Source organism: Meriones unguiculatus, chromosome 12 (assembly GCF_030254825.1).
Source record: "Meriones unguiculatus strain TT.TT164.6M chromosome 12, Bangor_MerUng_6.1, whole genome shotgun sequence".
NCBI classification, from domain to species: Eukaryota; Metazoa; Chordata; class Mammalia; order Rodentia; family Muridae; genus Meriones; species Meriones unguiculatus.
In genome coordinates, this window is record NC_083360.1 from 57,417,199 (window position 1) to 57,489,287 (window position 72,089).

Below are 72,089 nucleotides of genomic sequence, written 5' to 3' on the forward strand. Positions count from 1 at the left end.
AGCCATCCCTGAAATTATATATGTAACTAACACTAAAAAGACTCAGAGGCTATACTGTATGCCTATGCAGTTGTACTGATATACAATAACAACAATTAAAGAAGAAGATGGAAGGAATTTGGGAGAGAATGAACAGTGTACAGGAAATAGTTGAGAGATAACAAGAGGAAGAGATGATGCAATTACGTTTTAATTAAAATACATTTAAAAAATAAATTATGTGTGACTCCTCAGTTTTGAGAAAAGTTGCATTAAATAGTCAGGAAAATATAAAATTTTTATCAGTATATAGCAATAATAGCCTAATCTTCAAATATCAAAGCAAACATCACTAAGAGTCCAGTTAAATTTAAGATTTAAGCTATATACCACCAATGATTTCACAACTTTATATAACAACTCAATATTATAATACATGTACCTAATGTAATATTCAGTAGAGCCAGCACTTAGATGTTACTGACTTTATTGAATACTTCTAACTGCACCAGTTTGGTCAAAATGATTAACTGAAGCAATTCAATTATGCTAAGGTGAAACCTAGTTTCCCAGAATTCCTCAAGAGTGATGTTGAGCATTTCTTTAAGTGTTTCTCTGCCATTCTATATTCCTCTACAGAGAATTCTCTGTTTAGCTCCATTCCCCACTTTTTTAATTGGATTACTTGGTTTGCTGCTTTTCAGCTTCTTTAGTTCTTTATATATACTGGATATTAGCCCTCTGTCAGATAGAGGGTTGGTGAAGATTCTTTCCCAATCTGTAGGCAGTCGTTTTGTGGTGATGATGGTGTCCTTTGCTTTCCAGAAGCTTTTCAGTTTCCTGAGGTCCCATTTCCTGAGGTTGCTCTTAGAGCCTGTGCTTTTGGTGTTCTGTTTAGGAAGTTGTTTCCTGTGCCAATGAGTTCTAGGGTATTCCCCAGTTTTTCTTCTAACTGATTTAATGTGTCTGGTTTTCTGTTGAGGTCTTTGATCCACTTGGACTTTAGTTTTGTGCAGGGTGATAAATGTGGATCTATTTTCATTTTTCTGTATGTAGACACCCAATTAGACCAACACCATCTGCTGAAGATGCTATCTTTTATCCATTGAATGGTTTTGGCTGCTTTGTCAAAAATTGAGAATTCATAGGTACGTGGGTTTATTTCTGGGTCTTCTATTCGGTTCCATTGATCCTCCTTTCTGTTTCTATGCCAATACCATGCAGTTTTTATTACTATTGCTCTGTAGTACAGCTTGAGATCGGGAATGGAGATACCTCCAGATGATCTGTTGTTGTACATGGTTGTTTTAGAGATTCTAGGTTTTTTGTTTCTCCATATGAAGCTGAGAATCTTTTTTTTTTCAAGGTCTGAAAAGAATTGAGTTGGTATTTTGATGGGAATTGCATTGAAATGCAAATCAAAACGACCCTGAGATTTCATCTTACACCCATCAGAATGGCCAAGATGAAAAACACAAATGACAACACATGTTGGAGAGGTTGTGGAGAAAGGGGAACCCTCCTCCACTGCTGGTGGGAAGGTAAACTGGTACAACCACTTTGGAAGTCAATCTGGCGCTTTCTCAGACAATTAGGAATAGCGCTTCCTCAAGACCCAGCTATACCACTGCTAGGCATATACCCAAAATTTGCTCAAGTACACAATAAGGACATTTGCTCAACCATGTTTGTAGCAGCTTTATTTATACTAGCCAGAACCTGGAAACAACCCAGATGTCCATCAACAGAGGAATGGATACAGAAATTGTGGTATTTTTACACAATGGAATATTACTCAGCAATCAAAAAGAAGGAAATCATGAAATTTGCAGGCAAATGGTGAGATCTAGAAAAGATCATTCTGAGTGAAGTATCCCAGAAGGAGAAAGACAAACATGGAATGTACTCACTTATATAGACCTAAAAGATAGGATAAACATAATGAAATCTATACACCTAAAGAAGATAATCAAGAAAGCAGACACGGGGTATGATGATCTATCCTCATTTAGAAAGACAAATGGGATATGCATTGAACGTATGACAGGAGTCTACCGCAGAAAGCATCTGAAAGACTTTACCTAGCAGTGCCCCAAAATAGATACTAAGACTCACAACCAAACCTTCAGCAGAGTGCAGGGAATCATATGAAAGAAGGGGAGTTTGATGTGGAAAGGATAGGAGCTCCACAAGGACCAAACATATCTGGGCACAGGGTCTTTTCTGAGATGGACACTCAACCAAAGTCCATGAGAGGATAAAACCTAGAACCTTTGTTCAGATGTGACCCATGATAGCTCAGTAATCAATTGGTTTCCCATAGTAAGGGGAACAAGGACTATTTCTAACAGGAACTCAATGACTAGCTCTTTGACCTCCCCACCTCCGAAGGGAGGAGCAGTACTGTTAGGCCACAGAGGAGGGCTTTGCAGCCAGTCCTGAAAATACCTGACAAAAGGGAGTCATATGAAAGGGGAGGAGGTCCTCCCCTATTAGTGGACTTGGAAAGGGGCAGGGAGGAGATGAGGGAGGGAGGGTGGGATTGGGGAGGGAATGAGGGATACAACTGGGATACAGAATTAACAAAATGTAACTAATGAGAAAAATAAAATTATAGAAAAAAAAGACACAATAAAGAGAATAAAGAGGAAAAAAAAGAGTGATGTTAACTGTATCTCAGACCCTTTGCAAAGCCTATCCTTCTAAAGATCAAACTCATGTGTAACAATTATGGGGTTCACAACATGCAGTGCTACAGGCAGTGACTTAATCAGGTACCCAAATTGTAAGCACTGTTTTTCTTGTTATAGGACAGTGAATTCTTTTTTTCTTTTTTTAATTACACTTTATTCACTTTCTATCTCCCCTGTGGTTCCCTCCATCCTCCTGTCCCAATCCCTCCCTTCCTCCACCCTCTGTATGCATGCCCTTCCCCAAGTCTACTGATAAGGGAGATCTTCTTTTCCTTCTTTCTGATCCTAGTCAATAGGTCTCATCAGGAGTGGCTGCAGTGTCTTCTTCTGTGGCCTGGTAATGCTGCTTCCTCCCTCAAGGGCAGGTAATTAAAGAGCAGGCCAATCAGTTCCTGTCAGAGACAGGCCCTGTTCTTATTACATTGGAACCCACTTGGATACTGAACTTCCATGGGCTACATCTGTGCAGGGGTCTTAGGTTATCTCCATGCACAGATACTTTGTTGGAGTATCAGTTTCAGGAAAGACCCCTGTGCTCAGATTTTTTTGGTTCTGCTGCTCTCCTTGTGGAGTTCCTGTTCTCTCCAGATCTTACTGTTTCCCACTTCTTACATAAGATTCCCTGCACTCTTCCCAAAGGTTGCCCATAAGTCTCAGCATCTGCATTGATAGTGTGCAGGGCAGAGCCTTTCAGAGGTCCTCTGTGTCAGGCTCCTGATTTGGTCCCTCTTTTTTCCTTCTTCTGATGTCCATCCTTTTTGCCTTTCTGGACAACCACTCTGGAAAGCAATCTGGCACTTTATCAGACAAGTAGGAATAGCACTTCCTCAAGATCCAGCTATACCACTCCTAGGCATACACATACAAGAGTGTCAAGTACACAATAAGGACATTTGCTCAACCATGTTTGTAGCAGCCTTATTCGTAATAACCAGAACTGGAAACAGCCCAGATGCCCCGCAGTGGAGGAATGGATGCACACAATGGAATATTACTCAGCAATAAAAAAACAAGGAAATCATGAAAATTTCAGGTAAATGGTGGGATCTGGAAAAGATCATCCTGAGTGAGCTGTCCCAGAAGCAGAAAGATGCACACGGTATATACTCACTCATATAGACATATAATATAGGATAAACCTACTAAAATCTGTACACCTAAAGAAACTAATCAAGAGGGAGGACTGTTGCTAAAATGCTCAATTCCTATTCAGATAGTGATTTTCAACGAGTGGGTTGCAACTGCTTTGAGAGTAAAATGACCCTTTCACAGCAATCTTATATCAAATATTTCCATTATAGTTAATAACAGTAGCTAAATTACAACTGTGAAGTAACGATGAAATAATTTTATTGTGGGGGTATCCAGAGCATGAAGATCTTTATTTAAGGGTCACAGCATTAAAGAGTTTGAGAACCATTGTTATAGAAGACTAGCTAAGATGATTGAATGTACTCCAAAATATCGGCTTACGACAAAGCTATTTGGTGGGAAGGAGGTACATATTATCCAAAGAAGTTATGAGTCAAAATCCCTCCCCCAAATAAAATAACAAGAATTTGAGCCAAGGCACAATCATTTGAAAGGAGAAAAAGCAAAAATTTAAAAGCCTTGTTTGAAACCCTGGGAAAAATTCTGAATAGGGTCCAAAAGAAAAATACTTTGGACAGCTCAACATTTACATGTGTTTTTGTGGGGCTTTTTCAGCAAAACTTCCATGAATATCTGATTGAAAAGGTCTTCTCTATCTTTCCTCTAAAAAGAAGTATAGATTTGGAGATAGATGGAAAGATGGATTGAACAAATTCACAGATATTTTCTCAAAACATCCACTTTCATGTTTAAATTTCAAGTAGTTTTTACTTTCTACATCATCTCAAAAAGCATTAGCCTGGGATACTTATAGCCAGGGATTTTTGCCAGACATTTGCATTGTTAATGATGTGGCCAGCAAGGTGGTTACAGTTTCAAGTTCTATGGAGTCAGCTAGAAATCCCAAAAGACTGGAAATTAACTGTGTGGTATATTTTAATATATGAATGCTTCTAAATATATTTTCAAAGTTTATATGAATTGATTGTCCTTTTGACTAATTTCTTAATGTGATTCAAAGCAGTACAGTGAAAAGTTTTGGTTTGGGATTTACCAGGATGTTTTTAAACTCTTGTATTGATATTTGTTGGATATTTGACCCTGAACTTTAAACCTCTTTTATCCCTAATTAGCCTCATGTACAAATGAAAATTTAATGTCTCCATTTCAGAGTTATTATGGAAATTAGGGAATGATTCATGGAATGTATTCAATATGAGCTTGCCAAGCAAGAGCGGCTCTGAAAGTATATCTTTATGACTTTTATTATGAACATCTAGAAGATAAAGACAATATGGAAGGATGGAAAAATAAGCTGACACATGTAAGATCATACCACAGTCTGTTATCTATTTAACAGGAAAAGGAACTGCCATGTATGAAGACATCAAACGGTATGTGGTTATTTCTAACCAACCAACCAACCAACCAACCAACCAAAAAACAAACAAAAAACTTTTTTTTTCTTTCTGAACACAGGGAGAAAGAATGGAGAGAGGAAGTCACATAAGATTCAGAAAGATAACATTTACAAGACTTAGGAAGCTCAGAAAATCATAGAATTCACAAGACCTCTCCCTAAGGTTCGAGAGCAATAATTTCTGGGGAGAGGAGTTTTTTCAAGTTTTCAGGGAGCTCCGGCAATGGTACCTGCATGGGTCATCATTCATGATAGGTTGAGATTTCTGGTGATACAGATGCCTGAATGGACCATGCTCCTGTGAATAACCTCACTTAAGCTCACTGGACCACCATATTAGAGTTTGGTGGAATTGTTTTGAGTTTGTCATTGGTGCTTTATATCTGGCTTGAAAACATATTTGTTCACATTAGGCCAGGGAACATAATGAAATTCAGCAGCACATTCAAACATAAAAGTATCATTAACTAATGTATTCTATTACACACCCATTATCATAATTGCCATCACAGTCATCAGAGGCTTCTGAATCTCCTAAACATTAACTGTAGCAAGTAAGTGAAACAATTCTCTAAATTTACCTCCATATATCACTGTTATAAACAATCACTTCTCTTCAGATTTCTTTTTTTTTTGGGGGGGGGAGTGCTAATAGTAATTTTCTTTTTCTTTTTTTTTTTGCTTTTATTTTATTTTTTTTAATTTTATTTTTTCTTATCAGTTACATTTTATTAACTCTATATCCCAGCCCTGTCCCGATCCCTCATTCCCTCCCAGCCCCTCCCTCCCTTCCTCATCTCCACCATGCCCCTTTCCAAGTCTACTGATAGGGGGGAACCTCCTCCCCATTCATCTGATCCTATTTTATCAGGTATCTTCAGGACTGACTGCAAAGCCCTCCTCTGTGGCCTAACAAGACTGCTCCTCCCTTGGGGGGTGGGGAGGTCAAAGAGCCAGTCATTGAGTTCCTGTTAGAAATAGTCCTTGTTCCCCTCACTTTGGGAAACCAATTGGTTACTGAGCTACCACAGGCTACATCTGAGCAGAGGTTCTAGGTTATATCCATACATGGTCCTTGGTTGAATGTCAGTCTCAGAAAAGACCCTGTGACCAGATATATTTGGTCCTTGTGGAGCTCCTATCCTTTCTTTTACATATGTAACATACAAAATATATGTTAGGAAATTTCAATTAACCCAGTTACTTTGTCAAGAATGGCAAATTTGTCTACCTGTAGAGGCAGCCAGTGCAGCAACATGCATCCAATCCTGATAAGACCTGATAGGCTAGGGTCAAATAGAAGGGGAGGAAGACCTCCCCTATTAGTGGACTAGGGGAATGGCATAGGGGGACAGGAGAGAGAAGGGGTAGGATTGGGAGGAAACAAGGGAGGAGGCCACAGGTGGGATACAAATTAAATAAATTGTAATAAATGATAAATATTTTTAAAAAGAATACATTTTCTTTTTTTAAATTTTTTTATTCTATTTTTAATATTAGTTATAGTTTGTTAACTTTGTATCCCAGCTGTATCCTGGTCCCTCTTTCTCTCTCAATACTACCCTCCCTCCCTCATCTCCTCCCTGCCCCTTTCCAAGTCCACTGATAGGGGAGGACCTCCTCCCATTTCATCTGGTCCTGGTTTATCAGGTATCTTCAGGACTGGCTGCAAAGTCTTCCTATATGGCCTAGCAGAGCTGCTCCTCCTTCGGGGGGAGGGGGGAGATCAAAGAGTCAGTCATTTAGTTCATGTCAAAAACAGTCCCTGTTCCCCTTATTAGGGTACCCACTTGGATACTGAGCTACCAAGGACTACATCTGAGCAGAGGTTCTAGGTTATATCCATACATGGTCCTTGGTTAGAGAAACAATCTCATATAAGGCCTCTGTGCCCAGATATTACTTCGTCCTTATAGAGCTCCTGTCCTCTCCAGGTCATATTAACTCCCCCTTCTTTCTTATGGTTCTCTGCACTCTGCCAAAGGTTTGGTTATGAGTCTTAATATCTGCTTTGATACACTGCTAGTTAGAGTCTTTCAGAGGCCCTCTGTGGTAGGCTACTGTCCTATTACTTGTTTTCTTCTTCATCCAATGTCTATTCCATTTGTATTTCTAAGTCAGGACTGATCATCTTACCCAGGGTCCTCTTTCTTGTTTATCTTCTTTAGGTGTAGAGATTTCAGTATGTTTATCCTATCTTATAAGTCTATATTAGTGAGTATATAATGTGTGTGTGTCTTTCTGCTTTTGGGATACCTTAATCAGGATGATCATTTCTAGATCCCACCATTTTCCTGCAAATTTAATGATCCTCATTTTTAATTGCTGAGTAGTATTCCATTGTGTATAAGTACCACAATTTCTGTATCAATTCCTCAATTAAAGGACATCTGGTTTGTTTCCAGGTTCTGGCTATTACGAATAAAGCTGCTACAAACATGGTTGAGCAAATGTCCTTGTTGTGTAGTTGAGCATCTTTTGGATATATGCCTAGGAGTGGTACAGTTGGATCTTGAGGAAGCATTATTCCTCTTTGTCTGAGAAAGCCCCAGATTAATTTCCAAAATTGTTGTACAAGTTTACATTCCCACCAACAATGGAGGAGGGTTCCCCTTTCTCCACAACCTCTTCAGCATGTGTTGTCACTTGAGTTTTTTTATCTTAGCCATAAAAAAATACATTTTCAAACCACCTGTATGCTTAGTTATCCACGAGTACACAAATACTCACAATTTTCTTTTAATGTGTAGTAGCACATAATCATGATTTGAATACATTTTTGTATTTTTGCTATACATCTTGTTTTCATATGTCAAGTAACTTTCCATGTATGACATGTTATAATAATATTCTATCCAAGATGGTGATAGACAGGATTAAAAACTGTTATTACCATTATAAAATGCTGTAGTCCAAAAACTTCTCAAAGCTATTATAATTTTATTTTATAAACCAGAACAAGATACTATGTTTACTTTTTCACCTACTTCTGAACCCACACTGTCATTCCACATTGAAGGCATGGAAAACCATGGTTTCTAAATGATATGCAAACTTTGAAATGCTGACTAATACTAGAATCATTTATCTTCACAAAGTAGAAACTTTTCACTGGAGAAGACATTTCTTTATTTTCCTGATAGAGTAAAGGAAGTTATTGTGTTTCTGGCTGTAGACTTTGCTATTAATTCTCCAACCTTTATGACCATGAACCACTGCCCTCAAATTTTTTCCTTCCCATTTTCATCAATAGAGCTATATATAATCTTGCTTGAGAAAGCACAGACCCAAAGTGCATTACCATGGGCAGGCTTATGCAAAATTAAACATTACCTGTTGACTTGAAGAGACCTTATGCCAGCTCTGAATGTATAATATATTTTCATATGGAACTCATTAATTTAGCTATGTGAAGAAAATCAGAAAACAATAGTACCATCACAAGTTTTATTTTAATTACTAGTATTGACATTAAAACTTCCATTCTGCTTTGAAAACACTGCTATTTAGAAGGGGAGTTAGTATGATAGGGAAAGGATAGGAGCTCCACAAGGACCAAATATATCTGGTCACAGGGTCTTTTCTGAGACTGACATTCAACCAAGGACCATGTATGGATATAACCTAGAACCTCTGCTCAGATGTAGCCTGTGGTAGCTCAGTAACCAATTGGTTTCCCAAAGTGAGGGGAACAAGGACTATTTCTAACAGGAACTCAATGACTGGCTCTTTGACCTCCCCACCCCCCAAGGGAGGAGCAGTCCTGTTAGGCCACAGAGGAGGGCTTTGCAGCCAGTCCTGAAGATACCTGATAAAACAGGATCAGATGAATGGGGAGGAGGTCATCCCCTATCAGTGGACTTGGAAAGGGGCATGGTGGAGAGGAGGGAGGGAGGGTGTGAGTGGGAGGGGATGAGGGAGCGGGATACAGCTGGGATACAGAGTTAATAAAGTGTAACTGATAAGAAAAAATAAGAATTAAAAAAAAAACTTCCATTCTTTAAAATTAAAGTTTCTAAAACAGTTATTTTTTTTTCTGGGCTGTATTCTATTGCTCAATCAGTAGAGCACTTGCCTAGCATGCTCAAATCCCTGGATTTAATACGTATGAATGTTATGAGACATGACATAGTGTTGCTGTTTTCTATACTACTGGGTTCTTATCCTCACTTTCAGTCAATTGAAATAAAGACATATCAACTCCAAAATATCAACTTTATTATAAACAAACACACAAACCTAAGAGATAATATGGACAATAAAGAAATCTTGTCACAATTGATTATCAGGGTATGTGAGTCTGGGAGTACCCAGGTATTTGCTTAGGATTTGGGGCTTTTTTTTTTTCATGTTTTTAGCAGCTTTATTTGTAATAGCCAGAACCTGGAAACAACCCAGATGTCCATCAACAGAGGAATGGATACAGAAATTGTGGTATTTTTACACAATGGAATACTACTCAGCAATCAAAAAGGAAGAAATCATGAAATTTGCAGGCAAATGGTGGGATCTAGAAAAGATCATTCTGAGTGAAGTATCCCAGAAGGAGAAAGACAAACATGGAATATACTCGCTTATATAGACCTAAAAGATAGGATTTGGGGCTTTTAAGATAATAATTTTGGTGGTAGGAAGCAAAGTCTTTTTTCATATTACTTATTATTTATTACATTTTATTTACTTTGTATCCCAGATGTAACTCCTTCCCTCATCTCCTTCCAGTCTTACCCTACCCCCCTTCTCCCCTATTTCCATCCCATCACCTACTGATAGGGGAGGTTGTCCACCCTATCTGACACTAACCTATCTCATTTGGACTAGTTTCATTGGTTACCTCTGTGGCCTGGAAAGGTTGCACTCCCAAGGGAGAGGTGATCAAGAAGCCTGCCACTGAGTTCATGCCAGAGACAGCTCCTGCTCTCCTTACTAGGGTCCCCACTTGGAGACTGAGTTTATGGGCTACATGTGAGCAGGGATTTTAGGTTCCCTCCATACATGGTCCTTGGCTACAGTATGGACTCTTCAGGGAAGCCTGGGCCCAGATGTTTTGGCTCTGTTTCTCTCCTTATGAAGCTACTGTCTCCTCCAGTTCTTTCTATCTCCCTCTTTTTTTATAAGATTCCCTGCTGTCTCCCCAAAGTTTGACTATGAGTCTCAGCGTCTGCTTCAATACCTTGATCAGTAGAGTCTTTTAGAGGCCTTCTGTGGTAGGTTCCTGTCCTGTTCCCTGTTTTCTCCCTCTTCCGATGTCTATCCAATTACTTTGCTGAATGGGGCTTCAGCATCTTCCCTAGGGTCCACTTCTTGTTTAGTTTTATTCTGAGTAAATATTTTAGTATGTTTATCCTATATTATATGTCTATATCCACTTATGAGTGAATATATACCATGTGTGTCTTTCTGCTTCTGGATTACCTCACTTATGATGATCTTTTCTTTATCCACCCATTTGCCTGCAAATTTTATGATTTCCTTGTTTTTAATAGCTGTGTAGTATTCCATTGTGTAAATGTACCACAATTTCTGTATTCATTCTTCACTTGAGGAACATTTGGGTTGTTTCCAGGTTCTGGTTATTATAAATAAAGCTGCTATGGTTGAGCACATGTCTTTGTTGTATAATTCAGCATATTTCAGATATATGCCTAGGAGTAGTATAGTCCTCTCCAGATCTTATTCTTTCCCACTTCTTTCATAAGAACCAGTGGGATTGGGAGGAGAGAAGGGAGGGGTTTATGGGGGGATACAAAGTGAATAAAGTGTAATTAATAAAAAATAAAATAAAAACATTCTTTAAAAAATGACCAAAACACACACACACACACACACACACACACACACACACGTCTTATTTATCTAAATTTTGGAGGGTAAAAGTTCAGATAGCATGACATACACTCTGGCAAAGAGCCTTTGGGAAACAGTATTTGTTGGTATATGTGTGGGTAAACGGTTCTTGCAAAGAAGCAGTTACACCCAGGCTCAGATTTTTGTAACAGGAGTCCTAAGAGAAAAGTCTTCATCAGTATTTAGGGAATTCCACTAAACAACCTTTTATTATGTCATTTAGGTTCTATCCTAACCTAGTTACATATTGTTCCATTTCATGCTCCAAACACATGACATTTATGAAGATTAGAGCCACAACAACTCCTTATAAGTACCCACCAAGCATAGTGGGTTGCCATGCTCCTGTGGATGGCCTTATTCCCATACCCATGTGAGCAGCACAAATTAGTCGCAATGGGTTACTCCACAACAGATGCTTATTTATTTGTAATCCATGATTTTTAACAATTAATCTTAATTTTAAAGTTGGTAGGTATGTGTAGGTGTGTCTATGTGTATGTACATGCACATACATGTATGCCCATGCCACAGTCCTTGTATGGATGTTAGAAGAGTAGAGTCTGTTCTCTTTTGCCTCCATATGGGCTCTGAGTCACAAGCTCAAATCAAGATCATGTAATTTTTGATCCATTTTCTGCCTCAATTTCACTTTTTTCTCTTTTTTCTTTTTATTAATTACAGTTTATTCACTTTGTATCCTCCCTGTACTTCCTTCCCTTCTCCCCTCTGAATCCTACCCTCCCTTTTCCCCACCCGTGTCCCTCTCCCAGTCCACTAATAAGGGAGGTCCTTCTCCCCTTCCTTCTGATCTTAGTATATCAGGTCTTATCAGGACTGGATGCATTGTCTTCTGCTGTGGACTGGTAAGGCTGCTCCCCTGTGAGGGGGAGGTGATCAAAGAGCAGGCTAATTAGTTCAGAGACAGTCCCTTTCCCCATTACTATGGAGGTCACTTGGACACTTAGCTGCCATAGGCTACCTCTATGCAGGGGTTCCAGAGCATCTCCAATGAGTGGTCCTTGGCTGGAGTATCAGTTTCAGAAAAGACCCCTGTGCCCAGATATTTTGGTTATGTTTCTCTTCTTGGGGAGTTTCTGTCCTCTCTAGGTCTTAATATCTCTCACTTCTTTCATAAGATTCCCTGCACTCTGACCAAAGTTTAGCAATGAGTCTCAGCATCTGCCTTGACACCCTGTAGGCCTTCTGTGGTAGGCCCCTGTCCTGTTCCCTGTTTTCTTCCTCTTCAGATGTCCATCCTTTTTGCCTTTCTGAATGGGGATTGAGCAATTTCACTTTTAATATGAGACTAGTCATGGTTTCCTTACAAACTGTTGAAAAGACTATCCCTCCTGCATATACTGCATATACATATACCATATATTAACTGGCCTCAGTTCTTATAGTACTTGAGGTTAAATACCTGTAGTTTCTATGCCATTCAGGCCATTCATACTTTTTGGGAAATAGGCTGGAGTTGCACAACTTTTGCCTGTCTGCATCTCAAGCACTTCCACCTACTTTTTAAGTCATGGTATTTTATTATATCAATTGAATGCTATTGACAAAACATACCCAAATTTACAGGACACATTGAAAGCAGTGCTCAGAGGAAAATTTATAGCACTAAGTGCCTACAAGAAGAAATTCATAACATCACATACAAACAACTTAATGGCCCAACTGAAAAACCTAGAAAAAAAAAGAAGCAGATACACACAAGAGGAGCAGACGGCTGGAAATAATCAAACTAAGGGTTGAAATCAATCAATTAGAAACAAATAAAACTATCCAAAGAATCAATGAAACAAAAAGCTGTTTTTTTGAGAAAATCAACAAGATAGACAAACCCTTAGGCAAACTAACTAAAAAGCAGAAAGAAACTATCCAAATCAGCAAAATCAGAAATGAAAATGGGGACATAACCACAGACACTGAGGAAATACAAACGATTATTAGGTCATACTAAAAAACCTATATGCCACAAAATTTGAAAATCTAAATGAAATGGATAACTTTCTTGAAAGATTCCATCTACCAAAACTAAGTCAAGATCAGGTAAAAACACTGAAGAGCCCTATATCAACCAAGGAAATCAAAGCAGTCATTAACAGTCTCCCCTCCAAAAAAAAAAAAAAAAAAGCCCTGGACCAGATGGCTTCAGTGCAGAATTCCACAAGACCTTCAAAGAAGTGCTAACTCCAATTCTCCTCAAGCTATTCCACAAAATAGAAACAGAAGGAACACTACCAAACTCATTCTATGAAGCCACAGTCACCTTGATACCTAAACCACACAAAGATCCAACAAAAAAAGAGAACTTCAGGCCAATCTCTCTTATGAACATTGAAGCAAAAAATACTCAATAAAATACTTGCAAACCGAATCCAAGAACATATCAAAGATATCATCCACCATGACGAAGTAGGCTTCATCCCAGGCATGCAAGGGTGGTTCAACATACGGAAATCCATCAATGTAATCCAACACATAAACAAACTGAAGGAGAAAAAACACATGATCATCTCCTTAGATGCCAAAAAAGCATTTGACAAAGTGCAACACCCATTCATGCTTAAAGTCTTGGAGAGATCAGGGATACAAGGCACATACCTAAAGATAGTAAAGGCAATATACAGCAAGCCTATAGTTAACATCAAACTCAACGGAGAGAAACTTAAATCAATCCCACTGAAATCGGGGACAAGACAAGGCTGCCCATTGTCTCCATATCTCTTCAACATGGTACTTGAAGTCCTAGCCAGAGCAATAAGACAACTAAAGGAGATCAAGGGGATACAAATTGGAAAGGAAGAGGTCAAAGTGTCACTATTTGCAGATGATATGATAGTATATATGAGCGACCCCAAAAATTCAACCAGAGAACTCCTTCAGCTGATAAACACCTTCAGCAAAGTGGCAGGATACAAAATCAGCTCAAAAAAAATCAGAAGCCCTCCTGTATACCAAAGACAAAAGGCTGAGAAAGAAATTAGGGAAACAACACCCTTCACAATAGCCACTAATAACATAAAGTACCTTGGTGTGACTCTAACCAAGCAAGTGAAAGACCTGTTTGAGAAAAACTTCAAGTCTCTGAAGAAAGAAATTGAAGAAGATATCAGAAGATGGAAAGATCTCACGTGCTCATGGATTGGTAGGATTAACATTGTGAAAATGGCTGTACTGCCAAAAGCAATCTACAGATTCAATGCAATGCCCATCAAAATACCAACTCAATTCTTTACAGACCTTGAAAAAAAGATTCTCAGCTTCATATGGAGAAACAAAAAAACCCAGAATCTCCAAAACGATCCTGTACAACAACAGATCATCTGGAGCTATCTCCATCCCTGATCTCAAGCTGTACTACAGGGCAACAGTAATAAAAACTGCATGGTACTGGCATAGAAACAGAAAGGAGGATCAATAGAACCACATAGAAGACCCAGAAATAAACCCACACACCTATGAATACTCGATTTTTGACAAAGAAGCCAAATCCATTCAATGGAAAAAAGACAGCATCTTCAACAAATGGTGCTGGACCAACAGGATGTCTACATGCAGAAAAATGAAAATAGATCCATATTTATCACCCTGCACAAAACTAACGTCAAAGTGGATCAAAGACCTTAACATAAAACCAGATACTCTAAATCAATTGGAAAAAATAAGTGGGGAACTGCCTAGAACTCATTGGCACAGGAGACAATTTCCTGAAGAGAACACCAACAGCACAGGCTCTAAGAGCAAAAAAGAATAAAAGGGACCTCATTAAAATGAAAAGCTTCTGTAAAGCAAAGGACACAGTCATCAAAACAAAACGACTCCTTACAGATTGGGAAAGAATCTTCACTAACCCTTTATCTGACAGAGGACTAATATCCAGTATATACAAAGAACTAAAGAAGCTGAAATGCAGCAAACCAAGTAATCCAATTAAAAAATGGGGAACAGAGCTAAACAGAGAATTCCCGACAGAGGAATATCGAATGGCAAAGAAACACTTAAAGAAATGCTCATACTCATTAGCCATCAGGGAAATGCAAATCAAAACGACCCTGAGATATCACCTTACACCCATCAGAATGGCCAAGATGAAAAACTCAAGTGACAACAAATGCTAGAGAGGTTGTGGAGAAAGAGGAACCCTCCTCCACTGCTGGTGGGAATGTAAACTGGTACAACCACTCTGGAAATCTATCTGGCGCTTTCTAAGACAATTAGGAATAGTGCTTCCTCAAGACCTAGCTATACCACTGCTAGGTATATACCCAAATCTGCTCAAGTACACAAAAGGGATACTTGCTCAACCATGTTTATAGCAGCTTTATTTGTAATAGCCAGAACCTGGAAACAACCTAGATATCCATCAACGGAAGAATGGGTACAGAAATTGTGGTATTTCTACACAATGGAATACTATTCAGCAATCAAAAAGGAGGAAATCATGAAATTTGCAGGCAAATGGTGGGATCTAGGAAAGATCATTCTGAATGAAATATCCCAGAAGGAGAAAGAGAAACAAGGTATATACTCACTTATATAGACCTATAAGATATGATAAACATAATGAAATCTATACACCTAAAAAAAGATAATCAAGAGAGCAGACATGGGGTAAGATGATCAATCCTCATTTAGAAAGACAGATGCATTGAATGTATGACAGGAGTCTACTGAGCGCATCTGAAAGACTCTAACTAGCAGTGTTTTCAAAGCAAAGACTCATGACCAAACCTTTGGCAGAGTACAGGGAATCATAAGAAAGAAGGGGAGTTAGTCTTATGGGGAAAGGATAGGAGCTCCACAAGGACCAAATATATCTGGGCACAGGGTCTTTTCTGAGACTGACATTCAACCAAGGACCATGTATGGATATAACCTAGAACCTCCACTCAGATGTAGCCTGTGGTAGATCAGTAACCAATTGGTTTCCCAAAGTGAGGGGAACAAGGACTATTTCTAACAGGAACTCAATGATTGGCTCTTTGGCCTCCCCACCCCCGAAGGGAGGAGCAGTCCTGTTAGGCCACAGAGGAGGGCTTTGCAGCCAGTCCTGAAGATACCTGATAAAACAGGATTAAATGAATGGGGAGGAGGTCATCCCCTATCAGTGGACTTGGAAAGGGGTACGGTGGAAATGAGGGAGGACGGGAGGGACTGGGAGGGAATGAGGGATCGGGACATGGGTGGGATACAGAGTTAATAAAATGTAACTGATAAGAAAAAAAATAAAATTAAAACAAAAAAAGAAAAATAAAATTAAAAAATAAATAAATAAATAAAAAGAAAAAAATGAAAAAAAAAAGAAAAAACAGTAGAATAACATATTTTCTATTGAGTGTGTCTTATTTGGTAAGATCTAAAAAACTTTCTCAATCAAGAAACTTAAAGAAAATTTATTTTCTCCCTGTATCATATTCTCCTATTATTTTTCTGTTATTTTTTTCTTATTTTCTTCCCTTCCATTCCCTCAATATTTTCCTTTTATTTCCCATAACTTTTGCATTATGATTATACACATGTGCACACACTTATAGAAACATACACAAGTGTATATGTATGTACATGCATAGCATAACACATGTGTGTGTTTGTTCATAGGCATCTCACCATTTATTCTGAAGCTATTTTCTTACTTTGTTTTATATATTTACAAATAATATGACACAGTTTCAAAATATTTTTCTAAATTTTTATTTTTTTAAATTCATCTATTTTTTTATTAATTACAGTTTTTTTTCTTTGTATAACAGCTGTATCCCTGTCCCTCACACCATCCCAATCCTACCTTTTCCCTCATCTCCTCCCATGCCCCTCCCTAAGTCTACTGATAGGGGTGGTCCTCCTTCCCTCCCCTCTGATCCTAGCCTATCAGGTTTCAGCAGGACAGGCTGCATTGTCCTCCTCTGTGGCCAAGCAAGGCTACTCCTACCTCACGTTGGAGGGGGGGAGTTTGGGTTAGGATTAGCTGTAGGCACCTTCCTCATTTGCTCCCAGTCCCTTCCTCCTTCCATCTTCTCCTCCCATGCCTTTACTCCAGTCTACTAATAGGAGAGGTCTTCCTCCCCTTCCCTCTGATCCTAGCCTATCAAGTCTCATCAGGACTGGCTTCATTGTCTTTCTCTGTGGTCTGGTATGGCTGCCCCCCTTGGTGGGAGTTGGTCAAAGAGCCAGCCACTGAGTTCATTTCAGAGACAGCACCTGTTCCCATTACTAGGGACACCCACTTGGATACTGAGCTGCCATGGGCTATATCTGTGTAGGGGTTTTAGGTTATCTCTATGTCTGGTCCTGGGTTGGAGTATCAGTCTCAGAAAAGATCCCTTTTGCTCTCCTTGTGGAGCTCCTTTCTCCTATACTACTCAGCAATTAAAAACAATGAAATCATGAAATTTGCAGGCAAATGGTGGGAACTTTCTAGTTACCTGATTATCCTGAGTGAGGTATCCCAGAAGCAGAAAGACACACATGGTATATACTCACTTATAAGTAGTTCTTAAACATATAATATAGGATAAACATACTACAATCTGTATACCTAAGGAGGCTAAGCAAGAAGGAGGACCCTGGGTAAGATGATCAATCCTCACTCAGAAAAGGAAATGGGATGGATGGACATCAGAAGAGGGAGAAAACAGAGAACAGAACAGTAGCCTACCACAGAGGGCCTCTGAAAGATTCTACCCAGCAGGAGATCAAACCAGATGCTGAGACTCATACCCAAACTTTGGGCACATTACAATAAATCTAATGAAAGAAGGAAATAGAAAAACCTGGAGGGGGACAAAAGATTTTTATGTAATATCATGAATGTCCGTTGTGGCTGTCTTTATTTCTTTAGAAATTAGTACTTTTTGATTCTTCAAAAGTTACATATAAGACTTACATATTAGCCTCAGATAAACAATACATGGGTGAAGGGCTGTTGGAGAGATGGCTCACTGGTTCAGATCACTTGCTATCTTCCAGATGCCTGGAGTACATTCCTTTGCACTCATGTGAGACATCACATAATCACCTGTAAAATAAGCTACACAGTATCTAACATCCTCTTCCTGCCTCCATGGACATCTGCCTATGTGGGGGAAACAATCCCAATCCTATTGGCTTTTAATATGAGATATGCATAAGAAAATCTTTAGTTAATTCCTGGTAAATTTTGAAATTTAGTCATTCCATAGTTCCCTTGAAAATTATTTAGCAGAGATATTACAATGGTGTGGTAGAACATTTTATGGTAGACCATGGCTGATGCTTTTAAATCTCTCGGGTCTGATGAAGTTTCCAAAGGTCTTTTTGTATATATGAAATCCCCCTTGCTTCCCACTACTTCTCTCTTTTTCTCTTCCTGTGCTCTCTTAAGCAGCATATGGTATTTCTTTTTCAGCTACAAATACTCCTATTTTTGCCTTAAGGAAGAGTTGTCAATCTATTTATGGAAAGCACCATCTTTTTTCCTTTGCTCTTGTTCTCTTCTCAAGTGATATAAAACTCCCAAAATAGTTAGGTTAAAAATCTGTAGCTTAAATTTCAGAAACTGTGATGATTAAATAATCAGTTGTGATGATTAAGTAATGTCAGCCCTTTCCTGCCTTCCAGTCTATCTGGAGTGAACTTCAAAATATGCTGTGAAGCCTGTGAATTTGCAGGATGTCAGCTCATGGGTGTTGGGAAATTAGATGAACAATGCCCTGGAAGAAAATGTGAGATCAAAATCTTCCATTTTATTTTTCTGTAACATCAGGAACTGTAAAATAGGATATTGGAAGAATGTACAGCCAGCCCAAGCTATTCCACAGCATCCCAGCCTTTCTAAATCCTAAATGATAGTCACTGACCTCAGCTTGTCCTTGAGGCACATAAGCAAAAAGACAGAGCTGCAGTGAGAGTCCTGCCAATGACCAGAGCCAAGTTTAAAATGAAGAATGCTGCTGTTTCCATCTCTTCGAAATCCAGCTTGCATAATATCTGAGAGGCAGCACTGGATTTTTAAAGAATTAACTGCATTTTTGGTAGCACCATGCTTTTTAATGAAGGAAGATGTATTATTTTTTTTCATTACTAGATATTTATAAAAAGTAACAAAGAAGACATGGACTTTTTGTTTTGAGACTGAGTTTGTGTAACACTAGCCATCCTGTAAATTGCTCTGTGAACCAGGCTGGCCTTGAACTCAGAGATACACCTGGGTCTCCCTATTGAGTGTTGGTATTAAAAGCATGTGCCACCACTACCTAGAGCACATGGACTTCAAATATTGAAATTTACTTAAAGAAATTTTTATATTATTGTTGAATGCAGTTTTCGACTGAAGTGATTGAACTGAGAGGTGTTGTTTTCTAAAACTGACAACTATAAATACACTTATTTTGTGTATGTTTATAATATATATGTTGTATGTATGTATGTATGTATGTATGTATGTATGAATGACACATGTGCATGAGTCTGTATGCATGCATTTCAAAGACCTTCTCTCAATTTTAACCTACACCTTTGATGAAAATGTAGCTCTTTGTTGTTGGCTGCCTGCTATATATGCCAAGCTAGCAGACCAGTGAGCTTCCAACAATCTTCCATTTCTTCCTTCTTTGCGACACAGGAGCTAACGTTATATAATCATGGGCCACCATGCATGGCTTTAGTATGTTCTAAGTATTCAAATCCAGGTTCTCACTCTTGCACATCAAGTACTCTGTGCATTGAGATGTCTCTCCAGGGTGTACATGTACTATAGCAAATGCAAATAAATGGTTTCCATTCCTGATTTCTAAGAAAAGGCAACTTTTCTTATTGGGCAGCAAAATACAAAATAAAACTTATTTGTATCATACAGAAAGCAATGTATGTTTCTTTTTTTCTTCTTTCAAGTGTCAAATTAGTTAAATTATAAAGGACAATGATAGAATGAACTGTGGTTGAAGGTCTGTAATTATCTTTTTATAGCATTTTTTATTGTTATTAGGGTTTTGATTTTTTGGGATTTTCTGCTTTTTTTGTTTGTTTGATTGGTTGGTTTGGGTTGATTGATATTGTTTTGAACAGCATCTCATTCTAGTTCAGGCCGACCTAGGGCTTACTCCATAATCAGGCCATTCTTCAACTGACAGGAGCCTCATCCTTCCAAGTGCTAAGAATTCAGATGTAAACTACATACCAGACCTTAAGGTTCATAGTTGTACAAAAGCATTCATTTATCACACCATATACTGATTATATTTTAATGAAGGTATATACATGCATACACAATTCATGCAACCATAATTTTTTTTATATTCTGTATGTCATCTATTTAAAACAAACATCCCTACCCTCCTTGGTTGATCAAAGTGCAGTGAAAATATTTTATTTTATAGATTCAGTTTATTCCATTGGGCAAGTAATAGATATCCAAAATCTTTATGTTACCCTCCATGCCTCTCTTTCTCCTTGAGTGGTCCAATTTTTTGAACACATCATACTTGCATACTGAAACTTTCACATTGCAGAAGATGATGAGGCCATCGCAGTTCATAAATTTCGTTTTATATAGTGTGTGCTTTGCCACTGAGTCTGTCCTGACCGGCACTTGGCCTGTTTGAGGAGTTGCTCCTAGCTCATATTCATGATGATGGAGTAGTGAACATCACTCTGGCAAAAATAATAATAAATTATTATTTGTTGAAAATAGAATCAAGACATAAGTGGTCAGTAATTCAAAAGCCACGCTAACATTCACATGCAATTTAGATACAAAATTGTTTTTAAAATGGGTCTGTCCAGTTAAATTCACATGAAAAATTCTTCAAAAGGGTTAAACCAGCTCTTTTATATTTAACCCAATGTCACAAATTAGCCAATTGGAAGTAGCTAAGTAAAGTACACATATAGACCTGGGAATCTACATTTTAAGTACTAAGATAGGAACTGAGCAAAGTGTGTTACTAAGTGAGTTCCTCCAAACTATAGTAAGTTGTTTATTGATTCAAATATTATTGTTCAATATATGCAAGAGCAGCATAAATTACTCAAGTGTGCAGACAGTATGAAACCACCAATTTACTTCTCCTCACCACAGCATTAAATGTCAAGGTGTCAAGTTGTCCCTTCAGGTTTCATTGGCAAACATAAATTATTGCTAATAGAGTGCACCAGTGAAACTTCTGAATAACAGATGACTTTGGAAAGTGTCACTTTCAGAAGGAGCTATAGGACACTTCAGATAATTTATGATACAAATATTTTCAAAAGCTAGTCTACTTGGAAGGTTGATTTCTAAATGTAAAATAAATAACTGATGGAGCTCTGCACAGCCAACTCATCACTTGCAATTTCTGTCAAATGCATGCTTTAGAAAGGCACAGTGCTGACTGCAAATCTTCAGCCCAAAGAGTTCCAGACAGTGTGGAAGGAGATGCAGCTTTGTGGTAAACTAACACCCATTGTTATTGTTATTCTTAAATGTTATTGTTTCATATAACATTAATATTTGTTTCACATTCTTCAGTATCTGGAGCTAGGGTAAAATAGAATCCCTGACATCCTGAGTGCCTTTTCTTACCATTGTGTTCCCTCTTTATCCTGAAGACTACACAAAGGACATGGATACAGGCAGAAAACATAATTGAAATTTGTCGTAGATATATGTGCATTAGCTAAAAGCCCAGGTGTGTGGACCCTACCTGAAATAAAGGTAGCCTGACATTTTGTCAGTGAATTTATAAGCCAATCAATATATCAGATGATTTGAAAACTTTTTATCATCTTAGGACTTCACAATCTAGCTATCAATTAATTGGTGTGACTGGCCAGATTTATTTAACGGCATTTCACACTTCTCTCTCCATAGGCTGTGGACATTTATCCCAACATGTGCAGTGGAACCTTGAGTTTATTTCCTAAGACTGAAAAAAAAATCATCTTATATCAAAGGTTTTAAGATTCTCCTCCAGAGAAGTCAGCCTCTCGGTTCTGCAACCTAAGACCTGTGCAACTTCACTTAGGTGTCCTGATCTTTGAGACTCTTTTAGGTATTGTTTTTCAAAGTGATAAGACTATCACTGTAATAACTAATGCAAAGGTTTATTTTGAGGGATAAGATGAATTGGGAAGTTTTAATCTAATCAGTAGAAGTTAGTCTTTATAGAAAAATATGTCATGCTTGTCTTTTTTACTTAGTAGGGACACAGTACATTTGGCCCATTGATTGCAACAACTTCCAGATCCTCTTCTGCTGGAGGTTCTGGCGACACTGGCTTTTTCCTAGGTGAGTTTACTGATGTAATTTACAACTCTGATTTTATTCTTTTATCATCAAGCCGCTTTTACTAAAATCCAAACATAGTGACATCTCTTTTATATTTTCCCCTAAATTAGAAGTGCTTCTCTAATGTATGCCGAAAAGAAGGCACTGGCTGCCCTGGAGCTGGGCCTCCGGTGTTGCTTCTCATTGGACCTGACTTACTTCCTGCCATCTAACCTGACAGGAATTGGAGATTGCATGAAGACTAAACTCTTCTCACCTCCTCACTACTTCCCACATCCCTTAGGGTAAACTTCAGTTGGCTAAAATTTGCATAAGATTCGGGTCTCATAGAGGTCATTAGTTCTTATGTGTTTTCTTTTTTTTTTATTTTTATGTTTTAATATTAGTTACAGTTTGTTAACTTTGTATCCCTGCTGTATCCCACTCCCTCTTTCCCTGTCAATCCTATTCTCCCACCCTCATCTTCTCTCTGTCCCTTTCCAAGTCCACTGATAAGGGAAAACCTACTCCCCTTACATCTGACACTGGTTCATCAGGTGTCTTCAGGACTGGCTGCAAAGTCCTCCTCTGTGGCCTAGCAGGACTGTTTCTCCCTTGGGAGGTCAAAGAGCCCACCATTGAGTTCATGTCAGGAACAATCCCTGTTCCCCTTATTAGGGTACCCACTTGGATACTGAGCTACCAAGGGCTACATCTGAGCAGGGGCTCTAGGTTGCATCCATACATGGTCCTTGTTTGGAGAAAGAGTCTCATAAAAGACCCCTATGCCCAGATATATTCAGTCCTAGTGGAACTCCTGTTTTCTCCAGTTCATATTAATTCCACCCCCCCGTTTTTTTTTCCCTCACTCTGTCAGAGGTTTGGTTATGAGTCCTAATATCTGTTTTGATACAAGGGTAGGTAGAGTTTTTCAGAGGCCCTCTGTGGTAGGCTCCTGTCCTGTGACTTGTTTGCTCCTACATCCAATGACCATCCCATTTGTCTTTCTAAGTGAGGATTGATCATCATACTCTGGGTCCTCTTTCTTGTTTATCTTCTTTATGTGGATAGATTTCAGTATATTTATCCTATCTTATAGGTCTAGATAAGTGAGTATATACCTTGTGTGTCTTTCTGCTTTTGGGATGCCTCACTCAGGATGATCGTTTCTAGGTCCCACCATTTGCCTGCAAATTTCATGATCTCCTTGTTTTTAATTGCTGAGTAGTATTCCATTGTGTAAAAGTACCACAATTTCTATATGCATTCCTCAACTGAGGGACATCTGGTTTGTTTCCAGCTTCTCCTGAACAGAACACAAACAACACAGGCTCTAAGAGCAACAATCAATAAATGGGACCTCATGAAGCTGAAAAGCTTCTGTAAAGCAAAGGACATAGTCATCAAAACAAGCAAAACGACTGCCTACAGACTGGGAAAGGATCTTCACCAACTGTACATCTGACAGAGGGCTGATATCCAGAATATATAAACTAAAGAAGGTGAAAAGCAGAAAATCAAGCAGTCTGATTAAAAAATAGGGTACAGAGCTAAACAGAGAATTCTCAGTGGAGGAATACAGAATGGCAGAGAAACACTTAAAGAAATGATCAACGCCCTTAGCCATCAGAGAGATGCAACTCAAAACGACCCTAAGATTTCACCTGACACCCACCAGAATGGCTAAGATCAAAAACTCAAGTGACAACACATGCTGGAGAGGTTGTGGAGAAAGGGGAACCCTTCTCCACTGCTGGTGGGAATGTAAACTTGTACAACCACTCTGGAAATCAATCTGGCGCTTTCTCAGACAATTAGGAAAGTGCTTCCTCAAGATCCAGCCATACCACTCCTAGGCATATATCCAAAAGAAGCTAAGTACAATAACAAGGACATTTGCTCAACCATGTTTGTAGCAGCTTTATTCGTAATAGCCAAAACCTGGAAATGTGTTTTCTTTTTGGGACTGGAGTTAGGAATGATTGGGAGCTGCTATTTCAGGTGCTGGGAATTGAGCTGAGGTCCTCGGGTATAGCAGCCACTGCTCTTAACCACTGAGCTGTCTCTTCAGCCTGACTGCTCTATTTCTTGAAAACAAAAACTTTGGTTTGCACTCTGCAGGAGAAAGAGATCTTTATTTAAAATCTGTACAGACCAAAGAGGAAACCATGGTAAAGCGAGGGTGATGGGAAATCACAAGACCACCAAACTTCAGATACTGCATAGAGGTTTCCAGAAAGACATCACAGTTGATGGTTTGGGAGCTGTGGTCTTTCCAAGGCTAGTCTCACATCTTACTGGAATGCACCATAGGCTCCTGACTGCACAGGATTTTAGACGGTCTTTTCAGCACTCCAGTAACTGACAGCAGAGACTTCAGCATTTTCATTCCATGTTGTATGGGTTAAAAAAAAAAAAAAGACAAATGCTAAAAGGCCTGAAAAATGAGGAATCTTAGCAGTTTAGTAATTCAGTTCAAATTTGCACGTTTTGAACTGAAAATATTTTTTTTTATTTTTAAAACAAAGCCAAGGTTTTTAATTCTTTGAACTTTAAAAGTAATGATTTTCATCTTTCCTAGATATGTTGTACACACAACAGTTTTTGTTTTACTTAAGAACATAATCCTAGTTCGTTTGCTATGTTTTGCTTACATCATTGGAAACATTAATTTTACAAAAATATAGTAGTTTGGCTCTAAGAATAAATAAAGAAGATGTTCCAAGGACAGCATTCACAAACTTTCATTCGCTGCCAATTGTATTTGAAACAGAATTTTAAGGATTTTAAGAATTTTAAGAATTTTAAAGGATTCTTTGATTCTTTTTTTTTTTTCTTTTTTCACTTTAAGATAGCTTATTTAAATTTTTAAAATTCTGGTTATGATAAAAGACAGAATATGTTCTTCTTTGCAAAGAATCTTAAATACTCATTTTTCATCTCTGGTTTGAGGGATATTTTGTACCTTGCTAAAAAGCTAAATAAATTTATGGGCAAGGAAAAAAAAGACTGTTGAGTTTGCTTGAATTCTTTTAAAGTTACTGTTAAAGCAAAAATCTGACTATTGTGATAAAAGAAATGAACCAAGATACCTACACTACTGTTATGAGTGATACACCATGAAAACTAAATTAACATTTTGAGACTACATTATTTTTTTTTAATTAAATTTTTACATTTTTTATTTTTTTTCTTTATTAATTACACTATAGGAGAGCAACAGAACCAAAAAAAATCTGAGCACAGGGGTCTTTCCTGAGACTGCTATTCCAACCAAGGACCATGCATGGAGATAACCTAAGACCCCTGCACAGATGTAGCCCATGGCAGTTCAGTATCCAAATGGGTTCCATTGTGAAAGGAACAGCGACTGTCTCTGACATAAACTTATTGGCTGCTCTTTAATTACCTCCCCCTAAGGGGGAAGCAGCATTATTAGGCCACAGAAGAAGACAATGCAGCCACTCCTGATGAGACCTAATTGACTAGGATGAGAAGGAAGAAAAAGAAGTCCTCCCCTATCAGTGGACTTGGGGAGGGGCATGCATGCAGAAGGTGGAGGAAGGGAAGGATTGTGATGGGAGGAGGGAGGGTACCAGGGAGAGATACAAAGTGAGTAAAGAGACTACATTATTATAATATAATTGTTGAGAAAAGGGGAGCATCAGATACACAAGTCTGTGTGTGTCTCTTTATTCTCTTATGGAAGTTATGAACATTAAGTTTTCTAAATTTAAGTGTTGCTCAGCACAGTGTGTGTTTTCAAAGTTTAAATAAATAAATAAACTACTCTTGATTTTTACAATTGGGCTGACCCCTGCCCCCAACACACACAAATATCTCCTCTTTATACAAGGTCTTTATACAAATCTTTATACATAAGGAAATGAGAAAGAAAATGAGCTTCAAAAAACTTTTTTTTTAAATCAAAGTCATACAATTTGTAAAGACAAACTTACATGGAATCTATTTCGATTTCCATTTGGCACTCTTATTCTTACTTTCCATAGAGTTTTGCCCCTGCTCTCTCTCTCTGTTTGCCTTATCTGCTCCCACACACTCTCCTTTCCTTCTTTGCTTCCACTCTTTTATTTCTGTAATACACATATATTATTTTTAATTTTTAATGTATAACAATATCTTTATCTTTGACTTGATTTTCAATTTTCTGGGGAGAAAAAATAGTGGATATATTATAGACATTTCAGTTAAATTTATATTAGAAGGAAAGAAAAAAAGAAACATTAAAATTTTTAATGTAAGTGATTAAAGAAGCCTGTACATCCATTCTTCAGTTCAGGGGCATCTGGGTTGTTTCTATAAACATGGTTGAGCAAATGTCCTTTTTGTGTACTTGAGCTTCTTTTGGATATATGCCCAGTAGTGGTATGGCTGGATCTTGAGGAAGCGCTATTCCTAGTTGTCTGAGAAAGCGCCAGATTGATTTCCAGAGTGGTTGTACAAGTTTACATTCCCACCAGCAGTGGAGAAGGGTTCCCCTTTCTCCACAACCTCTCCAGCATGTGTTGTCACTTGAGTTTTTGATCTTGGCCATTCTCATGGGTGTAAGGTGAAATCTCAGGGTTGTGGTACATCTACACAATGGAATATTACTCAGCAATGAAAAATAAGGAAATCATGAAATTCGCAGGTAAATGGTGGGATCTGGAAAGGATCATCCTGAGTGAGTTGTCCCAGAAGCAAAAAGACACACATGGTATATACTCACTCATATAGACATACAACATAGGACAAACCCACTAAAACCTATGCATCTAAAGAAACGAAGCAAGAGAGAGGAACCTAACTAAAATGTCCAATCCCCATCCGGAAAGGCAAAGAGGATGGACATCAGAAGAAGAAGAAAACAGGAAACAACCTAGGAACCTACCACAGAGGGCCTCTGAAAGCCTCTGCCCTTCAGACTATCAAAGCAGATGCTGAGCCTGATGGGCAACTATTGGGCAGAGTGAATGGAATTTTAGGTAAGAACTGGGAAATAGTAAGAGCTGGAGAGGACAGGGTCTCCACAAGGAGAGCAACAGAACAAGAAAATTTGAACACAGGGAACTTCCCAGAGCCTCATACTCCAACCAAGGACTATTCATGGAGATAACCCAGAACCCCTGCACAGATGTAGCCCAGGGCAGTTCAGAGTCCAATTGGGTTACATAGTAATGTGAAGAGGGAATGCCTCTGACATAATCTGATTGGCCTGCTCATTGATCACCTCCCTCTGGTGGGGAGCAGCCTTACCAAGCCATAGTAGAAGACAATGCAGCCACTTTTGATGTGAACTGACAGACTAAGATCAGAAATGAGAGGAAAACCTCCCCTATTAGTGGACTTGGGGAGTGGCATGCAAGCAGATGGAGGAGGGAGGGTGGGATTGGGAGGGGCTTATGGGGGGATGCAGAATGAATAAAGTGTAATTGATGAAAAATTAAAAAAAAATCACAAGTAACTATATAAGAAAATGTCATGAAAATGTACTTCTCTGTAAACTAATAAAAGGAGAAATAGGAAAAAAAAAAGAAGCCTGTACATAGAGGAAAGCTTACATAAATAAGTACATTAAGGTAAATTTACTTTTGAAAGTAAGATTTTGGGTCTTGACAGCAGGTAAAATTCAACTTGAACATCTTATCATTTTATTTAAATTTAAATTGAATTTTTTTGTACTTGTTAATACATGTATCAATTACACATGGATATATAATAGGTACATATATCCAAAAGAAAATAGTTAATTATTTTTTCTTTAATTTTAATTTTATTTTTATATTAATTAATCACAGGTTATTTACTTTCTATCCCAGCCATAGCCCCCTCCCACATTCTCTCCCAATCCCACCCTCCCTCCCTTATCTCCTCCCTACTCTTTTCCAAGTCCACTGCTAGGTCCTCCACCCCTTCCTAGCTTATCAGGTATCTCCAGGACTGGCTGCCATGTCTTCCTCTGTGGCTTAGCAAGGCTGTTCCTCCCTCGGGGTGGGGGGGAGGTAAAGGAGGCAGTTATTGAGTTCATGTCAGAAATAGTTCTTATTCCCCTTATTAGGGAAAACCTACTTGGTTACTGAGCTACTATGGGCTACATTCAAGCAGGGGTTCTAGGTTATACCCATACTTGGTCCTTGGTTGGTGAAACAGTCTCATAGAAGACCCCCGTGCCCTGGTATATTTTGTCCTTGTAGAGCTCCTGTCTTCTCTAGGTCATACTAACTCCCCCTTCTTTCATGATTCTTTGCACTCTACCCAAGGTTTGGTTATGAGTCTCATCATCTGCCTTGATACACTGCTAGGTAGAGTCTTTCAGAAGCCTTCTGTGGTAGGCTTCTGTCCTGTTATTTGTTTTCTCCTACTTCCTCTGTCTATCCCATTTTTCTTTCTAAGTGAGGATTGATCATCTTACCCCGGGGCCTCTTTCTTGTTTATATTCTTTAGGTGCATATATTTTAGTATGTTTATCTTATCTTAATAGGTCTAGATATACAGTGTGTGTGTTACTGCTCCTGGGATACCTCACTCAGGATGATCTTTTCTAGATCCCACCATTTGCCTGCAAATTTCATGATCTCTTTTTTATTTAATTGCTGAGTAGTATTCCATTGTGTAACCACTTTGGAAATCAATCTGGTGCTTTCTCAGATAACTAAGAATAGTGCTTCATCAAGATCCAGCTATACCACTCCTAGGCATATATCCAAAATTTGCTGATGTACACAACAAGTACACAACAAGAACTTTTGATAAACCATGTTTGTAGCAGCTTTATTTGTAATAGCCAGAACCTGGAAACAACCCAGATGTCTATCAATGGAGGAGTGGATACAGAAATTGTGGTACTTTTACACAATTGAATACTACTCAGCAATGAAAATAGTTAATTATTCGTTCTTTTACATAAGCTCATCACTTGGAAAGCATTGAGAATTTATAGGGTTTGTTATTTTTTTTTGCTATTTTTTATAAAGTTCATATTGCCACATACATTCTCCATCCAGAGTGTTGTAGTTTCTGCACTTACATCTTTCTATCAGTAGATTTTTTTAAAAATCACTAGTAATGCTTTTATGGTTAGTTAGTATTATGTACTCTGTATTATCCCATACTGTGGCTATGGGATAGGTTGAGAAACACATTTCTCTATTATTGTAACATTTTTTGTACTATAGCATATTCCTTTAGTTATCAAAGCTGTGTTAAGAGTCTTAATGGTTTAATTGGACAATGAAAATAAATTAGATAATATGTGTTTTTCTATTTGGATATCAATATCTATCTATCTATCTATCTATCTGTCTGTCTGTCTATCTATCTATCTGTGTTTGTATGTATAAATGTATGTATGTATCTATGTACTTCCCTAAAAATAAGAAAGTATAATTTGAGAACAGTTTAAGGAAGACACTGAAAATATGGGAAGCATTTTAACGCTTTATGAATTATTCTTTCAAGTTCTGTTAAGAATTGTGTTGGGGCGATTCGACAAGATGTCAGTGCCAGGAGAACACTGTGTCTGAGGAGCAGGACAACATTTTCCATACAGTGACCAAGAGACTGAACTCTGGGCCCTAAAACAACAGCTATCATGTTTCCAGGTGAGAGGAAACCCCCACAGTGTGGGAATCAGTTGGGTCCACTCTCAGGTCACCCAACCAGAACCCGGAAGAGATCCTGGGTCACCCAGGCACTAGGTGGACAGACCAAAGACACATGCCTGCATATCCTGATTACCTTCCCAGGCTGAAAGGTGGGCACAAAAACACCAGAGACTGGGAGTCCCAGCCATGAGAAAAACCCACAGGGAAGAAAGGAAATGAGACTGACCTCAGGTCACCCTGTCTTCCCCTGGAAAAGATCCTGCAGAATGGCTGGTGAACACCACTAGCACTGAACTGGGCTCCACCTTCAAGCAGAGAGACTTGCTGCAACCAACTCTCCATCAGAGACAGAATTGTGCACCCCAGGGCACCAGAGACTGGGAGTCCTGTAGGGAGAAAACCCCACAGGGAAGGAAGCAAACAGGGAAAGATTTATGCGACACAGTATATCCCTGGAGAAGGTCCCGCAGACTGGCGTACTGGCCAACCCAGGAACCTGCTGTGCACCAACTAGCCACTGCTCCCATGAGAGCAGTACTCACCTGCCACTGATTACTGCTTGGGTATTAGGGCACAGAGCTCCAACCTTAGACACACAGAAGCCTGGCCTCTTCGAGATCAACCCCCAGATACTGCCCCAAAGGGCAACCAATTATCCCTAACAAACCTGAACAAACACAGGACACCCAGGTTACAGCAGCAGCTCATGAGATTTAGAGCAAGAAACCCAAAAGCAGAGCAGCTGTCTCCAGGAATTCTAGGTGAGAGGAGTGGCCTCTTAACTAACAAGGACCACATTTACCACTTAGGTCTGTATGCCTGATGTGAGCTGTCGCAACTCCTGAAAAACACCAGCCATTCAGTGACCATGCCCAAAAAGCTGAGGAGGCTTCCTTCAGGAAAAACCATCTTCCTCCCAAGGGGATTCTTTCCACTGCAGGATTTCAGGAGACAACAGAAACTAACACCCAAAATACAAGATAGTCCAATGGATAGAGGCCAACATAAAAGTTCAACCAACAAAAGACAGAGCAGTATGGCATCTCCAGAACCTAGTTATTCAGGGGCAAGCAGCCTTAAACACCCCAGCATAATTGAAATTCAAGAAGATGACCTTACATCTATGTGCATGAAGAGGTTAATGGAGGAAGTAAATAAAAATGCATAAAGAATAAGGGGAAGATATAGTAAAACAGATTATGGCCACCTATAAAGAAATACAGGAAGATGCAGGCAAACAGTGTGTGGCTTTCGGAGAGGAAATGATTAAATCACTGAAAGAAATAAATATAGAAATAAATAATAATAAATAAACAATAAATAAGAAATAAATTAATAATAAATAAGATAGAAATAAAGAAATAAATTTGTCATCAAAGAAAATAATAAATCTAAATATTCCTGAGACAAACCTCCAAGAAATCCAAGACAACATAAAAAGACAAAACCTAAGAATTATAAGAATAGAGGACAAAGAAGATTCCCTTCTCCAAGGCCCAGAAAATATTTTCAACAAAATCATTGAAGAAAATTTCTCCAACTTAAAAGAGAGGCCTATAAGAATACCAGAGGCCTACAGAATACCTAATAAATTAGACCAGAAAAGAAAATCCTCCCATCACATAATAAACAAAACAGTAAGTATACAGAACAAAGAAAAGATACTAAAAGCTGCAAGGGAAAAAGGCCAAGTAATATATAATGGCAAATCCATCAGAATCACACCTGACTTCTCAACAGAAAATATGACAGCCAGAAGGGCCTGGATGGATATCATGCAGACCCCAAGAGAACACAGATGTCTGCCTAGGCTACTATACCCAGCAAAACTCTCAGTCCTCATAGACAGATAAAACAAGATATTCAATTACAAAAACAAATTTCAACAATACCTACAAATAAATCCAGCATTACAGAAGATACTAGAAGAAAAAATACAACCCAAGAAAACTAACTACTTTCAAGAAAACACAGGAAATAAATAACCTTACTACAGCAAAACAAAAGTAGCTAAACACACAAACACTCTACCATAGCCAACATTAATATCAACGGATCTAACAGCCACTGGTCAATAATCTCCCTCAATAACAAGGGACTCAATTCTCCAATAAAAAGCCACAGACTAACAGAATGGATGTATAAACAATACTCAACAAAATGTTGCATACAAGAAACACACCTAACTAAAAAAGATAGACATTACCTGAGGGTAAGGGCTGGAATACAGCTTTCCAAGCAAATGGAACCAAGAAGCAAGCAAGAGTAGCCAGTCTAATATCTGATAAAATAGACTTTCAAAGAAAATTAATCAACAGAGTTGTGGAAGGACACGTCATACACATCAAGGGAAAATTCCACCAGGAAGACATCATAATCATGAACATTTATGCCCCAAATACAAGGGCACCCACATTTGCAAAAGAAACATTGAAAAAACTTAAACCACACATAGATCCCCACCCAATAATAGTGGAAGACTTCAACACCCCACTCTCAACAAAGGACAGGTCAACAAAACAGAAATTAAACAAAGAAACACTGTCTCTAACAGAACTCATTAATCAAACGGACCTAACAGACATTTACAGAACCTTACACCCAAACACAAAAGAATTTACCTTCTTCTCATGGAACCTTCTACAAAATAGACCATATCGTTGGTCACAAAGCAAGCCTCGGCAGATACAAGAATATTGAAATAATCCCTTGTAACCTATCTGATCACCATGGATAAAGCTGTACCTCAACAACTACAGAAATAGCAAAAAGTTACACACACATGGAAACTGAACAACTTGCTACTAAATGACAGCTGGGTCAGGGAAGAAATAAAGAAAGAAATAAAAGTCTTCCTAGAATTCAATGAAAATGAAGGCACAACATACCCAAACTTGTGGGACACAATGAAAGCAGTGCTAAGAGGAAAGTTCATAAAACTAAGTGCCTTGAAGAAGAAATTCGAGACATCTCATTTAAGCAACTTAATGGCTCACCTAACAACCACAGGGAAAAAAAAAAAAAGAAGCAGACACACCGAAATGGAGTCAATTGCTGAAAATAATCAAACTCAGGGCTGAAATCAATAAATTAGAAACAAATAAAACAACTGAAAGAATCAATGAAACCAAGAGCTGGTTCTTTGAAAAGATCAACAAGAGAGACAAACCCTTAGCCAAGCTAACTAAAAGGCAGAGAGACACCATCCAAATCAACAAAATCAGAAACAAAAAAAGGGGACATAACCACAGACACTGAAGAAATCCAAACAATCATTAGGACTTAATTCAAAAATCTATATGCCACAAAATTTGAGAATCTAAATGAAATGGACAATTTTCTTAACCAATTCCACTTACTGAAGCTGAATCAAGACCAGGTAAATCAAGTAAATAGTATTATATCCCCTCAGGAAATAGAAGGGATCATTAAAAGGCCCCATGCAAAAAAAGCCCAGAGCTAAATGGTTTCAGTACAGAATTCTACCAGACTTTCAAGGAAGAGCTAACACCAATACTCTTCAAAGTATTCCACAAAATAGAAACAGAAGGAACACTACCAAACTCATTCTATGAAGCCACAGTCACCTTTGTACCTAAAACTCAGAAAGACACAACAAAGAAAGAGAATTTCAGGCCAATCTCCCTTATGAACATTGATGCAAAAATACTCAACAAAATACTTCGAAAACAAATATAAGAACACATCAAAGATATCATCCACCATGACCAAGTAGGATTCATCCCAGGCATGCCGGGATGAACATAGGAAATCCATCAATGTGATCCACCATATAAACAAAATGAAAGAAAAAAAAACACATGATAATCTCCTTAGATGCTGAAAAAGCATTTGAAAAAAATCCAACATCCATTCATGTTCAAAGTATTGGAGAGATCAGGGATACAAGGCACATATCTAAACATAGTAAAGGTGATATACAGCAAGCCTATAGCCAACATCAAGCTAAACAGAGAGAACTTAAAGCAATCCCACTGAAATCATGGACAAGGCAAAGCTGCCCACTCTCTCCATATTTCTTCATCATAGATCTGGAAGTCCTCCCTATAGTAATAAGACAATTGAAAGAGATCAAAGGGATACAAATTGGAAAGGAAAAGTCAAAGTATCACTATTTGCAGATGATATGATAGTATACTTGAGTGAACCCAAAAACTCTAACAGGGAACTCCTTCATTTGATAATCACCTTCAGCAAAGTAGCCGATACAAATTAACTCAAAAAAAAAATTAGCGTTCCTGTATACAAAAGACAAAAAAAGCCAGTAAAGAAATTAGGGAAACAACAACCTTCACAATAGCCACAAAGGACATAAAGTACCTTGGTGTGACCCTAACCAACCATGTCAAAGACTTGTATAAAAAAAAAATCCAAGTCTCTGAAGAAAGAACTAGAAGAAGATATCAGAAGAAGGGAAGATCTCCCATGCTCAAGGCGTGGCAGGATTAGCAGTAAAAATGGCCATCTGACTAAAAGCAATCTACAGATTCAATGTAATTCCCGTCAAATTACCAACACAGTTCTTTTCAGATCTTGAAAGAAAAATTCTCACCTTCATATGGAAAAACAAGAAACCCAGAATTACTAAAACAATGCTTTACAATAGAAGATCTTCAAGGGGTATCTCCATCCCTGATCTCAAGCTGTACAATGGAACAACAGTAATAAAGACTGCATTAAAAAACAAAATGATGGATCAATGAAACCAAACAGAAATCCCAGAAATAAACCAACAAACTTATGGACACCTGATCTTTGTCAAAGATGCCCAAACCATACAATGGATAAAAGATAGCATCTTCAAAATATGGTGCTGGTCCAACTGGATGTCAACATGTAGAAAAATGCAAATAGATCCATACTTATCACCCTGCAAAATACTAAAGTATAAGTGGATCAAGGACCTCAGTATAAAACCAGACACATTAAATTGGTTAGAAGAAAAAGTGGGGAAGACCCTAGAACTCATTGGTACAGGAGACAACTTCCTGAACATAACACCAACAGCACAGGTTCTAAGAGCAACAATCAATAAATGGGACCTTATGAAACTGAAAAGCTTCTGTAAAGCAAAGGGCACTGTAGTCAAAACAAAATGACTGCCTACAGATTGGGAAAGAATCTTCACCAACCCTTTATCTGACAGAGGGCTAATATCCAGAATATGTAAAGAACTCAAGAAGTTAAACAGCAAAAAATCAAGTAATCCAATTAAAAAATGGTGTAGATAGCTAAACAGATATCTCAACGGAGGAATATGGAACAGCAGATAAACACTTAAAGAAATGTTCCATGTCCTTAGTCATGATGAAACTCAAAAGAACCCTGAAATTTCACCTTACACTCATCAAAATGGCCAAGATCAAAAACTCAAGTGACAACATATGCAGGAGAGGTTGTGGAGGAAGAGGAATCCTCCTCCACTGATGGTGGAAATGTAAACTTGTCCAACCACTCTGGAAATGACTCTGGTGCTTCCTCAGACAACTAGTAATAATGTTTTCTCAAAAACCAGCTATACCACTCCTAGGCATATATCCAAAAGAGGCTCATGTACACAATAAGGACATTTGCTCAACCATGTCTGTAGCAGCTTTATTTGTAATAACCAGAAGCTGAAAACAACACAGATGCCCCTCAACCGAAGAATGGATACAGAAATTGTGGTACATCTACACAATGGAATATTACTCAGCAATGAAAAACCAAGAAATCATGAAATTTGCAGGTAAATGGTGGGAACTGGAAAGGATCATCCTGAGTGAGCTGTCCCAGAGGCAGAAAGACACAGATGGTATATTCTCACCATATATAGACATATAATATAGACATATAATATAGTCTATACATATAATACATATAGTATAGACATATAATATAAGATAAACTTATAAAAATCTGTACACCTAAAGAAACTAATCTAGAGGAAAGATTGTGGCTAAAATGCTCAATCCCCATCTGAAAGGCAAAGAGGATGGATATCAGAAGAATGTGAGAACAGGAAACAAGTTAGGAACCTGCCACAGAAGGCCTCTGAGAGACTCTGCCCTGCAGACTATCAATGCAGATGCTGAGATTATGGGCAACTGTTGGGCAGAGTGCATGAAATCTCATGAAAGAAATGGGAAATAGTAAAATCTGGAGAGGACAGGAGCTCCACAAGGAGAGCAACATAACCAAAAAATTTGAACACAGTGGTCTTTCCAGTGACTACTACTCTAACCAAGTACCATGCATGGATAAAGCCAAGAACCCCTGCACATATGTAGCCCATGGCCGTTCACTATCCAAGTGGGTTCCATAGTAATGGGAAGAGGGACTGACTCTGACATGAACTGATTGGCCTGCTCTTTGATCACCTCCCCCCTTGAGCAGCCTTACCAGGCCACAGAAGATGACAATGCAGCCACTGCTATGATCAGAAAGAAGGAGAGGAAAAGCTCCCCTATCAGTGGACTTGGGGAGTGGCATGAGTGGAGAAGGGGGCAAGGTGGGATTAGGAGTGGAGTAGGGAGAGGTTTATGGGTGGATAAAAAGTGAATAAAGTGTAATTAATAAAAATTAAAATAAAAATTATAAAAGAATTGTGGTGGAATTTGGATGAGATTTGCATTGAATTTGTAGATTGCTTTTGGTAGGAAAGGGATTTTTATTGTGTTAATCCTATGCATGAAAATGGGAGATCTTTCCATCTTCTGATATTTTCTTCAATTTCTTTTTTTATTTTTATTTTTTATTTATTTTTTTATCAGTTACATTTTATTAACTCTGTATCCCAGCCGTGTCCTGATCCCTCATTCCCTCCCAGTCCCTCCCTCCCTCCCTCATCTCCACCGTGCCCCTTTCCAAGTCCACTGATGGCGGGGGACCTCCTCCCCATTCATCTGATCCTGTTTTATCAGGTATCTTCAGGACTGGCTGCAAAGCCCTCCTCTATGGCCTAACAGGACTGCTCCTCCCTTCGGGGGTGGGGAGTCCAAAGAGCCAGTCATTGAGTTCCTGTTAAAAATAGTCCTTGTTCCCCTCACTTTGGGAAACCAATTGGTTACTGAGCTACCACAGGCTCCATCTGAGTGGAGGTTCTAGGTTATATCCATACATGGTCCTTGGTTGACTGTCAGTCTCAGAAAAGACCCTGTGCCCAGATATATTTGGTCCTTGTGGAGCTCTTATCCTTTCCCCATCAGACTAACTCCCCTTCTTTCTTATGATTCCCTGTACTCTGCCAAAGGTTTGGTCATGAGTCTTTGCTTTGAAAACACTGCTAGTTAGAGTCTTTCAGATGCTCTCAGTAGACTCCTGTCATACGTTCAATGCACATCCCATCTGTCTTTCTAAATGAGGATTGATCATCTTACCCCATGTCCACTCAATTGATTATCTTTTTTAGGTGTATAGATTCTTTCTTCAGAGACTTGAGATATTTTTTTTAATTTTTATTGCTTTATATTAATTATAGGTTATTTACTTTGTATCCCAGCTGTTGCCTCCTCCCTCATTCCTTCCCTATACCACTTTCCTTCCCTCCTCTCCAAGTCCACTGATAGAGGATATCCTTTCCTATCAGCTGACCCTAATTTATAGGGTCTCATCAGGACTGGCCACAATGTCCTCCTTTGTGGCTTAGCAAGGCTGCTCCTTCCTCTGGGGTGGGGGATGGTGTCAGAGAGCCCACCACTGATTTCATGTCAGAGACAGTCCCTGTTCCCCCTACTAGAGAAACCTTAGATGCTAAGCTGCCATGGGCTATGTCTGAGCAGTCGTTATAGGTTATGTCCATGCATGGTTCTTGGTTGGAAAATCAGTCTCAGAAAAGACTCCTGTGCCCAGATATATTTGGTCCTTGTGGTGCTCCTGTCCTTTCCATTGTTCGTAGCAGCTTTATTCATAATAGCCAAAACCTGGAAACATCCCAGATGTCCACCAATGGAGGAATGGATACAGAAACTGTGGTACATTTACACAATGGAATACTCCTCAGCAATTAAAAACAAGGAAATCATGAAATTTGCAAGCAAATGGTGGGATATGGAAAAGATCATTCTATATGAGGTATCCTAGAAGCAGAAAGACACACATGGTATATACTCACTCATAAGTGGGTACTAAACCTACAAAATAGGATAAACATACTAAAATCTGTACACCTAAAGAAGCTAAATAGGAAGGAGGTCCCGGGTAGGATGATCAATCCTCACTTAGAAAGACAAATAGGATGGACATTAGAAGTAGAAGAAAACATGAAGCAGGACAGGAGCCTACCATAGAGGGCCTCTGAAAGACTCTACCTAGTGTATCAAAGCAGATGCTGAGACTCATCACCAAACCTTGGGCAAAGTGCAGGGAATTATATGAAAGAAAGGGGTGTTAGTAAGACTTAGAAGGGACAGGAGGGTTTTTTTTCATACAAATATTTCACTTGCTTGGTTAGAGTTGTACCAAGATATTTTATGATTTTTTTATGTTTGTTTGTTTGTTTATCTGGATTTTTTTTTTTTTTTGGATTTTTTTTTGGATACTCTGAAGGGTTTGTTTCCAAAACTTATTTCTCAGTCCCTTTGTGTTTTGTATACAAGAGCGATATTGATATTTTTGAGTTAATTTTATATCCAGCCACTTTGCTGAAGGTGTTTATCAGCTGTAGGAGTTTCCTGGTAAATTGTTGTGGGGTCACTCTTGTATACTATGATATCATCTGTGACTACTTTGTTTTCTTCCTCTTCAGTTTTTATCCCCATGATCTCCTTCAGTTGTCTTATTGCTTTAGCTTGAAGTTCAGTCTCAAAGTGAATCCACTACGAAGGGGAGCAGGGGCAGTCTCTGACATGAACTCCTTCTCCTGCTCTGTGATCATCTTCCCTTGGTGGGTGACCTTAGAATATCCCAGAGGAAGACAATCTACGCAGTCTTGAGGAGACTTGATAGGCTAAGATCAGAAAGTAGGGAAGAAGGACTCCCTGTTTTCAGTCCACCAGTGGAGGGGAACAAGGAAGGAAAAGGGAAGGAGGGTAGGACCAGTAGGAGATGAAGGAGGGGGCTACAATCCAGATCCAAAGTGAATATATTGTAAAAAAAAATAATAATCTAAACAAAGGATACAAAACAAAACAAGACAAAAAACCACAAACAAACAAACAAACACACACAAACCACAACACTTTGTGTCAGTTTAAAGAGATTTAATGCATTATGTAAATTTATTAAAATTACGTCAGGCCAAAATTTAGTCCTGTTGATTATTGTATTAGTTGATGAAATGAAGTGGGATTTGTTTTCCTTGTTTTCAAGTGTATGCATTCATGACAAAACTAAAAAAGTTCAGTAATGAAGTTATATATCTATGCAGATTAAAACATTGTATTTACATGTATACAATATTTAGTCAAAAGGTTTCTGCACTTTTCTGTCAGCCCCCTACCTATAGAATTTATGTTTAGATTTTAAAAATGTAGAGTGGGTCTAGAAACCCTGTAGAGCCAGAACTAGAACCATAGTTAGAGACTGATAGCACCAAGCCCCTCTCTTCAAGTGCTCATCTTTTGGCACCTCTGGATTCTGGAACCTCAACAAACACAACACAGAGCCTGAATTAGAGAACTGCAGAGATATTCACACACACACACACACACACACACACACACACACGTGTGTATGCACTCACAGAGAGCATCTCTACAGAAAATTTTAAAAGGAACACTTTAGTATAAAGGGAAGATTAACCACAAACAATAAAGCACAAAAAACAAAACAAAAAAAACAAACAGTCCAATAACAGCCAAAAGAGCTTTACAAGAACAGCACTATCACATCAAATTAACAGAAATAAACATGTTTCAACCATACATCTCAATATTAATGTCACAATTAAAAAAAACACTATTATTTCGGATTAGAAAACATTTTTGTACTGCTTCCAAGATGCATATATTGTCATCAAGGTCACATACCACCTTATGGTTAAAGGATAGAATAGGTATTTTGATATATGTACACAAGCCAACAAATAGAAAACAATACAAAGAATAATCTGAAGAGTTGGCTCTTTGAAATAAAAATTTACAAGATGGATAAGTATTTATGCATATTAACAAAAGAAAGAAAGAAGATCCAAATGAATAAAATTAGAGTTGAAAAAGGACAGCTGGTCTAACAGTCCAGTCACAACTGATTGACCTACCATATAACTCCTATACCCAAGGCTCAGGTTTCACTGCAGAAGATCAGAAGGAGGATGTAAGAGCCAGAGTAATGGAGTTTGCTGTGAGACTGAGACACTTTGAAATGCCAGGAAGTCTCACTAACATGACTGCCCAAACACAACCTGAAGAAGAATGACGTCAGTAGACATGCTATTGTAACAAGGCAAACCTGGCATACCCTCAACACTCTTCAAAGTACTATCTGAAACTGTGGCATGCTGAGCGCAGGAGAAATAGGAGCTCCCAAACCCATACACCCCAGCTCATCTAGTCATATGAGGACTGAGTTCATCTTCCTCCCCTGTGGCCTGGTAGGGAAGTCTCATCAGGGGGAAGTGATCAAAAGGCAGACAATTGAGTCTGTGTCAGAGATATCCCCCACTCCCTTAACTAGTAGGTCCACATGAAACCTAAGATACCCATAAGACTTATCTTGTTGGGGTCTCTGCATTGTAGTATGTCTATCCTGCACAATATGCCTAAAGTCTGCTTATAGATGAGAATATACCATTTGTGTGTTTCTGAGTGTTTGTTACGTCACTCAGGATTATCTTTTCTTGTTCCATCCATTTGCTTGCAAATTTCATAATTTCCTTGTTTTTAATGGCTGAGCAGTATTCAATTCTGTAAATGTACCACAGTTTCTTTTTTTTCTTCACAATTTATTCATTATATATCCCACTGAAGCTCCCTCCCTCAACTCCCCCAGTCCCACCTTCTCTCCCTCATCTCCTTACCCTGGTCCACTGAAAGGAGGAGGTCTTCACTATTGCCATCTGCTCATAGCTTGTTAAGTCTCATCAGGATGCCTGGATCCTATTTCTCTGATGATTCTGGAGCAAGTGATCAAAGAGCAGTCAAATGAGTTCTTTATAGAGGCAACCCCTGCTCTCCTCACTCTGAGATCCACATGGAGACTGAGCTGCCAATTGGCCACACATGAGCAGGGATGTATGTCCTCTCCATGCATGGTCCAACATTGGTGTGTCGGTCTCTGCAGGAGCTCCTGGGCTCAGATCTTTTAGTTTTGTTGGTCTCCTCGTGGGGCTTCTGTCCCCACCATGCCCCTCTAATCTAATCCCTTTCTTCCTTCATAAGACTCCCTGAGCTGTGCTCACAGTATGGCCCTGAATCTCAATATTTGCTTTAATCCCTTGTTGGATGAGTCCTTTCAGAGGAGCCTCCATAGTAGGCCCTCATCCTGTTTCCTCTCTTCAACTGCTTCCGTTGTCTATCCTGTTTGCCATTCTGAATGAGATTTAAGCATCATCCTCATTTATTACAATTTATTCAATTTGTATCACTCGTCTCCTACCAATCCCACCCTCCCTCCCTCCTCTGCCCCTACACACCTCTCCTAGTACACTGATAGGTGAAGTTCTCCTCCCCTTCCATTTGACTCTAGCCTATCAGGTCTCACCAGAACTGTTTGCACTGTCTTCCTCTGTGGCCTGGTAAGGCTCCACCCCCAAAGGAGGGGAGGGTTGATCAGAGAGCCTGTCACTGAGTTCAGGACAGAGAAAGCCTCTGCTCACCTTATTAGGGAACTCCCCTGGAGACTGAGTTTATGAGCCTGGGTTTTAGGTCCACTCCAAGCATTGTCCTTGGTTGGGGTATCAGGCTCTGCAGAACCCCCAGGGCTCAATTTTATTGGCTCTGTTGATCTCCTTTTGGAGCTTCTGTCCCCTCCAGATCTTTCTATCTACCTCTTCTTTTATAAGATTCCCTGCACTCTGCCCACAGTTTGGCTATGAGTTCAGCCTCTGTTTTGATACCTCAATTAGTAGAGTCTTTCAGAGTTTGACTGTGTACCAGTTTCTTTATCCATTTTACAGTTGAGAGATATTTAGGTTGTTTCCAATTTTTTGCTATTATGAATAAAGATGTTATCGCTATTCACAGATGACATGCTAATACAAGTAAGTGAACCCAAAATTTCCACCAGAGAACTCCTGCAGCTGGTCAACTCCTTCAGCAAAATGGCTGGATAGAAGGTTAATTAAAAACGAAAAATCAGTATCCCTCCTGTATACAAATGACAAATGGGCCGAGAAAGAAATTAGAGAAACCATACTCTTCACAATAGCCACAAATAATATAAAACATCTAAGGGTAAATCTAACCAACAATGTCAAAGACCTGTATGAGAAGAACTTCAAATCTCTGAAGAAAGAAAAAAAAAACTGAGGAAGATACCAAAGATGGAAAGATCTCCCATTCTCATGGATCACCCAGATTAACATAGTAAAATTGATCATTTTAGCAAAGGAGATCAACAGCTTCAGGGGAAATCTCCATCAAAATATCAACATAATTTCTGACAGACCTTGAAAGAACAATTCTAAACTTCATATGGTTGTCCATGTGAAGAGATCTCTTTAGCAACAATGAAAGGACTATGAGGAGAAGTTGTTTGAGGTGAGGAGGATGAGGTCTTGGGGGGAGTTTGAGCAGGAGGATGAACATGCTCAAAAGAGATTGTATGAATTTCTATGAAACTAAATAAAAATATTACTTTAAAAGTTTTTTACACTAGTAAGGGGAACAGGGGCTGTCTCTGACATAAATTCAGTGGCTATCTGTTTGATAATCTCCCCCTGAGGGGGGAACACCCTTACCAGGCCATAGAGGAAGAGACTTGATACAGCCACTCCTGATGAGACTTGACAGACTAGGATCAGAGGGAAGGGGAGGATGACCTCCCCTATCAGTAGACTGGAGTAGGGGCATAGGAGGAGAAGATGAAGGGATGGAGGGTGGGATTTGGAGGGGAAAGGGCAGGGGAGTATAGTGGGATACAAAGAGAATAAATTGTAATAATCAATAAAAAGTTATAAGAAAAGAAAAATAAATTAAAAATAAAATAACCAAAAGTTTACTCAAAAGAGTTTTTTTAATATTTCAAAAATAATTAACTAAACACCTTTTACAGTCAGGAAATACTTTTGGAAATAACTTTAAACAATATAGAAAAACTACAAATGAACAGAATATTGTACTTATGTAGATTAAATTCCAAAGCAAGTAAGAAATTAATAATACGTGAGCTGTGAGTGCAACTTGAGGGTAGAATGGGGATGAGTGAGATAGATCAATGTTATTTCTTCATAGTCCTGGCTGCTGAAAAAGGTAATGGCAATATTCTCAACAATTGTGTACAGCACAGTGTTTAGGATTTTTGTTAGACAAAGATTAGGATTGGGTGCATAGATCAATAGCAATTTATCTGTACAAACCTTGGGAAATATATATGTACTGATACGCTTATGCATATTATAAACACACACAAAAATACAGTCAATTGCTAAAATTTATTTTACATTTGTTTGTTTTTAGCTAAAAAATAACGTCTAGTATTGTAGAGAAGATAATAAAAAAAAAAAAACACAAATATACCCTTAACTGATTTTAATCAAAAGTCAAAATTGTGGATCTGAAGTTATCACTCAGCTGGTAAGAACACACACACATATACACACATGTATATGCTGCTCTAGTAGAGACCCTAAACTTTATTCCTAGTACTCACATCAGTCTTACAACTGCCTGTAACTGTAGTTTCAGAAGTATCTGATGCCTTGGTCTCCAGTGCAGCTGCACTCACATGTATATGCCCCCACACAGATGGAAACAAAAATGCACTTAAATAAAAATAAATAAATCATTCTTTAAAGGAAGGCAGAAATTTTAAAAATTTGCAGTCAAGGGTATGTTGTTCAATATTATTTAAAATTAAGAGGATGCCAGTTCAAGGCTTAAGTATTTAGGTAAGATGAGCTTTAAAGACTGGCATAATAGTATAATTTAATATATAGAGCATTCACTTTATTATCACAGGTTTGGCCTGATTTGATTAAAAAATAATAGGACCAAAATTGGGGAAGCAATATTTTGTTAAACATAGGAAGAACATGTTCATATCAGTGATGTTAAATAAAGCAAAGACTTTTTTTTTTTTTTTTCAGAACAAGGACTCCTATTTATGGACAATCTCAAGGAAATTCAAGGGTTTTCTATGGTAACTTACAAAGACATGGCTTTGTCTGAGTTGATTATACGAAGACAGCTCCTTAGTTACCCAGGTTTGTTGTTGAATATAGCTTTTGCCTGCATATTTTGAACATGATTTTCTACTTCGCCCAGAGTTTAATTTGTAGTAGTATTTTCTTTATGAATTGATGCCTGGATTTCATAACAACATGCCTTTGTGAATGACAACACATTATGTAGGGTCAACATTCTTTCCTACAGCTTAAATGGATATATGAAAATAAAAATGCCTTAAAAATAAATTAAAAAGCATTTTACAAGATAATTTTTATTCTCTACTTATCTGTGTCTGTCTGCTCAAATCCATGAAGAATATAATTTTTCTTTCTGGCACACTGCTAATTTGATGAGTTTGATAATGAGGTAGCTCCTTGGTTGTAAAAGAGGCTTTGAGGAAACAATCTGCACAAAAAAGCCTGTAAAAGGAAAGTCTTCAAAACCAAGAGGTAAAAGACATCAAGCTTCTGCAGGAAAATATCCTATCAAGAGAAAGAAGATTGTGGGCATTTACTGTAGCAATCATAAAATGCAGTAGAGACTGGAAAGTTATCTGCCCATTTTAATCAGGTCACTCAAACAGAACAGCTGCAAGGAGAGATTGCTGTTTAGGCTGAAAATGGGGAGGACTCTTTTTATAGAGTACAATGTTGTGGGGTCATATGTGAAAATGGGACCTTTCTCTGCTTTTCATCATAACAAAGCATAAAAGCATGTTTGAACCAGTTCAGAGCCTAACTGGTTATTGATGAGCATCAGATATATTGGCCCAAATGTACTTGCAAGGACAAAGGTGAGTAAAAGAAATCAATTTCACCTCAGAATTGACCCTTTTCATGCATTTCTTTTCTTTGAATTATGATTTCCTTATTAGGAAAATGAATACAGAAGCCTGAATGAGAGTTCGTGAAAATCTCTAAAAAAATCAAACTGTAGGTACTAGGTTGCCTATAAACAAAAGTCATTTGAAAAATAATGGATATTGTTTGTTCATTTAAATACAGAAGTTTCTAACATTCTTCAATTTTCTCTTAGTCAGAGGATATAAATTAATTGCCCAATCAAAATAAAGTATGAGTATTCCCCCATCCTACTTTAATTAATGTCACCTTGAGCTGACCTGTAACTTCTAGCTTTCCTTCACTAACATTATATTATTTCTAGGCTTAAATATGGAGAAATTTGGAAGTTTTAGCTGCCAAAGGCTATCCAGCACTTCTTCTTAGGAAGTGGAAATAAAAGATACTTTATTCACTTTCTAATCTGTGTGAAGCATGGGGAAATCAAATTACCAGCTAGAGCGCTGTCACTGGTGCTCATAAATAATGTACTGTCCCCCTTCTTGTCCCAGGGGCACGGCTAGCCTTCCCCAGTCAAAGGATAGGCACTTTCATGGAATTGGCATTTTGAGTACTAAGCATCATTGCCTCAGAGTTTTGTTTCATGGTCAAACTGTTGTCTGGCAGCACTTGCTAGTCTTTCCTGTGCACCTAGATTCCAGCTCTTTCGATGGAGTTGTCAGGGGTAATCAGGGTTGACAAGTTTTATTTTTTCTTCTTTAATACTATCTTTGTATTTTTCCCCCTTTCACCATAATTCTTTGAACATTTCAAGCAAAATCAGCAATAATTAAAATTTGGGGAGTTTTAGTAGGTTACACTGAACTGCAATTACTCATCTCCTTTTAAGATTGTCCTCTTCGCATTCTAGAGAATATAGATCACAGCACAGAGGAGGCATGGGCTAGAGGGTCTGGGTTAGTAAGCATGTACCCCATTCTGCAGTGCAGACACAAGAATGTGCTCACTCTTAGGAGAAAGCAGACTACACAGCTGGGAGAAGAAGGCCCTCTTCTGCTACACTTATTTGCATCTACCGAAAACTTTGTTCCCCTCAGTAAGATGACTTGCAATCCAGTTTCACTGACCACCTCTGCAGCAGCATTACCCTTTAGGAGTTAGCATTTTATTATTTTCAAGAATAATACATTACCTGTCCCCTCACTTAGAAATGACTGGTCTGCCATAGCAGATAAAGGGAATATGGCAAGATAAGCACACCTGAGTTCACAAATACTTCGTGAATACAGTTTTGAAATGGCTTAGAATCATGATGCTCTTTAATGAAACAAGTAAGCAGGCAGAGAAAGACAAAGACTTGAAATGGTAGAAAGATTATTAATGACTGAATAGAGACACAAAATACCAATGTAAATTTCATCTTTATAATATACAAACATTTATAATTGTAGTGAGGTCATTAATACAGACACACATACACACACATACATATATATACATTTATGTGGATATATATATATATATATATATATATATATATATATATATACCACAATGGTTTTTCATATTTAGTCATGGATAGATTAAATTACATGAAAAAAAGCAGAAGAGATGCTGGCTGTCTGATGCTGAGGTAATATAGAAGGCCATTGTGTACAACCAAGGATTGTAGAAAAGTACTCAGAATAACTTTGGGTTTAATATCTGAAGAATTCAGGACAAGTTTTATAAATATTTAGCACCAAAAATTTAGAATTCTGAATTCAATAATTAGGTTTGTGTTATTGTCTTAGACAGTAATAAAAATACTACTGAATAATCTCATGCCAGGTAAAGATACAAAAACCAGCAGCAGCAACAGCAGCAAAAACAAAACCCAACAACGATGAAACGAACAATTCCTACAGGTAGTGAATCTTCTGCCCCCGTTTTAACTTTTAGTAACTTTTCACTGTACACTCACAATCAAAAACACACACCTTCACGCATACACACACACCCCTGTCAGAGGCATTGATGATTAGGAGGGTTGTCAAGTGCACCATCTGTTTGCACTGTTCTTATGCAATCTAGATACAGAATAAACTTGTCAAATACCAATCCAGGCTGCAAAGTACACGGCTTGGAAATCAAGTACTAAGTGAACATAACATGGAGAATGTTAAAGACTTTCTAGAACAAGGAGATGCTCTAAATCTTGCATTCATATTTCAGTATTTAGGTATGCCAATTTTAGACATTCTGGCTATGATTCTTCACCTTTACACTTTTTAAAACTTGTGACAAAGTTGATAGGTAAATGGTGTGAAATCAATAACAGCAACAGCACGTGGTTGAGAGTGTATCCTGAGCAGAACTGATAGTAGATGCAAATGTCCTCAGATTACTCAGCATCACACAAAGGATGACTATTACTCCTGTGCAACCTTTGGGATTTTCTCCACTAGAGGGACAGTTATGTTTTCTTCTCTTTCTTTTGCTTAGTATCCAAGGGGTCTTTGTCATTTAACAAATTTGCTTAGCTAGGGAACAAAGACCCTAAGGTTGGCTTTAAGAAAATTAAAAAACAAAGTCTTGAAACTCATGTGTCGTGTGTGTGTGTGTGTGTGTGTGTGTGTGTGCTTGTGTGTGTGTGAGAGAGAGAGAGAGCATAAACTTTATATGTAACATTTACCTCAAATGGACTTATTAGCTAAATTGTTATTATATAGATAGAAGGATGAAGATTAAAAAAAAAGAAAACAAACAACTAAATAAGGTAATGGATTTTAAATTGTTTTCCCATTTTATAATAGCAGGCTGACTATTTGACCTGACTGTGGCATCTTGTGAGCGGTAATTTGACTGACTGAGAATCCTTGAATGTAAAAATTTGTAGAGCCTAGCAGAGGTTTTGAAAGGGCATGTCTGAACAAGCTTTCTGTGGAGGAGATGTCAAGTCCTGTAGGCATGTGCCAAGAAATGATACAGTTAGGTCACATGGTATATTTATTTTTCAGGTTTTTGAGAATTTTCTATAATGATTTCCAAAGCGGCTACACTGATTTGCTTTCTGTCCAGAAGTGAATGAGTATTTCTCTATTTTCACAGACCCCTACCATCACATTTCCAGACCAGCATAATTCCTTCTTATATTCTAAAATTTTATCCCAATACCCACAGGTATCACCTCTCATCAGGATTACCTCTCTTCAAAGAAGACTCTCATTGCAACTAATGGAGACCACAGCAGAAAGCCACACAGAACAAATGCTGAGATTACCAGATTGGGTGGATCCCAGCCCCCAAGATGTATCTATGCCACAGGTCCTGCATACTCCAGGAATGTCATAGATGATGAGGCAGAAACAGAGTGAGCATTGTGATAGCAGGAATTCGGTTGTTAAGCACTGTCTATTAGAAATTTTTTCATTAATGACCAGAAAAATTGGCAATATCAAATGACATGTGAATATGGAAGGGGAAATTTTTTTGCATGTTCCCTAGGCAAAGAACTACAGGCAATAATGACTGCTGGGAGTAGAATCAGCTCCTCCCAAAGATGAGCTACCTTGTTGGTTGTAGAGTACAGCATGGTCAACCTTGAAACCTAGTCACACCAATAACACAAAAGGACTTATCAGATTGTACTTATATATATATATATTTGTACATACACATAGGTATACTATAACACATGAACATAATAATAATAATAATAACAAAAATATAGGCTGTCAACTTGAAACTGTGGGGACATATACAAAGAGTTCCAAGAAGGGTATCTGAGAGGAGCAGGAGACGGGGAATTAATGGAGGCTATCTGAGAATGGATGGATGGATGACAAAGTGATATAATTCTACTTAAATTTAAAAAGTATATTAATAATTCAATTATATTTTAAAGAAAGATTTAGCATTAGTAGTACATTTCACCATCCATATGATGACTTAATCATGCACTGTAAATATCCTTTTATTTTAAAATGTACTTCCTAGATTTTAAAGCTAGCAACTCACTTCTTCCTTTATTGCTGCAATTCAGAAGGAGTCCTCTGTCAACTCCAATATTTTTGTATATTCACTGTCACCATCCAGGCAAAATAGCTTAGTGCTAAGCTATCCGACTCAGATGCCACTTGCTTCCATTAAACAATTCTTTTGTTTTCTTTATCCATTTTTAGTGCTATTTTATTTATTTTTAATTAAATTTTTAATTTTTTACATTACTTACATTTTATTCACTTTGTATCCCAGTTGTAGCCCCCTCTCTCATTCCCTCCCAATCCCACCCACCCTCCCTCATCATCTCATGCCCCTCCCCAAATCCACTGATAAGGGAGGTCCACCTCCCCTGCCATCTGACCCTAGCCTCTCAGGTCTCATCAGGACTGGCTGCAGTGTCTTCCTCTGTGGCCTGGCAAAGCTACTCCTCCCTCCCGAGGGTGATCAAAGAGCCAGCCAATGTTTTTTTGTTTTTGTTTTTTCTCTGTGTGTGTGTTTGTTTCTTTTTTAATTAATTTAATTTTTTTTTACTTAAACCATATTTCTATTTACCCTTTCTCACTCAAATTAAAAGTAAAAAATAAATTACTTTCTGAAAATACAATTAAAGCATTAGTTCTTCATTTCTTTTTTTTTTTTTTTCAATGCAGTTTATTCAGGAACCTTGAACAATCATCTGACCCTGGGGAAAGCCAGCCCACAGCTTAAATAGCCTCTGGGTAGCCAACCCCAGCGTGCCACTTGGGCAATGCACATAGGTCCACATACATGGAAGCAAGCCAGATCCTCAGCCTTAGCCAAATATGGAGTTGTTTGTGACAGAGAGCACTCACCATCTGGAAGGTAGAAGGCGGAAACCAGCTCCATCTTTAAGGCACGGCATTACGCAGCTCTCTACAGTTCCCCCTTTTTGTTTTAGATGCATCAGGCAAGAGTAGAGGTCTGATCTCTGATATTAGAAATAAATTGGGACTTTGTACTGATATTCATTTAGGTGTCATCCACCTAAAGAGCATCAGACCCGTCTGATACCTTTTTCTCAGAGGTGGGACCTGCATGCAATCAGACATGCTCTTCTCTGGGTGGAAAGCAGCTGACCCTGAGTGCAGTGCTTAGCCTCGCATCCTGAGCATAACATTTTAGCTCCCATGCTTGGGGAGACTGTCCTGCTTCAATGGCTGTAAAGGCCTGAATGATCATGGCTGCATTACGCTGTTGTGAGACTCTAATCTTGCATATATATCACAGGCAAACCAAGGAGAACAACACCAGAAGGCCTTCTAACGCTCCCATGCCCTCCCATTCCTTCAGATGATTCATGGCTGCAGCAATCCATGATGATAATCCTGTGGCTAGTCCTGTGTCCACTCTGGTAGAATTTACCGTGACAATGGCCACTCTCAGCTGCTCCATCGTAGTATCGAATTCTCCAGTCCAATTACCTAAAATATAGATAGACAATTGTTTAGAGAGATTTGCAGCACAGGAAAAATTCTCATGTTGTATGCTAGTGACACAAAGTCCAGCATACTGTCATTGACAGCCAAGTTGAAAGATTTGCCATAGGGTAACAATTTGCTCCTGCACAAGGTCAATCCTCTGATTGAACACCATCAAACCTCCTTTTAGTTGAGCATTAACTCCTTTTTGTACATCTAAGGCATGAGCTACATTGGCTAAAAGATTATTCAGGGTCTGAGCAGTCTGCACAGTATGACTCATGGCTAATGGCGCGGTGGTAGCTCCAACAGCCGCCAATGAGATGGCAGTAAAAATGGCAGCTCTAATTCCAAGATCCCTTTTCTGTCTGAGGAGAGTCATAGCGTGAGGAGCATCAATGGGCACAGGCACCCAGTGAGGCATGCGAGTAACCAAGGCATACCTAAATTCACTAGCATTCCAGCACTGGGCAAAAAAGCAAGTATCATTACCACAATTACTTGGCTCTATCTGGCTAATAATGAATAAAAATGGGGGATATAAACAAACAGGTGTGGGCTTATAGGAAATATTGTGAGAAGCCTTAACCCTCTCGTTGGAACATCCTGCATCAGTTCTAGAACTAGCAGTGGTGGTGTCCGAGGTCTGAGTAGGTTCAGGAGACCATTGCCCCCAGGGGCGAGACATGCTCCATGTAAATTGACTAACTCCATGTTTTGCTCCACTTTTGAAAGTCATTTAAGGTTCTTAAATTATTTTTCCTTTTTTTTAAATTTTTCATCAATTACACTTTATTCATTCTGCATCCCCCCATAAGCCCCTCCCTCCTCCCCTCCCAATCCAACCCTCCCTCCTCCCTCTGCATGCATGCCACTCCCCAAGTCCAGAGATAGGGGAGGTTCCCCTCTCCTTTCTGATCTTAGTTGTACTATAGAGCAACAGTTTTAAAAACTTCATGGTACTGGCATAGAAACAGAATGGTGGATCAATGGAACCGAACAGAGGACCCAGAAATAAACCCACACTTATGGACACCTGATCTTTGACAAAGACGCCAAAACCATACAATGGAAAAAAGACAGCATCTTCAACAAATGGTGCTGTTCTAACTGGATGTCTACATGTAGAAAAATGAAAATAGATCCATACTTATCACCATGCACAAAACTGAAGTCCAAGTGGATTAAAGACCTCAACATAAAACCTGACACATAAAATCGGTTAGAAAAAAAAAAAGTGGGGAATACCCTAGAACTCATTGGTACAGGAGAAAACTTCCTGAACAGAACACCAACAGCACAGGCTCTAAGAGCAACAATCAGTAAATGGGACCTCATGAAACTGAAAAGCTTCTGCAAAGCAAAGGAGACTGTCATCAAAACAAAGTGACCTCCTACAGATTGGGAAAGAATCTTCACCAACCCTTTATCTGACAGAGGACTCATATCCAGTATATATAAAGAACTAAAGAAGCTGAAAAGCAGCAAACCAAGTAATCCACTTAAAAAATGGGGAACAGAGCTAAACAGAGAATTCTCTATAGAGGAATATCGAATGGCAGAGAAGCACTTAAAGAAATGCTCAACCTCACTAGCCATTAGGGAAATGCAAATCAAAACAACCCTGAGATTTCACCTTACACCCATGAGAATGGCCAAGATCAAAAACTCAAGTGACAACACATGCTGGAGAGGTTGTGGAGAAAGGAGAACCCTTCTCCACTGCTGGTGGGAATGTAAACTTATACAACCACTCTGGAAATCAATCTGGAGCTTTCTCAGACAACTAGGAATAGTGCTTCCTCAAGATCCAGCCATACCACTCCTAGGCATATATCCAAAAGAGGCTCAAGTACACAATAAGGACATTTTATCAACCATGTTTGTAGCAGCTTTATTTGTAATAGCCAGAAGCTGGAAACAGCCCAGATGCCCCTCAACTGAAGAATGGATGCAGAAATTGTGGTACATCTACACAATGGAATATTACTCAGCAATGAAAAATAAGGAAATCATGAAATTTGCAGGTAAATGGTGGGACCTGGAAAGGATCATCCTGAGTGAGCTGTCCCAGAAGCAAAAAGACACACATGGTATATACTCACTCATATAGACATACAACATAGGACAAACCCACTAAAACCTGTGCATCTAAAGAAACTAAGCAAGAGAGAGGACCCTAACTAAAATGTCCAATCCCCATCTGGAAAGGCAAAGAGAATGGACATCAGAAGAAGAAGAAAACAGGAAACAACCTAGGAACCTGCCACAGAGGGCCTGTGAAAGCCTCTGCCCTTCAGACTATCAAAGCAGATGCTGAGCCTGATGGGCAACTGTTGGGCAGAGGGAATGGAATTTATGTAAGAACTGGGAAATAGTAAGTGCTGGAGAGGACAGGGTCTCCACAAAGAGAGCAACAGAACAAGAAAATTTGAACACAGGGAACTTCCCAGAGACTCATACTCCAACCAAGGACTATTCATGGAGATAACCCAGAACCCCTGCACAGATGTAGACCATGGCAGTTCAGTGTCCAAGTGGGTTACATAGTAATGTGAAGAGGGACTGCCTCTGACATAATCTGATTGGCCTTCTCTTTGATCACCTCCCCCTGGGGGGGAGCAGCCTTACCCGGCCATAGTAGAGGACAATGCAGCCACTTTTGATGTGAATTAATTTAATTTTTAAGCAACTGGTTTTATAATTTAATAATAGGTTTCCCTGACACCCTTTTCTCCCATACACTTTTCATAATGTGACACACCAAGTAATCAGTAAACAGAAGTATTTTGAACATAACAATAAATTATATAGATTGTGCTTTGAGCTTAAAGAGCTTACATTTAACCCATAATTTCCCTTCATTAAGCAGATCTCATGTTTATTGAAAGTAAGGCGTGTGAACAGTTGGATTTCTTCGGTCTCTAAAGTCCTCAGATAATCTGCTTCTCATGACATGCTCAGTCCTGATGCAACTTGATAAGTTGGTGTGGGTGGGAAAGGGAGCCCCTCTTCTGAGGAATAGATGAGGTGGAGGCAGGGAAGATGGTATGGGGAAAGGGTGGGTCTGGGAGAAAAGGGATGGGACTACAATCAGGATTTAAAGTGAATTAAAAAATTAACTAATTAAAAATAAATTTTAAAAAACCCGCTTATCATGACAACTAGTTAACTTCTGAATGGCACTACCTGCTGTTAGAAGCTCAACCTGTTGGAAGCCAGACCCTGGCCATGCCTTTTTTTTTTTTTTTTTTTTTTGACTATCCTCTCCCGACGTGGCTCCTAAGCTGACAGTCTTTTTGTGAAATCTAACTGTTTTGACTGATTTTTTAGAAGTCTCAAAGGCTTGTTTTTTTTTATTTCTAATTAAATGCAAAAGCCATAGTTGAATCCAGCAACATAATTTTTAAAAACAGCAAATTACAAGCAATAGCACTCTTTATTTGTTAATTTTGTTTTCACTTCAAAAAAATCTGTAAATTTTAAACAAAATAATAAGGAAATATTTTAGATTTTCTGTTCTTTTATCAATTATATGAAAAAAATTACAGTGTTCATTCATGTTTATATATTTCTGCTCCTAAGTCACAAAATATTTTCATGATACTGAGGTGGACTTAACTCTAACTTCTCTTTTAAACATGACAAGCTTCTGTAATTAGGTGCTAAATATTGGACTAATTCAGTCACTGTTGCAAGTTGCTATTACATTAAAGTTCTATAGTAGATTAATATGTTACATATAGTTAATACTAACCTTGAGACATTTGACAATTATAAACACTGTATGATTCTCAAATTATGTAGCTAAGAACAAATTACGTACCTGGTAAGTGATAATATCTACCGCCAACCTTAAGAAATTGTAATATCAGCTATCAGCTAGAAGTCTCCAGATGAGGATAGGACAAAAAGAGAGAGAAATAAGTTTCTCTCTGCTTTTGTATAAACTGTCCTTCAGGGCACACAAGTAAATGAAAATTGTTAAAAATAAAAACTGAATTCACCCATCAACAACTGTTTTGTTATGCTGATATTTTTAATAACAAGAATGGATAAATGATAAGCCTAGAAACAATTAAAAGAATGTAGAATATTTAATTATCTATCAAATTTAATGATAGAACAATATTCGTATTTTCAACATCATGTTTGGTAAATTCATCTTACAATATATCTTCCTATCACTAGTGTGCAATGCTTAGATTACATGTAATGTGTACTGTGTTTTTATTTTTTTTTTCCTTTTGAATTTGGAATGAATCAAATCCATAAATGGACAAACATATTCTGGAGTGTTGCTCTTTGAGTAAGAAAATGCCCATGTACTATAGAGAATATATGTATGGGCAATTGATGGCTAACACCTTTAGTTTTCACCACTATTTCTTCTCTTGTAACAAGGTAATTGACAAGTTATCATGCGTCTATTCCTTTCACTGTAAAATGAAACTTTCAAGCTCCTCTTGAGAGACATAAATGACTTGATGGTAGTGTAGCACTGCATTCATTCCTCTGGACTGACCGTTAATGTAGTCCACTGACTAGCACACCCTGCATCACTAAAGAACTGAAGGCATCTCATTGTCAGTCCAATCCACCTGCATTAAACTCAGGATTCTTTTTTTTTTTTATTCTTTTTATTATTATTATTTTTTATTTTTATCAGTTACATTTTATTAACTCTATATCCCAGCCGTGTCCTGATCCCTCATTCCCTCCCAGTCCCTCCCTCCCTCCCTCATCTCCACCGTGCCCCTTTCCAAGTCCACTGATAGGGGGGACCTCCTCCCCATTCATCTGATCCTGTTTTATCAGGTATCTTCAGGACTGGCTGCAAAGCCCTCCTCTGTGGCCTAACAAGACTGCTCCTCCCTTCGGGGGTGGGGAGACCAAAGAGCCAGTCATTGAGTTCCTGTTAGAAATAGTCCCTGTTCCCCTCACTTTGGGAAACCAATTGGTTACTGAGCTACCACAGGCTCCATCTGAGTGGAGGTTCTAGGTTATATCCATACATGGTCCTTGGTTGAATGTCAGTCTCAGAAAAGACCTTGTGCCCAGATATATTTGGTCCTTGTGGAGCTCCTATCCTTTCCCCATCAGACTAACTCCCCTTCTTTCTTATGATTCCCTGTACTCTGCCAAAGGTTTGGTCATGAGTCTTTGCTTTGAAAACACTGCTAGTTAGAGTCTTTCAGATGCGCTCAGTAGACTCCTGTCATACGTTCAATGCACATCCCATCTGTCTTTCTAAATGAGGATTGATCATCTTACCCCATGTCCGCTCAATTGATTATCTTTTTTAGGTGTATAGATTTCATTATGTTTATCATATCTTATAGGTCTATATAAGTGAGTATATCCCATGTTTGTCTTTCTCCTTCTGGGATATTTCACTCAGAATGATCTTTTCTAGATCCCACCATTTGCCTGCAAATTTCATGATTTCCTCCTTTTTGATTGCTGAGTAGTATTCCATTGTATAAAAATACCACAATTTCTGTACCCATTCCACCGTTGATGGACATCTGGGTTGTTTCCAGGTTCTGGCTATTACAAATAGAGCTGCTATAAACATGGTTGAGCAAGTGTCCTTTTTTGTGTACTTGAACAAACATTGGGTATATACCTAGCAGTGGTATAGCTGGGTCTGGAGGAAGCACTATTCCTAATTGTCTTAGAAAGTGCCAGATAGCTTTCCAGAGTGGTTGTACCAGTTTACATTCCCACCAGCAGTGGAGGAGGGTTCCCCTTTCTCCACAACCTCTCCAGCATGTGTTATTGCTTGAGTTTTTCATCTTGGCCATTCTGATGGGTGTAAGGTGATATCTCAGGGTCGTTTTGATTTGCATTTCCCTGATGGCTAGTGAGGTTGAGCATTTCTTTAAGTGTTTTTCTGCCATTCGATATTCCTCTGTCGAGAATTCTCTGTTTAGCTCTGTTCTCCATTTTTTAATTGGATTACTTGGTTTGCTGCTTTTCAGCTTCTTTAGTTCTTTGTATATACTGGATATTAGTCCTCTGTCAGATAAAGGGTTAGTGAAGATTCTTTCCCAATCTGTAGGCAGTCGTTTTTTTTTTTTTTTTTTTTTTTTGATGACGGTATCCTTTGCTTTACAGAAACTTTTCAGTTTCATGAGGTCCCATTTATTGATTGTTGCTCTTAGAGCCTGTGCTGTTGGTGTTCTGTTCAGGAAGTTGTCTCCTGTGCCAATGAGTTCTAGGCAGTTCCCCACTTTTTTTTCCAATTGATTTAGGGTATCTGGTTTTATGTTGAGGTCCTTGATCCACTTTGACTTTAGTTTTGTGCAGGGTGATAAATATGGGTCTATTTTCATTTTTCTGCATGTAGACATCCAGTTGGTCCAGCACCATTTGTTGAAGATGCTGTCTTTTTTCCATTGAATGGAATTGGCTTCTTTGTCGAATATCAAGTATTCATAGGTGTGTGGATTTATTTCTGGGTCTTCTATGCGGTTCCATTGATCCTCCTTTCAGTTTCTATGCCAATACCATGCAGTTTTTATTACTGTTGCCCTGTAGTACAGCTTGAGATCAGGAATGGAGATACCTCCAGATGATCTGTTGTCCTACAGGATCGTTTTGGAGATTCTGGGTTTTTTGTTTCTCCATATGAAGCTGAGAATCTTTTTTTCAAGGTCTGTAAAGAATTGAGTTGGTATTTTGATGGGAATTGCATTGAATCTGTAGATTGCTTTTGGCAGTATGGCCATTTTCACAATGTTAATCCTACCAATCCATGAGCACGTGAGATCTTTCCATCTTCTGATATCTTCTTCGATTTCTTTCTTCAGAGACTTGAAGTTTTTCTCAAACAGGTCTTTCACTTGCTTGGTTAGAGTCACCCCAAGGAACTTTATGTTATTAGTGGCTGTTGTGAAGGGTGTTGTTTCCCTAATTTCTTTCTCAGCCTTTTTGTCTTTGGTATATAGGAGGGCTTCTGATTTTTTTGAGTTGATTTTGTATCCTGCCACTTTGCTGAAGGTGTTTATCAGCTGAAGGAGTTCTCTGGTTGAATTTTTGGGGTCGCTCATGTATACTATCTTATCATCTGCAAATAGTGACACTTTGACCTCTTCCTTTCTGATTTGTATCCCCTTGATCTCCTTTAGTTGTCTTATTGCTCTGGCTAGGACTTCAAGTACTATGTTGAAGAGATATGGGGACAATGGACAGCCTTGTCTTGTCCCTGATTTCAGTGGGATTGATTTAAGTTTCTCTCCATTGAGTTTGATGTTAGCTATAGGCTTGCTATATATTGCCTTTACTATGTTTAGGTATGTGCCTTGTATCCCTGATCTTTCCAAGACTTTAAACATGAATGGGTGTTGGACTTTGTCAAATGCTTTTTCGGTGTCTAAGGAGATGATCATGTGGTTTTTCTCCTTGAGTTTGTTTATGTAGTGGATTGTATTGATGGATTTCCGTATGTTGAACCACCCTTGCATGCCTGGGATGAAGCCTACTTAGTCATGGTGGATGATATCTTTGATGTGTTCTTGGATTCGGTTTGCAAGTATTTTATTGAGTATTTTTGTGTCAATGTTCATAAGAGAGATAGGCCTAAATTCTCTTTTTTTGTTGGGTCTTTATGTGGTTTAGGTATTAAGGTGACTGTGGCTTCATAGAATGAGTTTGGTAGTTTTCCTTCTGTTTCTATTTTGTGGAATAGCTTGAGGAGAATTGGAGTTAGCACTTCTTTGAAGGTCTTGTAGAATTCTGTGCTGAAGCCATCTGGTCCAGGGCTTTTTTTGGAGGGGAGACTGTTAATGACTGCTTCGATTTCCTTGGGAGATATAGGGCTATTCAGTCTTTCTACCTGATCTTGACTTAGTTTTGGAAGATGGAATCTTTCAAGAAAATTATCCATTTCATTTAGATTCTCAAATTTTGTGGCATATAGGCTTTTGTAGTATGACCTAATAATTGTTTGGATTTCCTCAATGTCTGTGGTTATGTCCCCATTTTCATTTCTGATTTTGCTGATCTGGATAGTTTCTCTCTGCTTTTTAGTTAGTTTGGCTAAGGGTTTGTCTATCTTGTTGATTTTCTCAAAGAACCAGCTTTTTGTTTCATTGATTCTTTGGATAGTTTTATTTGTTTCTAGTTGATTGATTTCAGCCCTTAGTTTGATTATCTCCAGCCATCTGCTCCTCTTGGGTGTATCTGCTTCTTTTTTTTCTAGGGTTTTCAGTTGGGCCATTAAGTTGTTTGTATGTGATGTTACGAATTTCTTCTTGCAGGCACTTAATGCTATAAATTTTCCTCTGAGCAATGCTTTCAATGTGTCCCATAAATTTGGGTATGTTGTGCCTTCCTTTTCACTGAATTCTAGGAAGTCTTTAATTTCTTTCTTTATTTCTTCCTTAACCCAGCTGTCATTGAGTAGTAAGTTGTTCAGTTTCCATGTGCATGTAGGCTTTTTGTTGTTTCTGTTGTCGTTGATGTCTAACTTTAGTCCATGGTGGTCAGATAGTATACAAGGGATTATTTCGATCCTTTTGTATCTGTTGAGGCTTGCTTTGTGGCCCACTATATGGTCTATTTTGGAAAAGGTTCCATGTGGTGCTGAAAAGAAGGTGTATTCTTTTGAGTTTGGGTGAAATGATCTGTAGACGTCTATTAGGTCCATTTGATTTAGGGATTCTGTGAGTGCTTTTATTTCCCTATTTGGTGTCTGTCTAGTTGATCTGTCCCTTGGTGAGAGTGGAGTGTTGAAGTCTCCCACTATTAAGGTATTAGGATCAATGTATGATTTAAGCTTTAATAATGTTTCAATTACGAATGTCGGTGCTCTTGTATTTGGGGCATAGATATTCAAGGTTGTGATGTCCTCTTGGTGGATTTTTCCTTTGATGAGAATATAGTTGCCCTCCTTATCTTTTTTAATTAACTTGGGTTGAAAGTCTATTTTATTAGATATTAGGATGGCTACTCCAGCTTGTTTTCTGGAACCATTTGCTTGAAAAACAGTTTTCCAGCCCTTTACTCTGAGGTAGTGTTTGTCTTTTTTGCATAGGTGTGTTTCTTGAATGCAACAGAATGTTGGATCCTGTTTCCTTAACCATTCTGTTAGCCTGTGTCTTTTTATTGGTGAGTTGAGTCCGTTGATATGGATAGATAATAGTGACCAATGCATGTTAGTTCCTTTTGTAATGGAGTCGATGATCTAACCCTGTTTCATTGCTTGTTTTCTTTTCATTTTTGTTGGGACATTATCTGTATGCCCTGTTTTCTTGGGTGAATTTGTTTTCATTGGATTGGAGTTTTCCTTCTAGTATCTTCTGTAGGGATGGTTTGCTGTGTAGATATTGTGTAAATTTAGTTTTGTCATGGAATATTTTGTTTTCTCCATCTATGTTGATTGAAAGCTTTGCAGGGTATAGTAGTCTGGGTTGACATTTGTGATCTCTTAGAGTCTCCATGATACTTGCCCAGGCCCTTCTGGCTTTCATAGTTTCTGATGAGAAGTCCAGTGTGATTCTGATAGGTCTACCTTCATATGTTACTTGGCCTTTTTCCCTTGCTGCTTTTAATATCTTTTCTTTGTTCTGTAGATTTAGTGTTTTTACTATGATGTGACGTGATGTGTTTCTTTTCTGGTCTAGTCTCTTTGGAGTTCTGTAGGCCTCTTGTATATTTATGGACATCTCTTTCTTTAAGTTGGGAAAATTTTCTTCTATGATTTTCTTGAAAATATTTTCTGGACCTTGGAGTCTGGAGTCTTCTTTTTCGTGAATTCCTATTATTCTTAGATTTTTGTCTTTTCATAGCATCCTTGATTTCTTGGATATTTTGTGATTGGAACTTTTCTGATTTTACTTTTTCTTTGAGAGAAGTAACCATTTCTGCAAGTGTGTCTTCAGCTCCAGAGATTCTCTCTTCCATCTCTTGTATTCTGTTGGTGATGCTTACTTTTGTGGTTCCTGATCTTTTCTCCAAGTTCTCCAGGTCAAGGGTTTTCTCATTTTGTGTTTTCTTTATTGATTCTAATTCTGTTTTCATGCCTTGCACCATTTCTTTCATGTGTTTGAATTTGGATTCCTGTCTCTCTATGATGGCCTCTATTTCTTTTTTCATTTCCTTCTTATATGCCACTACTTTTTCCTCTACTTGTGTATCTATTTGTTTGGCTATGTTTGCCTGTGTTTCTTTAAGGATATTGTCTATTTCTTCTTTCTTTGCCTCCAATTGACTGGCCATCTCTTTGAAAGACTTGTTCATTTCCTCCTTATGAGCCTCAAATAATTGGGCAAGCATGGCTTTAAAATCATTTTCCTGTGCTTCTGCTGAATTTGTGTATCCATCGATTTTGGGGTTTGCTGGTGAAGTCATGATGTCCTGATTTATGTTGGAAGTGTTCTTTCGCCTTCCTCTGGCCATTGGCTTATCTGAAACCTTCCCTGTTTGTTTTTGGATTCTGCAGATCAGACTGTTGCTGTCTCTCTCTGGTGTCTGGAGAGTTCTTCAGGAAGCTGAGAACTCTCAGCGTGTGCTGAGGACTAGCTGTACCTGTGGGAGGAAAGTACGCAGGAGCAAACGGGGCAAATGCAAGCGTGTGTGCGCGCGCGCATGTGTGTGTCTGTGTGTGTAAGTGTGCATGGATGAGTTTCTGCAGGGACAGAGTGATGGCTAATGTTGAACCCTTGAGTGTGTGGGAGGGGCTCTGCACTGTATATGTCGCAGGCGCTAATGATGATCGCAGCGCAATTTCTGGCATTAACTGTCTTAGCTCCTCAATCAGGCCCACAGGGCAGGAACTTCAATGTCCCTAGTGCCCCTCTGTTTCCCAAAGTGGGTATGTGGGTGAGAGGGGGGTTCGATGCCTGGCTTCTGATTTAGAAGGACCCAGGATCTGGGGAACTGCAGATTCTCAATTGTGCACTCACTTACAGGCAGGTTTCTTGGCAGAGATCTTGGTATCCGGGGCTCTCTGCTCTCTGGTTTGACCCTGCTTCTTTGATGTGTTTTGCCAGTTCTGTGCTGCTGTCACTGCCAGGTTCTGAGGTCTTGCTGCAGCTGGATATTTCAGGGTGGTCACTTCAGCAGGAATAGGGTAACCAGGTTCTCTGTTCTCTGGTTTGGCCCTGGTTATTCTTAAACTGGAGGGCTGTGGTGCCCCGCCAGTTCAGTGCTGCTCCGCTGCCAAGTCCCGCTGTAACTGGAGACTGGGTTGCTAGTCCCAATGCTTTCTGGGAAGTCCTGGGATCTCTTCGTTGTGCTCTCCAAGCTTGGGAGGCCCAGCGCCTGGTGTGTTCAGGTTGTATGACGTTTCTGCCTCATTTTGGTGAGTATATAGCGTATTCTCTGTCACTGTGGGATTGGGCGGGCCGTACCGTCAGTGATGGTGATCCTGAGGAGCTAGTATGGTGTCTAGCAGATTCGCGCCCTGGGAGGATGGTGCAGCCGCTGCTTGAATCTGGGACTTCGGGGCACATAATGCTGGCTTTTGTATGCCGCTGAAGTGCTTGGGGCTCCGTCTCAGTGGCTGTATACCCCATGCAGTTAGGTCTGCGCTGAGAAAGATGAGTCTGCTTTCCCTCTGTGCCGAGGAGGAAGGAGGTCTGGGGGAAGGGAGTGCAGCAAGAACAAAGGATCTTTTCTCTCCTTCCCCAAGCAAGTCTCCGGGTGACCGGAGGCCAAAGTTTTCACCTCCTATGATGTTCTCTGGTGTTCAGAAAGCCTCGCTGTGGTTTTCCTGGTTTGGGGGTCCTTCCATTCTCCAACTCAGAAGATCAGGTATCCCACCGCTCAGAAACTGTGTGTGCTAGTAGCCATCTTGGTTCCGCCCCCTGTCAGGATTCTTAATCTCTGTCTTGGTCCCATTTCTGCTGGTGTTTCTGGTTAACAGACTACACTGAGGAAAAGCCCCTTCATCTGTACTTTATATCACTCAACTTAAAAACATGAAGTTGTGTTTGAGTTGTATAATTTTAGTTTTTGTTTTGTTTTTTTTTTGTTGTTGTTTGTTTTTTTACAAAAACTTTAACAGATATATCAATAATGTATTATGGCAAGGTCTAGAGTAAAACAACCCTTTTACCTAGAGGAATTCTGAACAAGCCTGTTGTTGATTTTAGTAAAATTTAAAAAGCTCTCCAAGGAAGACCAGAGCACAGCTGAGGCACAAAGAATGTAAAATTACACAGGAGACAAAGACAAAGAAATGAGTGAAACAATGAAGTCAAGGGACTGTGAAACATGTGGGGACTCCTCACCACCTCACTGGACATGCAAACCTTATAATTTTTAGGACCTGGGCATATATGAACATTGACATAATTTAACCACACAGGCCCTTAAACACAGAAGAAATGGGCTTCATATATTTTGGAACAGTATCTGAAAACAATTGTCAACAACAATTGAAAGGAAGCATCCATGGTCCAAAATTTTAGCCTTCAAAGTTGGAGAATTGAGAACTATGAGCAAAGGAAACCAGCTCCTCCTCAAAGGTACATGAATAAAGAAACAGTATTTTTTTTTAAACAAGAAAGCAGACATGAGGTAAGATGATCAATCCTCACTTAGAAAGACAAATGAGATGTGCATAGGACGTATGACAGGAGTCTACCACAGAAGGCATCTGAAAGACCCTACCAAGCAGCGTTTCAAAACAGATACTAAGACTCATAACCAAACCTCGGCAGAAGGGGAGCTAGTATGACGGGGAAAGGATAGGAGCCCCATAAGTACCAAATATATCTGGGCACAGGGTTTTTTTTTTTTTTTTTTTCTGAAACTGTTTCTCCAACCAAGGACTATGTATAGATATAACCTAGAACCTTTACTTGGACGAAGCTCGTGGTAGCTCAATAACCATGTCGTTTCCCATAGTAAGGGGAACAGGGACTATCTCTGACAAGAACTCAATGGCGGGCTCTTTGAGCTCCCCACCTCCCAAGGGAGGAGCAGTTCTGCTAGGCTACAGAGGAGGACTTTACAGCCAGCCCTGAAGATACCTGATAAAACAGGGCCAGACAAAAGGGGGGGAGGTCCTCCCCAATCCGTGGACTTGGAAATGGGCAGGGAGAAACTGAGGGAGGGAGGGAGGGATTGGGAGGAAATAGGGAGTGGATACAGCTGGGATACAGAGTTAATAAAATGTAACTACTAATAATAAACAATAGAAAAGAAATATAAAAAAAAAAGATTTACAAGACTTAGGATAAATGCTCCTACGCCTACCTCTGCTGTTAGAGCAGTGAGACCTATGCTGTACAACCGATCTGCAGAGCTATAAAGTACTGTGTTGTTTTAGTCATCAAAATTAAGGCACCTTCAGAAACTTAATACTAGGACCATCAAGTCTGTTGTTTTTCCATATCCTTGTTTAAAAATCATCTGGCAAATTATCTTTATTTCTCAGTGTTTGCCAAGCAAAACTATATTCTACACTGGCATGTGCTTACAAAGCAAGGAACGAAGAAATACATATTTTTTTATTAACCTGTAAGGAGCCTGAAATCTCATTCAATAACCTAAGTATAATAACATTTAGCACCATCTATTGAGTGGCTTCTGTGAGGGAGGCAGTGAAATCTGCACAATCTAAACAGCATTTAAGTCTTTGTTTTGCATCTTCCTGGCAACCCTGAGAGGCAAGGACATTCATTCTCCCTTTGTTATACATGCAGATACACAGAGATGCCAGGCAAGAGTGTTACAGTGTTATTACAGACTGAGTTGATTTTCCTATGTCTTAAATTCAAGATTTTTGAAAAATAGAATATTTACTTTCAAATAAAAATGTAACAATAAATTGACAAAAGATTAATTACAGAGGAGTCACAGTGACAGCAAGTCACTCAAGGGGTTCTCCAGCTCAGATGTTTATGGTTCTGGTGCAACTCCCTTGCATTGATCTTTAATGACAGACACAGTCCAGACAGACCAAGCAATCAACAGAATTCATGGTGCCTGATGAAGAAAACCTTGGCAGGACTCAAACTTTCATTTGCAAGCAAGGTAAAGTTGTTTTGAAAGCTGAAGGAGAATGCTGTGACCTTAGGGGGAAATACTCCAGCCATCATTCAGTTCTGTTATTAAGGCCTCAACGTGCACTCGGAAGCAATTTCTGAAATGATTCAGCTAACTGCTTTGTGGTGATCTAAGACACTTGAACTGGAGATTATTTGAGAAACAAAGCATGGTTTCACTGTTTGCTTGTTTGTTTGTTTCAACACTGGAGGAAATGCATAAAAATACTTGAGAGTGGCAGGAGAGCATAGGAGATGGCAAAATGTTAACATATCTTTTTAAATTTCCCCACACGTGTAACAGAATAAAACAAGAACAGGAGTCCTCTGCAGGAAGAGGCTGCCCTGCTTGCCCACCCCACTCTAGTTTTTCTTAAGCCCTTCATCTGAGTGTCCTGGAGATAAAAGGGCTTGGTTATCTCAGTAGATAAAAGATGCCACTGGAGAAAAGCTTAAATAAAGATTTAGAGATGGACAAAACCGTGTGAAAAGGCAAAGGGACACCTTGACAGAAGAAGGCATTATAAAAAGTGTCAATGAATCTTGTGCCTCACTGCAATGAGAAGAGAAGAGAAATAAAAAGGAGAAGTATACATGTGGGCTATTGTGTTTGCCTACAGAAAAGCCCTAAGGTTACGTTGTTGGGAGACAGTGCTTTCACATTAATGCTGAAATCTCATTCAATAACTTTCCCTCCCACTTAACACATTGAGATATTTTGCATCCTGTCTTCTGTAACATTTTACATAGGAAATACAAAACTCAGTTACAAACAAATAGTAGCTGTGCTGGTCAAGTTCTTCCACAGAATAATTTAATATATTTTCTTACATTCATGTACTTTGTTTTAAAGACTGTGAGATTGAATTTTTCAAAGAACTAAAAAATGAAGAAAAACATAAAGTATTCATTTAGCATTGTGCCAGAAAACAGCTTCTCACTTATCTATAATTCTCTGGTTACAGAAAGAGCTTAAATCTAGAAGGAATGAAGAAGTATTCTTTAAAAAGAGTAGGTCATGTTTGCTGCTTATTCCTATGGAAGTTTTCCTGCAACTTTAAATGTTTATATTATATAGAGTCCAAATGCATAGGATTATTTTCTTCCCAGAATCATAGAAAATGAAGAAGAAAATGGTTAAACTGTAAGATGAGATTTTAATTTGAAATCTGCACAATACCATATCTATGTGGTAATTGTTTTGGTATACTTACAGATGCAAGGATATTTACAGCTGTTGCTCTCACTGCGTCATTTTTAATGTTACAGTTTAAAAAAAAAACTTTCAAGGATGAAATTAATGGTTCTGTCATCCTTTGTGAAGGGCTGAGCTCCCCACTGCCCACTTTAGTATGTCTATTATTTAGCTCATATTTAGTCAATAGTTTTGGTTAGACATCATGAGTATACCTTCTTACATTTTTTTAACAACAAAACACAGCCAACTCCCCATTCCTCTGTTTTGTAAATTCCCTTCATTCCCCTTTCTTCAGGGATTCCCTGAGGCTTACCTATGGGAGCTTTATCTTACATGTATACATTGGTACTGGGATCCATAACTGCATTTTGATTGGCTCCAGTTTTTTGTAACGGTCTCCATCTGTCCCAAAGAGGAGTTTTCGTGATGTGAGATGGAACACATTTACGTGTAAGCATAAAAGGGATAGTATAAATAATGTAATTATACTATAATAGCAAAAATAAAAATAAAAGATATTAAAATGGATGGTTTATCCAATAACCTTACATCCATAAACATTTCTGAAATTATATGCAAGAAACATGAAATTTTATTTTGTGATAAAAGTAAAAATGAGTTGAGAAGGCTTGATATATCTGAATCCCACCCATTTTACAGACCACTACACTAAAGTTAGGGAGACAAAGCGGCAAAGCTGTATTGTATGAATGCAGAACGTGGACCCAAGTTCCCTGCTCCAGAATCAGGTTAATTTTGCAGGTTGCTTCTCATGAGACTAGGAAGAGCTTCCTAGTTACCTCTGCTAAAACCTTGATCAGGAGGCTATTGTCTTTTATCTGTCTTGCCACTAACATTATGCAAGCATTGTACTGAAACAACAGGTTGAAGGGCACAGTTGTAAAATTCTTCCCTTCATCTGTAAAACTCCACATGTGTGTAAAGTGTATGCAAGCCAAGACTGGCTCTTTTACAGGGTAGTCTTCCCCTCTACAAATCTCAAGTACACACAGTATACAAATGACTGATGCCAAAATATGCGGAACTCTATGGTTGAAAATTGGCTTAAAAGCCAGACACTAGAGCCCTGCAGTCAGCACACAGTGCCACAGAGTTGACAGTAATTGTAGGTTTCTTCCCTGACATAGATAGTACATCTGTATCTACAATGCTTTTGCAACTGGGGTTGACTACTCATTCATAACCTGTACATTTAATATTTCTGTTATTAGGCTGAGGGCAAACTATTCTTTTTTGGTTTATTTTTTTCTTACATTATTTTTTAAGCATTAAGTGGAAATAATTTAAAGTTGTAACCATATTTGCATATTATGTTATATTATATTATGAATTAATATAAAATAAGCTAATATTTGGCTTACTACTACTAGAATGTTAATGTCCAGGTGAAGCAAGAGTGAGTTGAGGAGACAACTTCTTTTAGAAAATGTGACTTGTAAAGCTAGGTTTATGACCCAGTAAGCAGCAGCGCTTGGTATACAGCCTGACCTTCTAGATTGTATCCTTAGAATCCAGAGAAAATTAACTACTAAAAATTCTCCTCTCACTTCCATATGTCAGTTGTGGCATGGGTACCAGACCTACACCTGTCTCTCTTTCTCTCTCTCTCTTTTTCTCGCTTTCTTTCTTAAACACACACACAGAGACAGACAGATTTAGACACACATACCCAGAAAAAGAAACAGAAACCCAGATATATAGAGTCAGAGACAGAGAGAGATAGACACACAGACAGACAGAGACACACATAGATACACAAAGAGACACAGATGCAGACCAATAAAATAAAGTTAAAAAATTAAATTCAGTTATGAAAATCAAATTTCCTTTTGAATGCTTTATTTTGGTCTTCATCTTTTCTACAGTCAAAGGTACCCACTAGTCATTTAGCCATTTTGCTCCCACAGTCATTGTATGTGTGAACTTCGTATCTTAGTTTCAGATACTGGTAAGGATTTCAATTAATTCCCGGAAATTTTAAAGTCACATTTCAGTCCAGATTTTACCATATTATTGTGCCTAGATTGCAAGATCCTCAAGTGGCCATCTAATGCAAAACACATGAGGACTTTTTCATTACAAGCCATAGCTTGGGCTCACACCCTAACCCAGAGCAGAGAGCCTGGTGCTGAGGGTAGGCAGGAGATTTAAGGATTCCAGTCTCTCCCAGAGCACCCAAAGCAGGGGAATTCCTGCCGAGGGAGTGTCTATTGGTTGAAACACAAAAGGGGATGTTGCATTTAAACTGATTGGCCATAGGAAGGCACTCAAACCATTAATGGTCTGGCTTCCCTTGTTTGGCTGTCCTAGAGAGAGAGGCAATCTAGGCTGGTTTCTTAGCAACTGTATCTATAGTGGACAGGAAAAAATGTAGTAAGGCTGGTTCCTCTCACAGGTGGCTGGACATGTCCCCACCTGTCTGGCCTTTGTTCAGGCTTGTGCTTTAAAGTTTAAACCAATAACTCAAAAACTAATTTTTAATTCTTCAGTCTCTCAATATCAGGTAATGAAGTTTTAAAATGTCTGCCAAAATCTTGATAAAGCTGTTGAAGATCCTTTCCTCTATACAGCCCATTTGGTAAAATTTGTTCTGCCTAGCATGACTGTAAGCGCCAAGTAATTGGATGAGGGTTTGGCTGTTTGACATAGATTGTGACGTCCAAGTTCACACAACTTATTTTATTTGAGAACAAATATTTCTGATTTATTTTCAAAAGATCATGTAAAATCTCAGGAGTATAGATCATCATTGAATAGCCAAATTGCTATCAAGAAAGAAGGGGGAGATGAAAGACCTCGAGGGGACAGGAGCTTCACAAGGAGAACAACAGAACCAAAAAAACTGGGCACAAGTGTCTTTTGTGAGACTCATACTGCAAACAAGGACCATGCATGGAGATAACCTAGAACCCCTGCACAGACATAGCCCATGGAGGCTCAGTCTCCAAGTAGGTTCCTTAGTAAGGGGAACAGGAGCTATCTCTTACCTGAACCAAGTGGCTGGCTCTTTGATCACTTTCCTCTGAGGCAGAATCATCTTTATCAGGCCAAAGAGGAAGACAATGCAGCCAGTCCTGATGAGATATGATAGGCTAGGGTCAAAGGGAAGGGGAGGAGGACCTTCTCTATCAGTGGACTAGGGGAGGGCCATGGAGGAGAACAGAGAAAGAAGAAAGGGTTGGAAGGGGACGAGGGAGGGAGCTACAGATGGGATACAAAGTAAATAAATTGTAATCCAATAAATAAATTAATTAATTAAAATTAAACCAGGCATACACAAAAGTGGGGAGTGGCTATAAAAACACTCAGGAAGAAAAGGGAAAAAGTGTTTGTGAATACTTTTTCTTTCTTTGTTCTTAATTTCAATGTGATTTATTCATTTCCTCATGAAAATGAATCCATTTTAATTAAGTTTCTATTACCTGTGCTCTAAAGGATGTGCAATCATACCTGTTGTCCTCCTTCTGACAAAATTATTCATATCTTATGTGGATGTATAATTATTTCACCTATTGTCTATATATTTTGATTAAATTGCTTCTACTGCTATCTCCCAAGTATACAGTGTACTGTAAGCTGATTAAGGCCTTATGTTCTTGCAAGTATTGGTTTGGAAATGTACTTAGGAGTCACTGAGGGCCAATAAATTAAAGCAAACATTTGGTAATTTCTAGGAGACTCGCTCTATTCTGGATTTGAGTTTGCAAAACTTCAGGCTCAAACAACTGGAACAACTTCCCTGTCAAGAAGACCTGCTTTATTACAGAGTAAAGCAGACATGGGTAAAATGGGACTCATGTGCTTGAGTGGACAGAGAGCTCATAGTGTCAGTAGATTACCAGGTTCAAAGCTTCTTTTATGGAAACATAGTCTTTCCAGCAATGGCAGATAGAGAACACACGCAAAGCCGCAATATCAGTTGCCTGGTTTCCTAACTTAAAATTCACTTGTCAAAATAAAGATATTTTCTGATTGTAGGTACTTACCTTAAATTTTTATACATAAAATACTTATTTTTAGTTTCTTGTTAGTTTAAGTAAATCATTCCAATGTATTAAACAGTCAATATGTTGACATAAGTGTTTCTGGCAAATTTAATATTGCATAGAAAAAAGGAATGAAATAGTACAGCAGAAGACCTAGGATCCTACAATTCTTACTCAGTGATAATAAACTACTTCTAAGGTTAAGTAACAATGTATTCATAGCTAATCCATAATATAAAGTAACAGGTTGTGATGTTCTAAACAGTTTTAGTGGAAATATCTGCAGTAGAAAACACATTTAATGGAAAATTAAGCTATATTTTGTCAGTATTTGGGGGTCTGTGATTTTTTTTTCCTATTTGTGAACATGGTGCCAATGTTCACAAGGCTGCAATTTCTATATGTTTTGCTATGTTGAAAGACAAGGCTCAGGTTCTACAGCATGATTGCCATGCTTCAGTTTTTAAAGGGTCACAGTGTTTGATGTCATGCAGTAAAGTGTTGGTGTGAGGAAATGGGCATAGCAAATTAATCGCCTAGACACAAGAGCTTTTCTGACATATTTTGTAATGAAATGAAACACTTTTACAATATTTCTTTGTATAGGAACTGACAAAAACTTTCTGTGCAGGAGTTGAACAATACAGGAAATAACCCCATAACTGACAAGTGAGACTGCACAAAAACTAAAGCTTCTGCACACACACACACACACACACACACAACTGGCATCATGGATTGAAGAAATATCCTACAGAATGGGAAAATCTTTGCCAACTAAAGAGTAGATAAAGCACAAGTTTTCACTTTTTAGCTCTTTTTGGCCATTCTGGTTTTGACTTTACAGAGAAGCTCCTGTGTCTTTCTTCCCAGTGCTTAGATTCAAAGTGTGCACCACCACCACAATTTATTTTTTAATGAAATTAAGCAAAGAATAGTTTAGAGGTGTCTTTCCCAATGGTGTTCACAAATAAATAGTGTGGGGTTGATACTTTAATAACTAGTACAGTTTTCTATTTTATTTATTTATAAATAGGAGATAGACTCTTGGCCTAAACTTTAGTAAATACAACACTTATGAATAAGTTTAACATAGTCTTATATGAGCATGGCAGTATCTCATGATATTTGTAAAAATTTTCACACTGTATTTTTCTGTATATATGTGCCTACAAGTACACATGCACCAACTTGAAAAAGCACCAGGGTGTTCACTGAGTATTCTCAATAGCCTGTGATTCGTGACATAATTCAGTCAGCAGGCTAATTCCTGGACCATTATGGTTGAACACCGAATTCCAATGTTGGATTACATTTTTCTGTACTCTATTCGGATTTTAATGTTGCACTAACTTACCACCAAGTCTCTTGAGACATAGGTAACATAAAGTTAGGAATGTGGTAGTGTTTGTTCCTGAGGAATGAGTGACTAAGCAAAGTTCTGCATTTTCCTATCTGGAATATTTCCACCATTGACATGATCTACAGAGAAGTGCAGAGACTGAGATAATGGCTGAGATTTCTAGCCTGTCTAAAAAAGGTTTACGGCCATGAGCTATTATGTTAGCATGAAAATTATAAGTCTTCCCACCAAAACAGGTTGAATTCTGATTACTCTAAACTGGTAGAAAGGTGGTTTGTATGATCAGGAAAGTATGTGTAGTCAGCTGAGTTTAGAAAACATCTGGTGACAAAGCAAGGACTTTCTGTAACTGGTTTTAGCTTCTCTGGCTATGTCTGCAATCAGACAAAGAACTTCAAATGCCAAATTCAGCTAAAATACCTCTTAAGACTAAAACTGAGATTTCTAGGCATTTGTTTGAAACTGCAAACTACTAACAAGAGGAAAAAGTAGCTTAGTAATAAGCGTTGTTGATTAATGAAACTTTATTTTTAATTCAAAAGTAAAGCTTTCTTTATAGAGTAAAGTTTCATTGTTCTTTTTTCTCTGAAGTATGTGTTGAAAATGTTTCTTACCAATTTCCCAGTTATGAACTGTCTAGGAATACATAGAAGGACTTTGTGTTGTAGTCATCATATCTGTTATTATTTTCTTTAAGATTTAAAATTTGTTTTCATGCAGTTAGAGGCCATACTGTTCCATTTTTCCTTTTGTTTGTTTTAAAGTATCTTTTTTTTAAATTATTGAGTTCTTTACTTAAATAAATGATAAAAAGATGTGTTGTAGTCATCAATAATTGAAGCAGAGATTTCTATTTTAATGAGGCCTCTGAAGAGCTACACACTTCTAAACAGAAGTGACTAATAGAGAGAAACTATAAAAAGAAAATTATGTATGTAAATTCCCCTCAATTTAAAAATGTCTGGTAAATCTTGATATGTTCTGGTTGTCTCTTTCAAGTCTAAGATATCCCAGATATCTATAAACCCAGAGTGAATTCAGGACACATTGAAAATCTACCTTATTTTTGAAGCAGATGAAATCAGCACTAAAGCAGACCAAGGCAAGTTTAACAAATGATTGAAGTTTGAAATTTGTAATAAAAAGCAACTGTAGATAATCAA